General features: G+C 45.5%; 1 protein-coding gene and 1 long non-coding RNA gene across 2 annotated transcripts; one reads left to right on the top strand and one right to left on the bottom strand.

The window, feature by feature from the left end:
* Positions 1-12,268: 12,268 nt before the first annotated feature.
* SOD2 (superoxide dismutase 2) lies at positions 12,269-39,068 on the top strand. The gene is made up of 5 exons (XM_040429456.1): positions 12,269-12,399; positions 15,908-16,101; positions 29,413-29,529; positions 31,528-31,707; positions 38,240-39,068. The coding sequence occupies exons 1-5, from the start codon at positions 12,371-12,373 to the stop codon at positions 38,383-38,385; spliced, it is 666 nt and encodes a 221-aa protein (XP_040285390.1). The 5' UTR covers positions 12,269-12,370; the 3' UTR covers positions 38,386-39,068.
* Positions 25,890-42,423, bottom strand: LOC120998684. The gene is made up of 3 exons (XR_005778460.1): positions 41,924-42,423; positions 39,556-39,564; positions 25,890-25,937 (listed from the first exon to the last, which is right to left on the bottom strand). It is a non-coding gene; the product is annotated as an uncharacterized LOC120998684 (long non-coding RNA).
* Between the last annotated feature and the right edge of the window lie 29,666 nt (positions 42,424-72,089).

Raw genomic sequence — 72,089 nt, 5'->3', positions numbered from 1 at the left:
CAACCTAAAACCAAGAAAGCTTGCATCCAGTTATTCATGGTCTTGGCGACCCTTGGTTTACGTTCAAACGACTTATCAGAAAAACGCCTCTCATAGTCTATTGTATGCTGGTCCACCGATATCAATGACCAAATATCAATGTATTGGTTGGACCAGATTTATTCTTTTACAGTATTGTCCACATGGTATCCCAGAGGGCTAACACCACAAAAGAAGGAGTCCTTATGGACCCCTGCCAAAACTGGAGCAGGTTTCTGAGAAGGAGGAGGGGTTGGAGGATGAGGCGACAACTTGTCTAACAACGCTTTCAGCGTTGATTCCAAAGCTACACTAGACCCACCCGCCCCCCATGCCCCAGTATATTGGTACTCACCAGGTGCGGCAGTTGTCGTTGCCGAGGAACTACCGGGTTCCGGGACCTCAACCCGGGGTTCCGCTGTTGGTGCCAGGCTGGGAGCCCTGGATGCATGACTAGGCACCTGCCTCTTACGCTTTGAACGTGACGTCCGGCCAGACTCCTCAGATGCGCCCGTCGATCCATCCGAAGATGACGGAGAGCGCCATCTAGAGGACCTGGAACGCCTACTTCTCCCGGAATCCCTGGAATGGTGACGGGACCGGCGCCTGAGGGAATTATGACGGTAGCGCCTCCTGCTCTCATGGGAGGAGGTAGAAGACACAGAAATCTCCCTGCGCGACCTGGCAATGGAAGCGGGGGGGGAGGGGTGGCAGGGGGAGGTTGACTACAATAGGGGGCTCCAGCTGTATACCAGCTGCCCTTAACTGGCCCTGGCCACCATCTACAGCCATAGGGGCAACATCCACACCCCCTTGGCTATCGCCTTGTAGCGGTCAGAGGAGGGAGAGCGGTTAAGTACAGTACAGTGGACAAGGAGACTGAAGCAAAAACCGGCTTTATTAAGGAGCAAAATGAAACTGCCGGAAAACCTGAGTAACAATACAGTACCACCGCACCAGAGGCACAATGGGTCAAAGACAGGAATGGTATTAACAGGTGAACATAAATCAACAACAATGGCAATGGAGTTTTGCATATACACAGAATAAGCAGTCAGCTTGCAAGCTACTCTCACTACAAATTATCTATCTAGCCCAGCTACCCAGGGGACGCTTCTACAGCACACTGACTAAGTCCCTGACTCTATAACCTATCACAGGAAAGCACCGTTGCCACTCACAGTTCTGCAGATTCTCCTGGGTATAATGAGATGCAGTCTGGCTCCAGGTCCGGTCGCTTGCTTGGCTGTCTTTCTCTCTCTGATCTCAACAGATGCAGATCTTTACCTAGTTCCAGCTCTGGCAGGAAGGATCCGGCTTGTACTGGTCTCTACACACGGTCCCACTCCTCTGGAATACACAGTGAAGTCCTCTGTGTGCAGCTCCACAGCTGTCAGGAAAATCTCAGCTATTATAGCCTCCTGCTGCTACAGTCTTTTTCTGTTATCTCTCAGCAATCTCTCCCTGTTATCTCAGCAAGGCCCCAGCAACTTCTGGAACAGCCCGGGAAAAACTTCTTAACTCTTTCTTAGCCTCTGGCCAGCACAACTCAGGTTCCTGTTTAGTCACAGTGGCCTCTGGTGGTCGGAGGGAAACATGACAGTCTGCATAGATATAAGTGCTGGAAATGCTGCTGGTTGATTCAGGGCTGCCTCTTACAGCCTGAAAAAACTGCCGACGCTATGGGCTGGGAAGGAGGGGGGGTCGGGGGGAATCATGGGCCGCAGAACTGACATGCGCACCCATGTTATTAACAAGACTCGCCTGCCACGCGCTGCCTAGCTCCGGAGTGCTGGGAGAAGATGAGGGCGGAAGGGGCGGGGCTAAAGCGCACTGCAGCGCATCCCAAACATGCCGGCCAAACGGAGCGGCGCATGCGCCGACTGGGGAACTGAGGTGAGTGCGGGCAGCCCGGGAACGAACAGTGGGCATGGCCGGTGGGCTGTGACCAAAACGAGCGGGAGGGAGGGTATGCCGTGCGCATCGCCGGCCCCCTTTTGAAACGACATTGCTGCCTGTACACTGCGGCAGCACCGTCTCGCTCAAAAAGGCAAGGGGCAGAGGAGGAGGAGGAGGGCTGAGGGGAGCTGAGGCTGCTCAAAAACGAATGCAGCCAGCCCTCGCCTCCCTCAGAGTATCTCGCCAGAAAGGCATCCCTAAGGGAAGCGTCCCTTGCGGTCATCTTGGAGTGGACAGAGCCAGTCAGTACCTACCAAACTTGGCTTTCACAGAAAAGAAAAAGCACTGAGGCTGAGGGAAGAACTATATAACCTCCTGAGAGGGAGGGGTTAACACCCCGTCCCCACCCCTCAAAGCATGACACCATTAAAAAGGAGCAGCTTCAGCATTACCCCCTGCTGACCATCACCATTATAGGGGCCAGACGACCCCACATGACCATGGGGATTGGGAAGGGGGACCACCAGTACCTAAGCACCCTCCCTAATCTGTCAGGCGCTTGCAAGACACTGCTGCATGTTGAACTTCTAGATGGACTTACCAGGTGCTTTAATAAGACGGTCCTGGGAGCTCCTGCAGTCCAGCAGGAGTGTCCTTTGATCCTGATCTAGAGTGGGTAGTCGTAGGGGATGGAGAAAATTTTTGATGTCAGTTTCCATGGCTACAGATTTAGAAGTATATAGATTCTGATAAAATCCTAACAATACCTGGGATATTTTTTCAGTAGTAACCTGCACCATACCATCCGTGTCGCGCAGCGCCGCCAAGTAATTAGACTTCTGTTGAGCCCTAGTAATCAGAGCCAACAACCTGCCTGCCTTTTCCCCTTCCTCATAATACGTTTGCTTCAAGAAAAACCGCCTATTACGGGCATTTCGTAGCAAGCGGTCGTCTAACTGCTGCTGCGCCTCTCTCCACTGAGATTCATGCTCTGGTATAGGGTTTTCTACATAATTATTCTCTGCTGTCTCCACTGCCATAAGCAACTGTCTGGTAAGAGCACTATTCTCTTTTTTCCGACCATTAATTCTAGCAGCCAGTACTCCCCGCAAAAAAGCCTTCATCGTGTCCCACACTACTATCCTGCCGGCAGAAGGGAGATTATGTTAAAAAAAATTATTTAAGGCGTCCCTGACATCTGACAGATCAACTAGGATATTCAGCCAATAGGGGTTGAACTTCCAATTAGTAGATCTGCGCGACACGGATGGCAACATCTGAAAGGTCGCCACAATCGGTGAATGGTCAGAAATTTGTCTAATGTCATCTAGCAAATAACCCATTTCTTCATTGCCCAGAATGAAATCAATTCTGGACAAGGAACCATATGTGCTGGAGCGACAGGAGAACTGCTTGGTGTCGGGGTACCTCAACCTCCAGAAGTCCAAAACGGCTGCTTCCTGTAGTAACCGGCCGAAGGGAGTGAGATCGCTGCTGACAACCTGTGGAGAGGCATGAAATTTATCCAATGACAAGCTGGGTTGATGCGGCCTCTGGCAGGCCGCATCAACGAGGTGATGAGTGCCATTGCCTAGCCCATGGTCATCTCGAAACCGACCCCTGATCAAAGTAGGCAAATTGAGTCCAGAGCTATAAAAGCAATCTCTGGGCAGTGGATCGGCATCTGATACTCCCATAACAGTGTCAGCATGTATTCTATTGATTAATCTAACGACTAATTGACTACTCTAATAAAAAAATAATTAAAAATTAATAATTAAAAACTTATTAACACCACCCCCACCGCCATGAAGGCTCCCCCTACATGCCCCCATTTGCCATCATCTGCACCCTCCAGATGCCAGGCTCTCCTCTCCCCAGTGCCATCAGCTTCAGTTGCTGGAGAGCCCCCACCCCCTGACTTCCCCTCCCAGTGCCATCATCTGCACCCTGTAGATGCCAGGCTCCCCTCCCCCCAGTGCCATCAGCTTCAGCTGCCGTCGAGCCCCCCACCCCCTGACCTCCCCTCCCAGTGCCATTGTCTCCCCCCCCAGATGCCATCAGCTGCCTCCCAGTACCATCAGGCTGCCATTAGCATTTCCTGCCATGCCATCAGGTGTCAGATCCCCCCAAAACTAATGCCCATTGTGCCCGCTTCAGTCATGCCCTCAGTGTTAAAAACAAACCAACCAACCACAGTAACTACTTACCTTGTCCCGTTCTTCACGGTCAGCTCTCCTATGAAGGCACAGACAGCTCCTCAGCACTGTGTGGTAGGAGCTTAGTTGGGTTTCTGTGCTACAGGCTCCTCCCACTTAGGGGGGGTAGCTAGGGTCTGAAAAGAACCAGGGCCCAAGCCCCATTGAATATGGCCCAGTTTTCTAAGTCGCACCCCCCATCCAGGGGTTAAGTCCTGGGAAAAAAAGTGGGGGAACTCACCCAATATCCACTGCCACCCGACCCCCCGCAGAATATTCAGTGCAACATAAAACGTAAACAAAAACTTGGAATTTGCGCTATTATGTTCAGACATAATTCATATCATATGCTCCACTTATATATAATTTACTTACAGTTCTGAAGACTCAGGGGTGCTGGAAAGATTGGCCTCAGGGGTGCTGACAGGTTTGGCCTCAGGGGTGCTGACAGGCTTGGCCTCGGGTGCTGACAGGCTTGGCCTCAGGGGTGCTGACAGGCTTGGCCTCAGGGGTGCTGACAGGCTTGGCCTCAGGGGTGCTGACAGGCTTGGCCTCAGGGGTGCTGCCAGGCTTGGCCTCAGGGGTGCTGACAGGCTTGGCCTCAGGGGTGCTGACAGGCTTGGCCTCAGGGGTGCTGACAGGCTTGGCCTCAGGGGTGCTGACAGGCTTGGCCTCAGGGGTGCTGACAGGCTTGGCCTCAGGGGTGCTGACAGGCTTGGCCTCAGGGGTGCTGACAGGCTTGGCCTCAGGGGTGCTGACAGGCTTGGCCTCAGGGGTGCTGACAGGCTTGGCCTCAGGGGTGCTGACAGGCTTGGCCTCAGGGGTGCTGACAGGCTTGGCCTCAGGGGTGCTGACAGGCTTGGCCTCAGGGGTGCTGACAGGCTTGGCCTCAGGGGTGCTGACAGGCTTGGCCAGGCAGAAGGAGTGTGTGAGACTGTGAGGCCTTTTTTCTCCAAGCTGCTGCGTAAAAAAAATATTTTTCATTACACCTCCGGTCAGACCACCAATCAGACCCACAATATTAATCAGACCTCAGCTAACAGCCCCAATAAGATCCCCAATGTTAATAAGACCCCAATAAGACCTCAGATCACACCTCAACTCAGACCCCAATATAAATGACCCCCAATCAGACCTCAGATAAGACCCCCATGCCTCTCACCAGACCCCAGTGCCTCTACATCAGCGCCTCTCCATTAGCCCCCAGTGCCTCTCACCAGCCCCCAGTGCCTCTCCATCAGCCCCCAGTGCCTCTCACCAGCTCCCAGTGCCTCTCCATAATGCCCCCAGTGCCTCTCCATCAGCCCCCAGTGCCTCTCAATCAGCCACCAGTGCCTCTTACCAGCGCCCGCCAGTGCCTCTCCATCAGCCCCCAGGCCCCCCAATCAGTGCCTCTCCATCAGCCCCCAGTCAGTGCATCACCATCAGCCTCCAGTGCGTCCTCCCCGGTATTAAAATCATTGGTGGGCAGTTCACCCCCCCTCTCCATCAGCGCCTCTCCATTAGCCCCCAGTGCCTCTCACCAGCCCCCAGTGCCTCTCCATCAGCCCCCAGTGCCTCTCACCAGCTCCCAGTGCCTCTCCATCAGCCCCCAGTGCCTCTCCATCAGCCCCCAGTGCCTCTTACCAGCGCCCGCCAGTGCCTCTTACCAGCACCCGCCAGTGCCTCTCCATCAGCCCCCAGGCCCCCCAATCAGTGCCTCTCCATCAGCCCCCAGTCAGTGCATCGCCATCAGCCTCCAGTGCGTCCTCCCCGGTATTAAAATCATTGGTGGGCAGTTCACCCCCCCCTCCCCGGTATTAAAAAGGAGATTTTTGTATAACTTACCAGCAAAATCTCTCTCGCTCTTCATTGGGTGACACAGTAACCGTGGCTATGTCCTTTAGGAGGCGTTGACACTAGTAAAAAGCTGTTAGCTCCTCCCCTGGCAGCTATACCCCCTCCAGCCTGGAGAGAGAGCTTCAGTTTGTGTACAAGCAGTAGGTGAAGCAAGCCAACCAAGAAAACACGTGGAACACCAACCATGTCAAAAGACCCAACGGGGTTCTAACTAGCAACAGCCACAACCATGGCCGGACAACAATACTGGGTGGGTGCTGTGTCCCCCAATGAAGAGCGAGAAAGAGATTTTACTGGTAAGTTATACAAAAATCTCCTTTTCTCGCCCATATTCATTAGGGGACACAGGAACCGTGGGACGTCCAAAAGCAGTCCATAGGGAGGGAGAAAAACAGAGACCCATGGAAGTAAGCGTCCCTGCAGGCATTAAGAACAGTCGCCTGCAAGACCACGCGGCCCAAGCAGCGACCACCGAGAGTTCCTGTAGAAGGAGGGATGTGGAGGGCGCCACAGCCCACCAGTCGGGACCGGAGCGTGCCTGGAATGGAAGGCCACCAAACGAATACCCCATGCAATGCAGATGAGGGAAAGTAGTAACGTAGGAACCATCAAGGCATGCGGGGTGGCTATGAACCATGAGCCAGAGAGGAAAAGACAGGATAAGAATAGGCTAGGTCTAAGCCCATTCCCCGTCTGAGACCGGCGCTATACAGAAGTAGCCAAGGATTAAGTGGCTGTGCAAAAAACTCCGCCTGAGGAGGAAGGCAGGCAAGGGGAGTCACACTGTATTGCTAGCCCTATACCCCAGCAGAGGAGGGGGCCACCCACATAGGCCAACTAATTCAGTGCTAAAAAGAGTCCACCGCCTGACGAAAGAGCTGTGGAGTAAGTACCCAAGTATGTAGTGGTCACTTAATACCGCTCCCACAGTAGTATGCGGCGCTTGCCCCATCAGCGCAAAACTGATGGGGGAGGCCTAAGACTATCCGTAGAAGCCACGTACCATACTGCCACAGTTAAGTAGAGCGAATCTTTAAAACACTACCCGGAAGGGCGCTGGAGAGGTGCAACTGCCAAGCTAGCGCCAGGGTAGACTGTTAAGGAAGTGCTCGGTACTGGCACAGTACAGACACAGGTTCTCGTTTCTGCGGCGGCTTCGTTCTTGCGGAGTCAAGCGTGGCCGATCCACCTGCATGGCTTCCACGGTGGAAAACCCAGTAGCGGGTTGAGGTGGATGCAGAAAAACGGGAGCCAGACGAGGAAAGCGTCTAGGACGAGCTTTTTCCTTTTCAAGGAGGAGTTCCTCCTGTCTTTCGGCGAAACGTTTGTCTATCCTAGTGGCCAGCAAGATGAGGTCACAAAGAGTGGAAGGAAGCTCACGTGTAGCCAGAACGTCCTTTACTTCACTGTTAAGTCCTTTCTTGAAGGTGGCACAAAGGGCTTCATTGTTCCAGTTCAGCTCAGAGGCCAGAGTGCGGAACTGAATGGCATAGTCACCCACGGAAGAACCTCCTTGGGTCAAATTTAGTAAGGCAGTCTCTGCGGAGGTAACCCGGGCAGGCTCCTCAAAAACATTCCGGAACTCTAGGCAGAAGCTCTGGACGGATGCGGTGGCAGGATCTGCGCGGTTCCATAGTGGTGTAACCCAGGCCAGGGCCTTCCCGGACAGTAAACTGAGAATAAAGGCTACCTTGGCTCGCTCAGAAGGAAACTGGTCGGACAGAAGCTCGAGGTGGAGAGAGCACTGCGACAAGAACCCACGGCACTGCTTAGGATCTCCGTCATATTTGTCTGGTAGGGACAAACGGATTCTGGAACCGGTGGTAACTGCAGGCGGAGGTGATGCAGCAGGAGCAGACGGAGGAGCTGGCTGTTGCAGAGAAGGCAGGAGCTGCTGCAACATAGCGGTCAACTGGGCCAGCTGTTGACCCTGCTGGGCCACAATGGTGGTGAGGTCCTCAAGGCTTGGCAGGGGAACATCAGTGGGATTCATGGCCGGATCTTACTGTCACGAACCGGCAGGACAGGTAGTGAATCCTCTGCACCAGAGAGGCGATGGCGCGGGTTGTACTAGAGGACCGGTTCTAAGCAGTTACTGGTCTTCACCAGAGCCCGCCGCAAAGCGGGATGGATTTGCAGCGGCGGTAACTACCAGGTCGTGTCCCCTAGTAACAACTCGACCTCTCTGGCAACTGATAAGGCGTGGTACACAGGGAGAAGGCAAGAGCGTAGTCGGATGAAGCAGCGGTCAGGGCAGGCGGCAAAGGTTCAAAGGCGAGTGGACGGTAGCAACGGGTACGGCAAACTAACATCATAGGGACAGCTTTCTCTGAGGCACAAGGCACAAAGATCCGGCAGAAGGCTGTGGGAGGAGAAGGTATAAATGGGCAGTGCACAGGTGCAGCCTAATTAAGTCAGCACTGCCTCTCACAACCTTAACCCTTAATAACCCCTTTGGACCAGGCACCAATCACTGGTGCACTGGTCCTTTGAATCTAAGAGTCCCGGCGTGCGCGCGCCCTAGAGAGCGAGGACGCACACGCCGAGACGCTGGAGTGCTGCCTGGGGACATACGCTGTGAGCGCTCCGAGACCAGCAGGGGACCCGGAGCGCTCAGCGTAACAACATGTACCACCCTGGAGTATTTCCCCAGTGAAATCACTCAGGGCATGGACATGGAGTGGTGCTCAAACTGCTAGGATGCATCTGTGGGACCCTCTTTCAGAGATGATGTCCTCCACTTGACTGAGGGGTCTTCAGGAGAGGTGGGCAGTCGAGCTAGGCTATCAGACGGTCAACTCTGTAGCTGTGATGTCATCTTTCCTTCAAAATGGACATGTGCACACCTGCAAGGAAGAATACAACATATAAATCATTTTCAGGCAATTGTGGAGGCAATAGAGTAGAAATATAAAATTTGATGTAAAGTAGAAATAAACCAAAACCCTAAAAACAATTGATGCAAGAAATTATTTAAACTTTTAGAACAATGGTCTCCAACCTCTGGCTCAGCAAGTGCTGCTGTAGAAATACAACTCCCATCATCCCATAATAGCCAGCAACTGTCAGAACATGTTTGGAGTTGTTTTCCACTCACCAAACATCTCAGGGGAAATTTATCAAGAGCAGGGGGGATACATTTAATTTATCATGAAGTTCATGCCTGGTTAAAAATTAAGTGCATCCTCTGACAGTCTATGCGCCCTGAATTAATTCTTGGCCAGCTCACAGCTGCCATAGATTTTGGTCATCATTTACAGCAGAAAACTAGCATACATTAAGTAAATCTTCTGGGACTGATGTCCAAGCCCACCCCTTTCAAAAAATGGAGAGGCTGGCAGTAAATCGCCATTTACAAACATTTTAAACAGAATTTGCAACTTTTGTTTATCAGTTTTCTGGTGTACAAGAATGATAAATCTCTCCTTGTGCTGTCGACTACCAAAAGCAGTGGACATAATAATTAGGCTACTTTCACACTCGCGTTTGGTGCGGATCCGTCATGGATCTGCACAATGGATCCGTTCAGATAATACAACCGTCTGCATCCGTATCTTTAACATAGCCAAGACGGATCCGTCTTGAACACCATTGAAAGTCAATGGAGGACGGATCCGTTTTCTATTGTGCCAGATTGTGTCATAGAAAACGGATCCGTCCCCATTGACTTACATTGTGGCTCAGTTTCGTCAGACGGACACCAAAGCGCAATGGAGACGGAACGAAGGCAAACTGAGGCTTACTGATGCATTCTGATCAGATCCTTTTCCATTCAGAATGCATTAAGGCAAAACTGATCAGTTTTGGACCGCTTATGAGAGCCATGAACGGATCTCACAAACGGAAAGCCAAAACGCCAGTTTGAAAGTAGCCTTAATCATCGCCTCTCCTTATCTTGGCGTTATCATGGTTGCTGTTGTTTGTGTGACCAGTGACAGTGACCAGTGAAATAGGGGGAACATTGGCCAGTAAGATAGAGCAGCATCCAGAAAAAGAGGGGAGATAGTAAGCAGTAAGATAGGACAGAGACCAGTAAGATAGGATGAATAATAACCAGTATGATAGGGTAATGACCAGTAAGACAGGACAGTGGAAATGTCAGACTATTAAGACCACTGATACATACGATAATGGGCGATACAGTAATTAATAATGGGTAAGTTGTGAGAGTCACCCACAATAAATATCATCCATAACCCCAATTGTAGTATCAAAAAACTGATTTTACTGATTCATGACCATACCCAAAAACAGGACATTGAGATAACCCATAATTCCCAACATATCTTCTTTGGTGTTCTATATCATCAATCTCAGTGAATTGAAGATGGGACAGTTAGCAGTAAAATAGGGCGGATAGAGACCAGTAAGGTAGGGTAATAACCAGTAAGTTAGGACAGTGACCAGTAATATATGGAAGTGAATTGTAAGATAAGGCAGTGATCTGTAAATTAGGGTGGGAAGTGACCAGTACGATGAAGGGGGCAGTGAATAGATAAACCAAAGGCACTGGAGCCTTATTGGCTGCTATGAACAGCTCCATTCGTCTTATGCAGAGGTTTAGATGAACCTCTTCATCCACATAAATCATCCCATACAGTTCCCTGGTCCAGTAATGTCTGACTGAGAACTTACCATGATCTAAAGAGGGGTCGCAGACTTCACTACAGACACACGGATGCTTATCTCTTGCAGACAGAGGGGGTGATGCAGCAAAGCTGGGAGACATCTTCCTCCTCCTGCAGCCGGCAACCAGGAATGACAGTTTGTAACAGCAATTATCAGTCATGTTTCTGAGGGGAAGTGCTGATTGGTTGATCAGATTCTAATCCACCAATCAGCAGCTCTCTGTTCTCTACAGCCTGGGACTGGAGGAGCACACAACAGCCCGAGCCCTGAGTGCAGCACAACCGATGTGTGCGACTGCGAGGTGGACTGCATTTTCTTGATTCAAGGACCAATTATTACCCCCATAGCAAAGTGTTGGTAGGGTTGATGCAAATTACATTTCCCATTAGTGTCCATACTTTTGCTCTTTTTCCCCTGAAATACCTCAACTTTTTTGTTTATAGCAAGGTACATATGGTTAAAGGAAAACATTTTTTTTTATTTCACTATGCCGTAAATAAGCATTATTATTAATCCCACTAGATGGATTTTATCCTGTTCCTGTTATTTTTCACCTTCCTGACAGAGCTTAGTTTTAAAAATCTGTAACTTTGGTATGCTTTAAGGTAGGGGGGCTGAAGTGGTTAAGAATGCTATTATTTTCCTTTATAACCATGTTATAAGGGAAAATAATACAGTAAATTGACTTTAATCAATTTACTAACTTCATCTCCTAGCAACCATGCGTGAAAATCACATTGCATCCGCACTTGCTTGCAATTTTCACACAGCCCCATTCATTTCCATGGGGCCTGCGTTACGTGAAAAACGCAGAATATAGAACCTGCTGCGATTTTCATGCAACGCACAAGTGATGCGTGAAAATCACCGCTCATCAGCACAGCCCCATAGAAGTGAATGGGTCCGGATTCAGTGCAGGTGCAATGCGTTCACCTCACGCATTGCACCCGCGCGGAATTCTCGCCCGTGTGAAAGGGGCCTTACCTATAACCTTATTCTACAATACAATTGAACTTTTTGTTTTTCCAGGATTTTTATTTGCATGTTGTAGTGTCAGCCACATACACCCACCTCCTTCCTTTCTTCGCATGTGATACAATTATACAGATGTGGTATATCAGGCTTTTTAGCCACAGTCATGAGTAAGGATCATATTATGGTATCTGAAACGCGTCGACGCTAACGCTACACTGTCTGTATTGTGTCATACTTTGTTTTTATTTAATTTTTTTTACATATATGGACTATAATCTTACTGAACCATAGAATAATGTGTCCTTTTCAGAACATAGGGAACAAAAAAAACGCCACCGTGTAAGGCTAGGGCTACACAACGAAATGTGTCGCGTGATAATAAGTCGCGCAACACATTGGGCACAACTGCGCTGCAACACATGTCACACAACAATTTTTATAACGATAATCTATGGTGTCGCACTGCAACTTGGATGGATTTTTTGCTACTGTCCTGTCTCAGTCGCAGCACGACACCATAGACTATGATTATAAGCCCTAGCCTAATACTAGATTGCTCCTGAGACAACCCCTTTGATCTAGGTTGCACAAGGCATGTAGTGGCAGACTGGCTTGCACTACTAGCTAATGCCGCTACAGACACGATAGTCTCCGAATTGTACACATTACTGCGCCTGCGCCAAACGTGAAGAGAAAGGGGCGTGGTTTACGCACGGCCCGGAACTATATTTCGTCCAGTGGGAGGAGCCGCGGCAAGGACAGACTGTCCCGCTGACACAAGCAGTGAGGAGCCGCGTCTTACAGTAGTAGTCATGTTGTATAGGCTCAGCGTGTGCGCCAGGTGAGTGACCAGCGCCCGTAATGACCCCGTGCTGTGCGCCAGCCTCTCGCTGCACAGACGTCGTGTCTCTTTACGTCCTGTACTGAGGCGCTGCTAGCAGTTATGTAAGTGTGGACCTGTGCCCCTCTGCAGTCAACCTGACTGTGGTAGGGGAGGTTTCCTGTGACAGGAGGCAGGATTCTCCTCGTGCACGGCACGTGACTGCTGTGCCAAAAGAGCCACAGTCAAGACCTGTTCTCGCTTGTCTTCTGCCATGTCATGTTTTGCCCACCATGATCCAGCCTGGGGACCTGGCCCCTACATGTATGGAGTGGTGGTATTTTTATATATGGCTTACAATGGGTTAACAATAAAACCATACTCATCGGTTCACTGCTGCGTCAGGACCCTACTCCTATTCCTGGTCCCAGCTTTAGGGCTCATGCAGGGGCATACTAAAAGAAATGACCGAGTGGAATCACATGCACGTGAATGTTATTTCTGTGTCCGTCCCATTTTCTTCTTTTTTTGTGAACCGTATGCGAAGCCGTTCATTTAAAAAAAACAAGTTTCTCCGTGTGCATTCAATTTCTGTATTAACGTTCTGCAAAAACCTAGAACAAGTCCTATTATTGTCCGCATTATGGACAAGGATAGGACTGTTCTGTTAGGGCCAGCTGTTCCGTTCCACAAAATATGGAATGCATGCGTACGTCATTCCGTTTTTTCTGTGGATCTGTGTTTTGCAGACTGCAAAATACACACGGTTGAGTGCGTGAGCCCTTAAGCAACCAGTCTCTTGGCCATAGAGGTGTCCCACCGTGTCAAGCCTGGAGGTGGAGAGCAGTTGGAATGGTGGTAAGGGGGGGGGGGGGGGGGATTAGTGAGGTTGGCTTTTATGATGGTGAGCTAAGTATAGAAAAAATAAATACCACTCGACAACCCCTTTAAATACATGGTCATTCATTTCATCAGTGGTGGAGTCTCGGGTAATGAGCAGCCCACGGTAACTCTGGGAAAATTCACATTTTGCTCCAGATCTCAAAAGCCAGGTTAACTGTACTTTCACACTTTCGTTGTGAAGATCCGGCAAGCAGTTGCGTCGCCGGAACTGCCTGCTGGATCCGGAAATCAGTGTTACAAATGCATTGAAATACCGGATCTGTCTCTCCGGTGTCATCCGGAAAAACGAATCTGATATATATAAATATATATATATTTATTTATTTATTTTTGCATTTTTAAAGGTATGCGCAGACTGGAAAACCGGATACATTTTGCAGGAACACTTGGTGCCGGCATTAATGCATTTCAATGGAAAATAATGCCACATCCCGCAGTCCGGCAAGTGTTCCGGAATTTTGGCCAAATACTGTACAGTGACTAAACTGAAGACATCCTGAACAGATTGCTCTCCATTCAGAATGCATTAGGATAAAACTGTTCAGTTCTTTTCCGGTATTGAGCCCCTAGGACGGAACTCAATACCGGACACTTTAACGCTAGTGTGAAAGTATCCTTAAATGGCTTCAATTTTAAAGGGGTTGTCTATAGTGAAATGATCCCTTTATTGCTAGAACCCAGATGTAAGTACATTGATTAATCGCCCCCAATACCTGCACGTTGGGCTTGTATGTACACCAAGGGCCTGGACACTGCTGCCAACTAGTAGATAGGTCGCCCATAGTGGGAATGTAGATTTCAATGAACCTGCAAATAAAAGGGTCAGTCAGCACATCCCAATGCGCAGGTGCACGATGCCATGGCTAAAAACAGAGAAAAAAAAGACAATGCAACAGCACTCTGCAAACCAGATAAAGTACAATAAAAAAAGTTATAGTGCTAATGCTACGCTTATTTATAAAGTGAGATGCTTGGCAAATGCATTTTGTACAAAACCATCTGAGCCAGTCTGCCGAACGTCAAGGCGATCTCTGTAAGACGGGTCATAACACTGAATACTACCTGTTATGCGCCATAATGGCCGCCATAAAGTTCAGAAAGTGTTGGTTCCACATGCATGCTGGATCCAATCGCAGCGCAGGACGTCACAGCCAGGGAGAAGGAACGCCCAGGGAGAGAAGCTAATGTGGGCGAACGGAGGGGTTAACTGTCGCTGATCTGCTGCCGGCACCTGCCTCCTGTATTAAAGGTTAATTATCATTGGTGGTGCAGTGCGCCCCCCCTCAACACCCCCAGTATTAAAGTCATTGGTGGCAGTGGCCACAGGGTCCCCCTCTCCCCTCCCCCTCATTGGTGGCAGTGGCCACAGGGTCCCCTCCTCTCACTGGTGGCAGTGGCAGTTCTGATTGAAGCCTCAGCAGTGTAATCCTGGGGCTCCGATCGGTTACCATGGCAGCCAGGATGCTACTGAAGCCCTGGCTGCCATAGTCGGCTCCCTGCTGCTGTGTGCACTATGCACAGGGCAGCAGGTTGAGTGTGAGGTCCTATTCACCCTGATAGAGCTCTATCGGTGACTAGGACAAGGGAATAAAAGATACCAGGTTCTGGCCCCTAAGGGGGGGAAATAGTTCTTAAATAAACTGTAAAAAAAACAAAAAAGTATAAATCACCCCCTTTCCGAATTTTACATAATAAAAATATATAAACAATAAATAAATAAACATATCGCCATGTCCGAAAAGTCCAAACTATTAAAATATAAAAAAAATCTATGCGGTGAATGCCGGAACAGGAAGAAAAAAAAAAAAACTCAGTGGTTCGCCATTTCTTTTAAATGTGGAATGCACGTGGGTTTTTTGGTGTTTTTATTTTTTTTGCGTGGTATCTGGTATCGCAATACTTTTTTATGGTATCGAAACCGAATCAAAATTTTGGTATCGCAACAACTCTAGAGTGGATCCAGCATGCATGTGGGACCAACACTTCCTGAATTTTATGGCGGCCATTATGGCGCATAACAGGTAGTATTCAGTGTTAGGACCTGTCTAACTGAGATCGCCTTGACGTTTGGCAGACGGGCTCAGATGGTTTTGTACAAAATGCATTTGCCAAGCATCTCTTATTATTAGACAGCTAACAGTATGCCTATGACCTCTACAGTGATGGAAAATCTGTGTATAAATTCCATAATCCTTTGCAGGGAAATGTAGTAATTGCTTGCAAGCTCCCTAAATTGCAGCATCTTTTCTTGGAATTTTACATTATACTGCTCCTCTGTTATTCCTTTTGGAAATGTGTCAATAATTTGAAATTCGGGTGACACTATACCCCTTGTCAGTGGTGTGCCACTATAGTGTCCAGTCAGAAAGCACTTCCAGTGTCTGGGCATGGGGGGCACCCTCTGCTGACAAGGGGAATGGAAACACAGCGTTGTATGAATTCATTTTCAGGAGGAGTAACAGTGCACTGTCACATCTCAGAGCACTCCTGAAGAAACGGACGCCAAAGTAATGCACGGACTGACTGACAAGTCGTTGTGTGCCCTCCTTCCTCACCCCTAGTGTGTAGATGGGGTCGCCTTTATGATGCTGTAATCTTAATACTGAGCTGTGTGGTTTCCTTATAGGACCAGCCTTAGACTTGCACCTGCTTTGGCCTCAAGACAGAAGCATACGTTGCCAGACTTGCCCTATGATTATGGCGCACTGCAGCCCCATATCAGTGCCGAGATCATGCAGCTTCACCACAGCAAACATCATGCCGCCTACGTGAACAACCTAAACATTGCAGAGGAGAAATATGCCGAGGCCCTGGCAAAAGGTAAGAGCCCTTAGTTTTTCTCAATGTTTAATGGCTGGCATTGTGAAACATGCCTCAAACAAATGAATGTAAATTATTTTAATTAATGACATGTTTTCAGTTCAACTTGAGCTAAAAAAAAAACGTTTTTTTTCGCTTTATAAGACGCACTTTTTTCTCCCTAAAGTGGGGGGGAAATGGCAGTGCGTCTTATAAAGAGAAGGATACATCGCCGGCTGCTATGCTGCACAGCGCGGCCTGCTATGTATCAGAGCTCTATCACGCGGGGTGGGAGGAGGCACTTGAGGCTGGCAACTGCTGTTTCACTCATGGCAGGGCCTGGTGCAGTCACTGTACCCCTGTACACCGGGCCCTGCTCACAACAGTCTTCATATGTAAAGATTAGTCATGTAATCCTCAACAAATGGCTCAGCTTTGTTAAATTACCATAATCGTCTGTAGTAGTACTCACTATCAAGCTAGCAAGGTGTCATTTGCTTGCATCCTAATGTAGACTGAGTGAGGTTATGCTGCCGGCCTGCCTGCTAGCTTGATAGTGAGTACTACTACACACGATTAAGGTAGTTTAACAAAGCTGAGCCACTTGTTAAGGATTACATGACTAATCTTTAAATAAGAAGACTGCTGTGAGCGGGGCCTGATGTAATGGGGGTCACTATTTACACAGGGACATGAGGAGACCAGCATAAGATACTATATACCCTCTGTGTCATCCACATATTCCCCCATAGCAGTATCGTCCACAGATCCCCCATAACAGTGCGTCGTCCACAGATCCCCCCCCCCCATAACATGGCCTCGTCCACAGATCCCCCCCCCCCCATAACATGGCCTCGTCCACAGATCCCCCCCATAACAGGGCCTCGTCCACAGATCCCCCCCCCCCCCCATAACAGGGCCTCGTCCACAGATCCCCCCCCCCCCCCATAACAGGGCCTCGTCCACAGATCGATTCCCCCCCCCCCCCATAACAGGGCCTCGTCCACAGATCCCCCCCCCCCCCATAACAGGGCCTCGTCCACAGATCCCCCCCCCCCCCATAACAGGGCCTCGTCCACAGATCCCCCCCCCCCCCATAACAGGGCCTCGTCCACAGATCCCCCCCCCCCCCCCAAAACAGGGCCTCGTCCACAGATCCCCCCCCCCCCCATAACAGGGCCTCGTCCACAGATCCCCCCCCCCCCCCATAACAGGGCCTCGTCCACAGATCCCCCCCCCCCCCCCATAACAGGGCCTCGTCCACAGATCCCCCCCATAACAGGGCCTCGTCTTTTCTTATTTTCCTCCTTAAAAACCTAGGTGCGTCTTATAAAGCGAAAAATATGGTATATCGTGAAAAAATGGGATCATCAACTAAAAAATTCCAGATAATACTTTGCAGGATATATCATGTCGTTTTTTATAGAGCAGGTTCATACCGACGTGCCAATACCAAATATGTGTATTTTTTTGTTGTTCTTGTTTCAGTCTTGCATAATAAAGCCTTTTTGAAAACAAAAATGTTTTCGGATCTTCATTTTCTTAAAGCTAATTTTTTTTATTTTTCTGCTGATCGTCTTGTGTTAGGGGCTCTTTTTTATTTATTTTTTCTTTTGTGCAAGAAGAGCTAAAAAATTTTAGCACCATTTTTGGGTACATATAATTTTTTTGATAATTCAATATGACACTTTGGGACAAGGTGACCAAAAAATGGCTATTTTCGCACAGTTTTTATTTATTTATTTTTAACAGCGTTCACCTGAGGGGGTGTAGATCATGTGATATTTTTATAGAGCAGGTCATTACGGACGTAGCAATACCTAATGTCTATTTTTTAATTTCGGTTGTGTACAATAAAATAAAAATATTTTTTTTTATTTTTCTGCTGATGATCTTGTTTAGGGGCTCATTTTTTGTGGAAAGAGTTAACGTTTTTTATAGGTACCATTTTTGGGTACATATGATGTACAGCAGGGTATTACAGACGTGGCGATGCCTAATGTCAACTTTTTTTTTTTTTTTATGTATTTCAGTAAAAATCATGTTTTAGCATCCATTTTCTAAAAGCCATTTTTTTTATTTTATTTTTTTACTTTTGGGCAATTGTCTTAGGTAGGATCTCATTTTTTGCGGGAAGAGATGACTGTTTGATGGGTACTATATTGGGGTACATATGTCTTTTTGATCGCTTGGAATTACACTTTTTGCTCAGTTTTTATTAAATTTTTTTTTACAGCGTTCATCTGAGGTGGTAGATTATGTGACATTTTTATAGTGCACGTCATCATGGACGCGGCAATACCTAATTTTTTTAAAATTATTTTTAATAGTTTTTTTTAACACTTATGGTGAGGGGGCTTTTATTTTTATTTAGTTTTTTTTGTCCTACTATGGGACTTCACCTTTTCAGGGTTTGATCCCTGTTTCAATTCAGTACAATACATTCTGTATTGAATTGTCAGCGTCTTACACAGTAAGACGCTGACAGTTGCCTAGGACACCCAGCCTGCAAGCTGGATCTTCTGGGCTTTCGTTGCTGGCAGGCTCCGATGCCTGTTTAACCATCGGCCCCCTGTCAACACAGCGTGGGGGGCCGATGGAGTCAGAGGGAGCCCCCTCCCTCTGCAAACCCTGCACGTGCCGCGGTCAGCGCTGACCACTGCATGTGAAAGGGTTAATCCGCCGGCATCGCAGCATACAGCGATGCAGCAGGGGCCCGGCTATCAGTAACAGTCGGGCCTGTGCTGCTGATCACATCACGTACATGCACCTGAGGATGCAGCAAGAAGCCGCATTTCCTCACGTACATGTACGTGACAATGCAGCAATGGGGTTAAGGTGGTTGCCTCACAGTAAAAAATAGCATTTATTATGTAGTGGAAGTTAACCCCTTAAAGACCTTGCCATTTTTTACCTTAAGGACCAGGTCTTTTTTTGCAAATCTGACATGTCACTATGTGGTGATAACTTTAAAACGCTTTTTACTTATCCAGGCCATTCTGAGATTGTTTTTTTTGTCACATATTGTACTTCATGACAGTGGTAAATTTGAATCAAAATATTTACCGTATTTTTCGTTTTATAAGACGCACCTGTTTATAAGACGCAATGAGGAAAATGAGAAAATAAATATTTTTAACCAAAAGGTGTGCTTTTGGTGGGTTTTGAACTAATGGTGGTCTGTGGATGACACTATTATGGGTGATCTGTGGATGACACTGCTATGGAGGGGATCTGTGGATGATGCACTGTTATGAGGGATCTATGGATGACACTTATGTGATTATACCCCCATCATCCTAGAGAATACACTGATGTACTGTACATTGGTGTATTCTCAAGGATGAGGGGAGTTATAGTCAGATTAAATATAAACACTATCCAGGGACTGTTCTGTAATTGGCATGTGTTTATACTAAATATGACTATAACCCCCCTCATCCATAGAAATCCACTCATATACTGCAGCACATGCGTGGATTCCTATGGATGAGGGGGGTTATAGTCATATTTAATATAAACACATGACAATTACAGAACAGTACCTGGACAGTGCTTATATTAAATATGACTAACCCCCCCTCATCCATAGGAATCCACTTTTATACTTCAGTAATTTTTATATTGCCCTGAGCTCCACTCACCCGGGGACTGGGTACACAAAACCGCTGTACACAGCAGGAGCAGAGCTGGTACAGCGGGAAATTGGAAGGAAGCTGATGGAGGTGAGGGCAGCACCACTGCGCTCACCACTAATCAGCAGGACTAAAGAAGTGCGGGCTGACGGCAGCAGAGCACATTCATTGAAGCTGCCATCCCGCCCAACAGTTTACTCTAATATCTCTTCAACTTCATTCACCTTCTCCTGGTACGGAGATTTCAGAGACTTCCACTTGTGTTTTACCTCTTCTACCTCTTGAATCAGTAACTCTGGGCTTGTCTCCTCCCTTTTGACAATGTCCGCTTCTTGTATGAATTCAGGAAGGAAGCTCAGGACTTGCAGCTGGCTGCACAGCATTTTCTGCTTTCTGCGTCGCTCCATGGAATAATCCACCAGGACTTTGGCTGGGATCTTGCAATCACCTTCTTCTTTACACCGCACGTCCAGACAAGTAGTTCGGGAGCAGGAAGCAGTGACAGGATGGCGGAGGGCTTTTGGATTCCCTCTCTAACCGCCCTTGTCTGGACGTGCGGCGTAAAGGTGATGGCGAGATCCCAGCCAGTCCTGGTGGATGATTCCATGGAGCGACGCAGAAAGCAGAAGATGCTGTGCAGCCAGCTGCAAGTTCTGCACTTCGCTTCTTGTATGAATTCAGGAAAGGACATTGACAAAAGGGAGGAGACAAGCCCAGAGTTACTGATTCAAGAGGTAGAAGAGGTAAAACACAAGTGGAAGTCTCTGAAATCTCCGTACCAGGAGAAAATTCAGTTCAGTTTACTATAATAGCGGGTGGGCTGGCAGCAGCGGAGCACAATAAGTGAAGCCGCCAGCCCGCCCATCCCTGGTGCAGTCTTGTTAAGGAAGCGCGGGCTAGCGGCAGAAGCCTTTAGTGAAGCCGCCAGCCCGCCCAACAGTTTAGGTGGCTCAGGAGCTCTCACTAACAACTCCTGAGCCTGCCATTAATTTTAGTTCTATTCGTTTTATAAGACGCAGTGACTTTTCCCCTCCACTTTGGAGTGGAAAAAAGTGCGTCTTATAAAATGAAAAACACGGTAATTTTTATTTATAAAAAAAATACCAAATTTACCAAAAATTTGGAATTTTCAAAATTTCTATTTCTCTACTTTTATAATAGATAGTGATACCTCATAAGAGTTATTACTTTACATTTCACATATGTCTACTTCATGTTTGGATCATTTTGTAAATTACATTTTATTTTTTGGGGATGTTAGAATGCTTAGAAGTTTAGAAGCAAATCTTGAAATTTTTTGAAAATTTCCAAAACACACTTTTTAAGGACCAGTTCAGGTCTGAAGTCACTGTGAGGCTTACATAATAGAAACCACCCATAAATGGCCACATTTTAGAAACGACACCACTCAAGGTATTCAAAACTGATTTTACAAACATTGCTAACCCTTTAGGTGTTCCACAAGAATTTAAAGGAAAATGGAGATGAAGCTTCAGAATTTCACTTTTTTGGCAGATTTTCTATTTTAATCCATTTTTTCCAGTAACCAAGCAAGGGTTAACAGCCAAACAAAACTCAATATCTATTACCCTGATTCTGTAGTATACAGAAAAACCCCATATGTGGCCGTAAACTGCTGTACGGGCACACGGCAGGGCGCAGAAGGAAAGGAATGCCATTTGGTTTTTGGAAGGCAGATTTCACTGGAATAATTTTAAGTTGCCATGTCACATTTGAAGACCCCCTGATGCACCCGTAGAGTAGAAACTTTAAAAAAATATTACCCCATTTTGGAAACTACAGGATAAGGTGGCAGTTTTGTTGGTACTATTTTAGGGTACATATGATTTTTGGTTGCTCTATATTACACTTTTTGTGAGGCAAGGTAACAAAAAATAGGTTTTATCACTTTTTTATTTTTTGTTATTTACAATGTTCATCTGACAGGTTAGATCATTTGGTATTTTTTATAGAGCAGGTTGTTACCGACGCGACAATATCAAATATGGTTGTTTCAGTTTTGCATAATAAAGCATTTTTTTAAATTTTTATTTTTTTTTTTTTGTGTCTCCATATTCTGAAAGCCATCGGTTTTATTTTTTGGGCAACTGTCTTTTATGCAGGGGCTTATTTTTTTCGGTATGAGATGACTGGTACTATTTTAGGTTGCATATGACTTTGATCGCTTGGTATTGCACTTTTTGTGATGTAAGGTGACAAAAAAAAGTTTTTGGACACTATTTTTATTTTACAGTGTTCACCTGAGAGGTTAATTCATGTGGTATTTTTATAGAGCAAGTTGTTATGGACGCGGCGATACCCTCAGGGGCTAGAACCTGGGATCTTTTACTCCCTTGTCCTATTTACCCTAATAGAGCTCTATTAAGGTGAATAGGATCTTACACTCTCCCTGCTGTCCTGTGCTTTCTGTACACAGCAGCAGGGAGCTTACCATGGCAGCCAGGGCTTCAACAGCGTCCTGGCTGCCATGGTTACTGATCGGAGCCCCGCGATTACACTGCTGGGACTCTGATCGGAACTGCTACCAATGACTTTAATACTGGGGTTGCAGGGATTTGGGGGGGGGGGGGGAATTGCACTGCACCACCAATGTTTTTAATACTGGGGTTGGGGGGGCACACTACCACCAATGAAGATAACTTGCCCATTAATTCAAATACAGGAGGTGGGTGCCGGCTGTTAACCCATCAGGTGCCGCACCTGAGGGGTTAACTTCCGTGGATCGCAGCTCCCTGTCATAGAGGTCAGGTGCTGGCTATATGATTCTGCAGCCAGCACTCTCCTCCTGTATTTGAATTAATGGGTGATTTATCATCTTTGGCGCAGTGGCCACAGCCCTTCCCCCTCTGTCTTATCATTTGTGGCAGCAGCAGCACAGGGGGGAGGGAGAGACTGCTTCCTTCTCCCCTGTGCTGCTGAGCGAACATGGCGCAGCCTAGTATCGGTAAAAGGCAAATCCCGATATTTGATACCGGTACAAAAGTATCAATTGGGTATTGATAATTCTATACCCGGTGCAACCCTAGTTATGACCACCCTGCAATCCAGCAGGAGGCAATACGGACAATCACAATACATTAGTAACTGCCTTGTATTAACTTTCTCTATTATGATAAATGCTACTTGAAGTGACAAACCCCTTTAAAGGGGTTGTCCACCTTTTAATGAGTGATGACCTATCCTCATGATAGGCCACCACTACCTTATCGGCAGGGATCCAGCACTTCACACCCCTGCTGATCAGGTGTTGGCCAATAGCTCTGGTGTTGTTGGCAGTCAGCTCTGTCTACTATATAGTTGGCTGCAGAGGTCGCAATAACACCTGTACAAGCGTCATAGACTTTTTCCAGGGAGTAAAATGGCCTGAACAGGTGTTTAAGGCGTACCGATACGCCTTTTCCCTGCTATTCATCAGCGCTGTGAGCGGCACAGGCAGCGCAGCGATGCTGCTGCTGCCTGAAACAACCAATCACAAAGCTCTTTACATTAAGGCGCTTAGTGATTGGACAGTTTGAGCGGGCTGCCGCAGCTTATGGCATGCTGCTCTGAAGTGAGGAAGGAGGCGCACGATCGTCACTGGCGGGGTAAATGACCTTGCTGTGTAGTAAAATGTAGCGGGGATCCCAGATCAGAGCGCCTTGTTTTTCTCTAGAATGAGGAGTTTGAAGCTCTCAGCTGAGCGCAGTCTCTCCTCCCTGTTGAGTGCGGTACTGAAGACTGCCTCAATAAAAAGTCTATGGGACTGTCTTCACTACCGCGCTCAGCAGTGAGGAAAAGTGGCTAAGCGCTTCAGACCTGCTTAAAGAAGTCAGCGAGGGTCTCAACGCTGGACACGTCAACAGGAGACCAACAGCAAGCAACACCAACCTCCGACTTTGGTCTGACCGCCAACTGTAAGACAGCGAGGACATGGGAGGGAGACCCTCAGGGCAGGTCATTCTATTGTCCCGTGGCCAGAAAAATAAAGGAGGAGCAGCTTATACAGGTTCTTCTCAGAAAATTAGCATATTGTGATGAAGTTCATTATTTTCTGTAATGTACTGATAAACATTAGACTTTCATATATTTTAGATTCATTACACACAACTGAAGTAGTTCAAGCCTTTTCTTGTTTTAATATTGATGATTTTGGCATACAGCTCATGAAAACCCAAAATTCCTATCTAAAAAAATTAGCATATCATTAAAAGGTTCTCTAAACGAGCTATTAACCTAATCATCTGAATCAACTAATTAACTCTAAACACCTGCAAAAGATTCCTGAGGCTTTTAAAAACTCCCAGCCTGGTTCATTACTCAAAACCGCAATCATGGGTAATACTGCCGACCTGACTGCTGGCCAGAAGGCCATCATTGACACCCTCAAGCAAGAGGGTAAGACACAGAAAGAAATTTCTGAACGAATAGGCTGTTCCCAGAGTGCTGTATCAAGGCACCTCAGTGGGAAGTCTGTGGGAAGGAAAAAGTGTGGCAGAAAACGCTGCACAACGAGAAGAGGTGACCGGACCCTGAGGAAGATTGTGGAGAAGGACCGATTCCAGACCTTGGGGGACCTGCGGAAGCAGTGGACTGAGTCTGGAGTAGAAACATCCAGAGCCACCGTGTACAGGCGTGTGCAGGAAATGGGCTACAGGTGCCGCATTCCCCAGGTCAAGCCACTTTTGAACCAGAAACAGCGGCAGAAGCGCCTGACCTGGGCTACAGAGAAGCAGCACTGGACTGTTGCTCAGTGGTCCAAAGTACTTTTTTCGGATGAAAGCAAATTTTGCATGTCATTCGGAAATCAAGGTGCCAGAGTCTGGAGGAAGACTGGGGAGAGGGAAATGCCAAAATGCCTGAAGTCCAATGTCAAGTACCCACAGTCAGTGATGGTCTGGGGTGCCATGTCAGCTGCTGGTGTTGGTCCACTGTGTTTTATCAAGGGCAGGGTCAATGCAGCTAGCTATCAGGACATTTTGGAGCACTTCATGCTTCCATCTGCTGAAAAGCTTTATGGAGATGAAGATTTCATTTTTCAGCATGACCTGCCACCTGCTCACAGTGCCAAAACCACTGGTAAATGGTTTACTGACCATGGTATTACTGTGCTCAATTGGCCTGCCAACTCTCCTGACCTGAACCCCATAGAGAATCTGTGGGATATTGGGAAGAGAAAGTTGAGAGACGCAAGACCCAACACTCTGGATGAGCTTAAGGCCGCTATCAAAGCATCCTGGGCCTCCATAACACCTCAGCAGTGTGTGGGGATCCGCTCTGGTAGGCAGTGGTAGCGAGTGCAGTATAGAGGCAACACAGACCGGTCTTGGTGTAAAACACAATGCTTTGTTTATTCACACGGTGCTTATTTGTGAAAGACGGTGCAGTTCATAGGGAGGGTGGTCACACACAGCAAAAATAATATTTCAAACACAGCAAGTCCCTGCTGCGGGCTACTTGAGGCCTGTTTCAGTCACATAAAGCAAAGTCTATATTTAAAGCCAGGAGTAATGTCACCTTTTCTCCTTGGTGAAGTAAGTCCATGGGTCCTGCTTCTAGCCACAGGAAACGGATCCCTCCTGGATTCAGCTGCGGGTCCCTGCCCACTCCTTTACAGGCCTCAGCACACAGCCCAGCTCACCTCCACTCCTTACTCTCACAGCCAGAGAACCCAGAAGCTCCACACTGTGCACCACACCCTTGTGCTGGTCGGGTTTTAACCCTTCCCTGCAAAACCTGGCCCGGACCGTGGGGAGACAGGCACCCGCCCGCATATCTGCCTGCTCCCAATAAGAGCCGGCCCGGATCCGCTGCAAAATGCACTTTTCCGGCTCTTACTCCACCGGGGCCAGGACCCCCGGTGGCACGTACCTCCCGTTTACCACCACCCCAGGTACTCTCCTACAAGTGCCACAGGCTGATTGCCTCCATGCCACGCTGCATTGAAGCAGTCATTTCTGCAAAAGGATTCCCGACCAAGTATTGAGTGCATAACTGAACTTAATTATTTGAAGGTTGACTTTTTTTGTATTAAAAATACTTTTCTTTTATTGGTCGGATGAAATATGCTAATTTTTTGAGATAGGAATTTTGGGTTTTCATGAGCTGTATGCCAAAATTATCAATATTAAAAAAAGAAAAGGCTTGAACTACTTCAGTTGTGTGTAATGAATCTAAAATATATGAAAGTCTAATGTTTATCAGTACATTACAGAAAATAATGAACTTTATCACAATATGCAAATTTTCTGAGAAGAACCTGTAGATGCAGCAGACTGTGATGTGCCTGTGTACCCGGTGCGGGGCCCAGCACATGCTTCCTGGCTGATACACAGATGTCACAGCATGACTGACTTATACCCCTACTCTCATTGCCAATGCTAATCCTGCAAGCACCATGGAACAGGAGGCTGCATGAGGGGCAGGGTCGGGTTCACACAGACAGCAGTGGCCAAGGAAAAGCATCACTGTCACACTATATACCATACACTATTAAACTATGTGCACTATAGTCCAGGATACTATCACACTATATACTGTATCACTATGTACACTATAACAGAATATATATAGTACATGTACACTATAATAGTATAACAGTACACAATCACACTATACATCCCACTATGTGCACTACATACAGTACATTACCACACTGTGCTACCCTAAGCCTACCACCCAGACCCTGCAGAGCTCTGTGCCACCCTAAGTCTACATGGCCTCATACTGTGCCAACCTGACCCTGCCGAGCTCTCTGTGCCATTCTAAGACTACATAGCATTAGCATCCAATCTGAGACCACTGCAGAGGGGGAAGCTCTCATGAGTGCGGTGCTTTGTACCAAGTTGCCCCTAAACTCTATTTCCGCTGAGTGTAAGGGTCCATTCGCACGTCCGCAAAATGGGTCTGGATCTGTTCCACAACCTTGCGGAAGGGATCCGGACCCATTATTTTTCAATGGGGCCGCAAAAGATACGGATAGCACACAGTGTGCTGTCCGCATCCACACTGTCCTCGTACACTCAGCCGGCTTCAGTATCGCTACAGCGCATGCGCCCGCCAGCCTTACATACTCGCGAGTATGTAAGCCTGGCGGGCGCATGCGCTGTAGCGAGATGGAATCCGGCTGAGTGTACGAACCGGAGCCGGGATCGCGCTACAGCAGCCCTTTACTGCGCATGCGGGCTGAGAGCGCGTTCCCGGCACTGAGATGCGGCGTGTGAATCAAGGCGGGGAGAGCAGGATTAGAGACGCCTAGGCCGCTGCCCCCCTTGACTCCAAGCCTGACTCGGAGACAGCGCCAACCGACATTAAAACATCGTAACAAGTATGAAGAAACACAGAGAGGCAAGAAAAACATGATTAGCAACACACTGGGGGATACTGTAAGGTACTGTGGTCGGTTTAATATGCGTTTTTCAGGTGACAGGTTCCCATTAATTTTTGAAAAACTGCATTAAGGCTGCAAGCTGTGACCCAACCAGAACCCATACCTAAACCTATAACCAGAGCCTAAATTTACCTTGCAATCAGTGTGTCTAGCTCCTGTGTGAGCCTGCAACAGAGTATCATGGCGCCTGATCTTCCCTCAGAAGACTATAATCCCTAGCTTTCCTGCTGTGAGTGTTGATGTTCATTGATTGGCTGCCTGATATACAGCCCAGTCACGCCCCTCTACTCAGTAATCAGCAGCACACTTAGGCTCCATTCACACGTCCGCAATTCTGTTCCGCATTGTGCTGTCCGGATCCGGAAATGCGGATCTGCACTTCCGGGTCCGCAATTCCGTTCCCGAAAAAAATAGAACATGTCCTATTCTTGTCCGCAATTGCAGACAAAATTAGGCATTTTCTATTAAGTGCCGGCGATGTGCGGTCCGCAAAATGCGGAACGCACATTGCCGGTGTCTGTGTTTTGTGGATCCGCAAAACACATACGGATGTGTGAATGGACCCTAACACTCCCTTTTTCACAAGACATTTAGCTAGAGAATTGATAGCAACACACTGAGCATGCTCGACCGAACAAAGGCTCAGAACTACAGGTTTATGAGGAAACACTTTGGGTAGCAGAGGAAGAAAACTACTTTTATAACTACTGAATGGTAAATATGGGAAATTTACATTATATTAGGTAATTATTGATGATGAATTAGTGTAAAACACTAGTTATATTTATGGTAATCGGAGTACCCCTTTAAAGGGATTCTGTCACCAAGTTTTCGGTTATAGAGCTGTGGACATGCACGGCTAGATCGCCGCTAGCATGTCCGCAATATACCAGTCCTATAGGGCTGTGCGTTTTCGCCTATATCCTCCGAATCTCCTCCTTTCATCAACGATAGATCGCCGTAATCTCGCGATGCGCAGTTCTTTCCCTGAGGCTGATGCCAGCACAGGGAAGGAACACTATACAGGCACTGCGCATGCGCGAGCTCGCAGCAATCTATCGTTGATGAAAGGAGGGGATTCGGAGGCTATAGGCGGTGCTGGGCTCCAGGAAGGTTAGTACAGCCCCTTGGACACATACAAGACTAATTTACATATCTCTAAAATCCCTTTTTAAAGAAAATAAAAGGACACGGCCCTATAGGACCGGTATATTGCGGACATGCTAGCGGCGATCTAGCCGTGCATGTCCGCAGCTCTATAGCCCAAAACCTGGTGACAGAATCCCTTTAAAGCCTCATGCAGACGGCTGTTGTGCAGCTGTTCCGTGCATTGGGGACCGCAATTTGCGGTCCCCAATGCACGGGCAGTGGTTGGTATGGATCGAGACCCATTCAACTTGAATGGGTCTGTGATCCGTCCACCGTAAAAATGTTATATTTTAAAGTGAATGGGTCTGCATCCATGATGCGGGGAGCACACGGCCAGTGCCCGCATATTGTGGACCCACTGTTTGCCGGCCGCAATAAGGCAACGGCCGTTTGCATGAGGCCTAAGGCTGAATATATTCGGCTGTATCATTGCTAACGAGCGTTCGTGGTAACCCTCGTTGGCGATGATCTGGCAGTGTAAAGCCTCATTCACACTGATGGAAATCACTGACGTGTGAATGAGGCACAATACTGCCACCAATTACCTGATGAATGAGCACACGCTTGTTCATCGAGTAACCCAGATTTTTTAAACTGGTTAAAAAATTATTGCTGTTGGCAGATGTATAATCACGATCTGTTGGCTGCAAACAACTAGTCAGTATGGAGGCGAGCGATGGCATGGGGATCATTCCTTCCCTTTCTGGGGAGGAGATCACTGCATGTAATATCAGCGGTCTCCTCTGCTAACAAGCAGGCGATTGTCGGGAAGGAACGCTTCTCTCCTGACAATCGCCTGCTGTCTTGCCTTTACATTGACTCCCATTAATTTGTCATTTTTATTCTGCATCTTCTATTGTCAAGGAATGTTATTGCTTTGAGTTTACTATCCTAACGTCCTCCTTGGTCTAACTGTATGTTTTCATTTTGTAACTAAGTTTCTTATTTTTTAACCCTTTGTGGCCCTTTTTTTATTTGAATTTTTTTTCCACTGGGAAACTACTGTATTTTATTGTTACATTCATTCCATGGCGCTGTACATATGAGAAGGGGTATACATACATAACACAGACAATTGCAATAAGTATGACTAAGATGGGTTACAAACTACTACAGCAGGAGAGATATATGACGTAATCTGCCTTTGTAATTGATTTGTAGGTGATGTGACTGCGCAAGTAGCTCTTCAGCCTGCACTTAAATTTAATGGTGGTGGACATGTAAATCACACAATTTTCTGGACAAATCTTTCTCCCAACGGTGGTGGAGAACCTCAAGGTCAGTATACATGTGCTTCGTTTAAAATAAAATATTGCTTCTTCATGTACATTAAGGCTACATGCACCTGACACTGAAAAAAGTCAATAAAAAACACGCTGTCAGTTTTTCATGGCCATGTTGCATTAGTGTGTGCATCCATTTTCTGGCTGTGTCCGTTTTTATCGTCAGTTTTGCATCAGTTTTTCATGTCCGTTAAAAACGGACATGAAAAATTGATCTATTTGATTGGCAGTTCATTCTAGACCCACCCTTCTGAGAACACCCACAGGATAGTAGGCCCCCAGCTAAAATAATGTCCCCCATAGTGTAGGAATTTTATTTCTTTTTCTTTTTTTTTTTTTTTTGTGTCACCAGCTTTAATAATGTTTCCCATGTAGGTCCCCTAGTAAAATAATGTCGCCCATAGTGTGATTTTTTTTTAAAATTTATTTTTTATTTATTTTTTTACCCCCCCCCCCAAGCTTTTATAATGCCCCCAATGTAGGCCCCATCTTAAATAATTTCTCCCATGGTTTAAATAATGCCCCCATAATGGCCCACCGCAGATTGATTTATTTATTTATTTTGGTTGATTTTACAAAAAAAAACTCCTTATCTACTTGCTCGCGCTGCAGCAGTCTGTTCTCTTCACTGAACAGGACCTGCGTAAGGACCTGTGATGTGCTCAATGACGTCACTGAGGGCTCCCACGTGGTTGTCACCGCGCATATCGCAGGTCCTGCTCAATGGAGAGAAGAGACTGCCGCAGCGTGAGCAAGTGGGTGAGGTGGGTGACATGTCCTATTTTTGGACGGACTCTATTCACTGGCCGTTAAAAGAACGGCCATGTGAACAGCTCTATAGACTTTGGTGCTAAAAATGGCCGTGTGACGGCCGTTACTTAAACGGACGTCACACGGCCATTATTCACGGTCATGTGCATGAGGCCTAAGGCTAGGGCAACAGTGATTTTGGGCGCAGCATGTGTCAAGTGGCTGAGGATCACAGTGCAGCCATAGAAGTTAATGGGGTGGCAGGGTGACTTGCAAGTTTACCACGACCACAGAATTGCAAAAAATCGAGCAGGATTTTTTTTTTGTGTGATTCTGAGGTCCTGATAAACTTGGGGGTTGAGCCATGTCCCCATTAATTTCTATAGTTTCACTGCTTCACTGTGATGCTCGGTTGCGCTACGTGTCCCCATGGGTTTTTACTGTTGTGTGCAGGTTCTTCATGTAGCTACTGCTGAGACTGATCTACATCTGCCATAGCACTGCTCCTGCTAGCTCTCTGCTCCTCTTCTCTGTTAGAAATAGCAGCTTTAACGGGAAGGAGCTTGTACGTGGCAGATGTGTGGAGAGGGGAAGAGGATCCTAGATGGGCAGCTTACACCGGCTGTAGATGGGGAGGAAAATGCTCACAATACAGTATGCAAGGGGTAAATGGCAGTATCCTGAATACAACTTGTACGAAACACGAAAAATAGCAGTATCCTGGATACAACATGTACGAAACACGAAGAATTAGAATATTGTGCAAAAGTCTATTTATTTCAGTAATGCAAAGTAAAAGGAATGGCATTAATGCAGCTTAAAATTAGAATTTTCTGAAAAGGTTCAATATTCTAGGCTCAAAGTGTCACACTCTAATATTCTAATTAATCCAACCCCCCTGAGCAAAGGTACCTCAAAATTGTCTTTGGGGTTTCATAAGCTGTAAGCCATAATCATCCAAATTATAACAAAGGCTTGAAAGACTCATTACATGCAAAGCGAGATATATCTCATATGTTAGTTTCCCCTTTTAAGTTGCATTACTGAAATAAATGAACTTTGCTCGATATTCTAATGTTTCGAGTTTCACCTGTATTTCTGAGAGGGAGACATGCACATCAGGAAATTGTGAAACTGGGATCAGGTTGCTAGCTGATCTAATAAAAATTCTTCCATATCCAGGTTATACATAACCTTTAAAATTGTGCAACTTTCCACCAATATCTAATTGTGTTCCTGTCAGGTGACCTGTTGGAGGCAATCAAACGTGACTTTGGCTCCTTTGAGAAGTTTAAGGAGAAGCTGACCACTGCATCAGTTGCAGTCCAGGGATCAGGATGGGGCTGGCTAGGTTACAACAAAGAATCTAATCGCCTGCAACTTGCTGCTTGTTCTAATCAGGACCCTCTACAAGGAATAACAGGTGAGAACTTTCCCAGCTTTCCTAAATGTAGACAGCCTCCGTAGTAATTGTTGTGAGACTTGCACAAAAGTTTTTCACCCCATTGTTAATATATTTGTTGTCTAAAGGTCCCAGGCAATTGTTGGGAAGGAAGCATTCCTTCTCAGCAGTCGCCTGCTGTCAGGGGAGGAGACTGCAGCGATCTCCTCCACAGTATGGGGAGGAACGATCACTAATGTCATCACTCATCCCCATACAGACTCAATGTTTGCCGGCAGCGGATGCTGTTTACACAGCACAATCTGCTGCCAGAAAACAATCATTTTTGTGACTGCATGAATGATCTATTACCTGAATGAGCGGTTATCTGCGGGATGCTCTGCCCGGGTAAAGGGCCTTTTTAGTGTCACATGAAAATCTCATACACTACTCCAACTCTCCCCAAGATGTCTACTTGTCATTGGTTATGATATTGAGTTAGTGAGTGTATTTACCTTGTGTACCACCACGTGCAGTAAATGTATGGTGCATGGTCCTGGGATTTTAACCAGGGATAGACCGATTATCGGTTTTATTGATATCGGCCGATATTCAGTATTTTGACCGTTATCTGTATCGGCATCTATTTTGCTGATATGCCGATAACGTATTGGGAACAAGGATCGCGCTGCTGTCGGCGCTCTCCGTGTTCCCTCAGCATCACAGGGGAGAATGAAGCAGTGTCTCCCTCCCCCTGTGATGCTGCTGCCAATGAGAGGGTGGAGGACAAGAGAAGGGGAGGGGCTGTGGCCACTGCGCCACCAATGAAGATAACTCACTCATTAATTCATATACAGGAGGCGGGAGCTGGCTGCAGAATCACATAGCAGGCTCCCGGCCACTATGAGCAATAGCTGCGATCTGCGGTAGTTAACCCCTCAGGTGCCGCGGGTCGCAGCTACCGCTCATAGAGGTCGGGAGCCGGCTATGTGATTCTGCAGCCAGCTCCCGCCGCCTCTATATGAATTAATGAGAGATTTCTCTTCATTGGTGGCGCAGTGCGCGCCCCCCCCAGTATTAATCATTGGTGGCGCAGTGCGCCCCCCACCCCTACCCCAGTATTAAGAACATTGGCGCAGTGCGCCCCCCCCAGTATTAATCATATTAATCATTGGTGGCAGTGGCCACAGGATCCCCTCTCCCCTGCTCCTCCGATCGGAGCCCCAGCAGTGTAAGCCTGGGGCTCCGATCATGGCAGCCAGGACGCTATTGACGCCCTGGCTGCCATGGTAAGCTCCATGCTGCTGTGTGCACAAAGCACAGAGCAGCAGGGACAGTGTGAGATCCTATTCACCCTGATAGAGATCTATCAGGGTGACTAGGACAAGGGTTCTAGTCCCTAAGGGGGCTAAAAGTTAGTAAAAAAGTATAAATGAAAGAAAGATTTACAAAAAAAAAACTACACGTTAACAATAAACCTATTAATTTTCAGCAGATTTGTGTAGGAATTTTTAATTTTTTTTCAAAAATGAAAATTCCCAGAATATCGGTATAAATTATCGGCTATCGGCCTGAAAGTTCACAATATCGGTCGATCCCTACTTTTAACCTGCACTATTGTAGAGGTACGCCATTGGTTTAAAGCTCCTGCAATCTAACAGGTCGGGTCCTCAGAAATCAGCTTATTGCAGCCTACAGTGAGAAGTGCCGCTCCCTACTGGCTACTGTGACCACATAATTGCTGGTTTGTCCTTTGCATGGAATAGCTCCTGGGTCTTAGCAGACCAAGATCAGCTCTGCCAGTGAGAACTGTCACTACAAGAGGACATTCTCACCTTAATTGTGGCTAATGAATATACACTGCTCAAAAAAATAAAGGGAACACTTAAACAACACAATGTCACTCCAAGTCAATCACACGTCTGTGAAATCAAACTGTCCACTTAGGAAGCAACACTGAGTGACAATCAATTTCACATGCTGTTGTGCAAATGGGATAGACAACAGGTGGAAATTATAGGCAATTAGCAAGACACCCCCAATAAAGGAGTGGTTCTGCAGGTGGTAACCACAGACCACTTCTCACTTCCTATGCTTCCTGGCTGATGTTTTGGTCACTTTTGAATGCTGGCGGTGCTTTCACTCTAGTGGTAGCATGAGACGGAGTCTACAACCCACACAAGTGGCTCAGGTAGTGCAGCTTATCCAGGATGGCACATCAATGCGAGCTGTGGCAAGAAGGTTTGCTGTGTCTGTCAGCGTAGTGTCCAGAGCATGGAGGCGCTACCAGGAGACAGGCCAGTACATCAGGAGACGTGGAGGAGGCCGTAGGAGGGCAACAACCCAGCAGCAGGACCGCTACCTCCGCCTTTGTGTAAGGAGGAACAGGAGGAGCACTGCCAGAGCCCTGCAAAATGACCTCCAGCAGGCCACAAATGTGCATGTGTCTGCTCAAACGGTCAGAAACAGACTCTATTAGGGTGATATGAGGGCGTTGGGCAACACCGATACAGCCCAACACCGTGCAGGACGTTTGGCATTTGCCAGAGAACACCAAGATTGGCAAATTCGCCACTGGCGCCCTGTGCTCTTCACAGATGAAAGCAGGTTCACACTGAGCACATGTGACAGAGTCTGGAGACGCCGTGGAGAACGTTCTGCTGCCTGCAACATCCTCCAGCATGACCGGTTTGGCATTGGGTCAGTAATGGTGTGGGGTGGCATTTCTTTGGAGGGCCGCACAGCCCTCCATGTGCTCGCCTGAGGTAGCCTGACTGCCATTAGGTACCGAGATAAGATCCTCAGACCCCTTGTGAGACCATATGCTGGTGCGGTTGGCCCTGGGTTCCTCCTAATGCAAGACAATGCTAGACCTCATGTGGCTGGAGTGTGTCAGCAGTTCCTGCAAGACGAAGGCATTGATGCTATGGACTGGCCCGCCCGTTCCCCAGACCTGAATCCAATTGAGCACATCTGGGACATCATGTCTCTGTCTACCCACCAACGTCACGTTGCACCACAGACTGTCCAGGAGTTGGCAGATGCTTTAGTCCAGGTCTGGGAGGAGATCCCTCAGGAGACCGTCCGCCACCTCATCAGGAGCATGCACACAATCTTGGTGTTCTCTGGCAAATGCCAAACGTCCTGCACGGTGTTGGGCTGTAAGCACAACCCCCACCTGTGGACGTCGGACCCTCATATCACCCTCATGGAGTCTGTTTCTGACCATTTGAGCAGACACCTGCACATTTGTGGCTTGCTGGAGGTCATTTTGCAGGGCTCTGGCAGTGCTCCTCCTGTTCCTCCTTGCACAAAGGCGGAGGTAGCGGTCCTGCTGCTGGGTTGTTGCCCTCCTACGGCCTCCTCCACGTCTCCTGATGTACTGGCCTGTCTCCTGGTAGCGCCTCCATGCTCTGGACACTACGCTGACAGACACAGCAAACCTTCTTGCCACAGCTCGCATTGATGTGCCATCCTGGATAAGCTGCACTACCTGAGCCACTTGTGTGGGTTGTAGACTCCGTCTCATGCTACCACTAGAGTGAAAGCACCGCCAGCATTCAAAAGTGACCAAAACATCAGCCAGGAAGCATAGGAAGTGAGAAGTGGTCTGTGGTCACCACCTGCAGAACCACTCCTTTATTGGGGGTGTCTTGCTAATTGCCTATAATTTCCACCTGTTGTCTATCCCATTTGCACAACAGCATGTGAAATTGATTGTCACTCAGTGTTGCTTCCTAAGTGGACAGTTTGATTTCACAGAAGTGTGATTGACTTGGAGTTACATTGTGTTGTTTAAGTGTTCCCTTAATTTTTTTTGAGCAGTGTACATACTCTTATTGACAGGGAGGCCTCTGCCAGCATCCAAGTGGCTCACAGAGGGAAGGGGCCCCCTCTCTCAATCCATCGACTTAGGTGGTTGCCATGGCACCCAGAAGCCTTAGGGGATGTTCACACAGTGTCTTAATAGGCGTGAATTTCGCTGAAAACCCGACGACCGCTGTCTCTCTGCCTCCTTTCTTGCTGCGTCTTTAAGCTGCCGCTCCGTGATCCCCAGTGCTGATCCCATTGAGATGTATGTGAGGCAGAGAGGACACGGCCTCTGACTGGTTTTCAGCGAAATTTCGCTGTGGCAGTTTGCTGTGTGAACGTCTTCTCGCAGAGGCCTCCAGACCTGCCATGTACGGAAGCTGGGCCTCATAGGCAACTGTTAGTGGGGCTAAATTTAGGGTATTGGGTTTCTTGAAGAAAAAAAAAAACACAATGCGCCAGCCCTCTGCAAACACAAAGTACAATAATGCCATAGTTGTAGAAAATATTTTGGTGCTAATGCTACTCTTATTTTATAAATTTGAGATTCTTGGCAAATACATTTTGTACAAAATTATTTGGGCCCGTCTGCTGGCGTCAGGGCGATCTATATAAGACGGACCTAACACTAAATACTACCTGTTATGTGCCATATTGGCCGTCATAAAATACAGGAAATGCAGGTTCCACATGCATGCTGGGTCCACTCTACCTTTTACCGTTTTTAGTGCCATAATGGCCTCCCTTAAAGGGTTTCTGTCATCAGAAAAATAGTTATGTAGCTGGCTGACATTAGCGATGTGCTAATGTCAGCAGAACATAACTGTATGACATATCTCCCTGACTGCTGCCGTTCACGCTAAAAAATGACTTTTATAATTTTCTGATGACCGAAACCCTTTAAATCCATGGAATGCAGGTACCAACATGCATGCCGAGCCGACTCTCTAGCTTTCCTGGTGCCAGACGGCTTCAAATGAATGCAGGGAGAGCAGCCTACAGCTTTATACTTAAAAATTCAGCCTACAGGGCAGACAGGATGGTCAGGGGTGCAAGACCAACAGGAGTCAGCCACAGCTCCAGTACAACTGCTTGGTCACCTCTAACTAACGTTCTTCTATTCTTGGAAGAATCCTGGTTGTTTCAAACTTGTACCATTTAAGAATGATGCAGGCCACGGTACTCTAGGGAACTTTTACTGCAGCAGTAATTTTTATACCCTTCTCTAGATCTGTGCCTCTACACAATCTTGTCTGAGCTCTACAGGCAGTTCTTGCTGCCTCAAGGCTTGGTTTTTTCTCTGATATGCGTTGTCAGCTGTGAGATCTTGTATAGCAAGTGGTGTATCTTGCCAAATCGCCTCCAGTCAATTGAATTAACCACAGGTGGACTCCAATCAAAGTGTAGAAACATCTCAAAGATGATCAAGAGAAATAGAAGGCATCCAGAGCTAAATTTTATGTATCCCAGCAAAACAGTCGGAATACTTACCGTATTTTTTGCTTTATAAGACGCACCCCAGGTTTAAGAGGAGGAAAATAAGAAAATATCTTTAATCAGACCTTATCTCAGATCAATGTCCGACCCCCATCAGACCTCAGATCAGATTAAAATAAAAACCTCCTCTTGCCTGTCGTGCGCAGCAGCTCCTCTTCACCTCTGGCAGAAGTTTCCCTCCCCTGTCTTCCCTGCCTGCGCTGCTGTCACCTGACCGGTCAGGTCATAGTGCCCTCGCTACCTCCTGACGCTGTACGCGGTCAAGACAGTGAAGCGCTGGCCCCAGCAATGAAGATGGGGGAGGGTGTTTACTACAAGCGCTTGCGGAGCTTCGCTTCCAGCTCTCGGCACCTAATTCATACTAGTGAGCGCTTCCATAATGGAAGTATTCGCAATCTCCATCCCCACCCCCACACACACACACTTTGGGTGAAAAATGGGGATCTTATAAAGCAAAAAATACGGTATGTCCATGCCAAATTTAATTTTTTCATTTTTAATAAATTTGCTCATGTGTTTATTTTTATTTTTTACATGGCACAAAGACATACTGATGGGGGTTTTAGATTGTGAGCCCCATTGGGGACAGTTGGTTGCTAATGTCTGTAAAGCGCTGCGGAATATAGTAGCGCTATATAAGTGCATAAAATAAATATATAAATATAGCACAAGGCTGCAACATAACATGTTGTCAGGCTAATGAGACCACCTGCTATATTTTGCTATAGTGTGTGTGTGTGGTCCATCTAGTTATTACTGTTTTTCCCCTTATGAGGTCCCCTGAAGAACCTTCATGTTTAGGGGGAAAACTCATTGGAACAAGTAGTTAGGGAAGTTTGCAGAGTGATTTTTCAGGACTGGTTTGCTTGTCAGGACGGGTGCTCTGTGTTACAGCACTTAGGGTAAAATATTAGGGCGATTGCATCTTTTGCCCCTTTCCCCCTCCTTGTGCATTCTTGCCGTGTATCTGCTACTGACTTCCTGCATTAACACATTCACACCTGAGGGTGTATATTTGCTTTGGTGGACCCTGCTGTGCTTTTGGTTTTATTGCATATTTATTAATAAAGTTATGTTTCATATGTGGCAAGTGTATATTGGCAAGTTCTCTTCACTTTACTTTATAACCTTCAGAAATATAGGCTAGGAATCGGTGCAGGAAGATGTTTTGTGATGCAATGCATACATTTAGTTTTTGCATCTGTTTATAAAGTTATTTTATACCTTTTCCGGACTTAAAATATTTGTCTTCTGCTTTGCTTTCCAGGTCTTATCCCTCTTCTGGGTATTGATGTTTGGGAGCATGCTTACTACCTGCAGTACAAGAATGTTCGACCTGACTATCTGAAAGCTATCTGGAATGTTGTTAACTGGGAGAATGTAGCAGAAAGATACAGAGCCTGCAAAAAATGAACTGAATTTTTATAATGATCTGCTCTGTCCTTGATAAGCACTTAAACCCATTATACCTGTTGGTTGACTTCCATAGAAGTTTGTTAATTTTCTTGCATTAAAACATGTTATGCCTTAGCACTTGGGTATGGCCACATGTAGCGTAAATGCTGCAGATTTCCTTAAAGGGATTGCAGGCACACAATCCACATACAATTACAGTAGCAGTTAAGTGGATACGATTTTCACAAATCTCAGCCAATGTGTAGAGTGTCTACACTGGAATTCGCGCAAAACTTGTCATGTAGTGTGGATTTCAAATACACTGCATGTCAATTTAAAAAAACATTTCCCGAACTCTGGTTCGGTTCCAAGTGATACCTTGGAACTGAACCTGAGTTCGGGAAATGGTTTTTTACAGTACAAATTAATTTATGAAGTTATAACCCAAAGTCTCGCGAGAATTCGGGAAGCAATAACTTTGGCTCATCGGAGCGTTTTGGAATGAAGTTTTATGCGACTAGACTTCGGATGTTTCATCTGAAGTCGATTCACTCATCCCTAATAAACACTGGAAAATTTGCTGTTGATCCTCTGTGTGGCAGTACCCTTATAATACTTACAACACCTGTTACATTTTCTGGAGACCTGTGAAGAACTTTGCTTGATTTCTGCTAACAATAAAAGTAGGCAATTGATCTCTATTTTTCCAGTGTTCCTTAATTTTGAGTACTCAATTTAGCACTTGAAATAACATTGAAAGCCTAAATCTGGGAAATTGGTCTGTGTATAAGGCTACTTTCACACTAGCGTTCGGGGCTCCGCTTGTGAGCTCCGTTTGAAGGCTCTCACAAGTGCCCCCGAACGCATCCGTACTGCCCCAATGCATTCTAAGTGGATGCAGATCCGCTCAGAATGCATCAGTCTGGCGGCGTTCAGCCTCCGCTCCGCTCAGCAGGCGGACACCCGAACGCTGCTTGCAGCGTTCGGGTGTCCGCCTGGCCGTGCGGAGGCAAACGGATCCGTCCAGACTTACAATGTAAGTCAATGGGGACGGATCCGTTTGAAGTTGACACAATATGGCTCCATTTTCAAACGGATCCGTCCCCCATTGACTTTCAATGTAAAGTCTGGACGGATCCGTCTGAACAAATTTCACACTTAGAATTTTTTGTAAACTATAATGCAGACGGATCTGTTCTGAACGGATCCAAACGTCTGCATTATAGGAGCGGATCCGTCTGTGCAGACAACAGACGGATCCGCTCTGAACGCAAGTGTGAAAGTAGCCTTACATTGTTGCTCTATCTTTTTAACACCGCCTTTATGATAAGATAACACAAGTTTATAATGCTAAGTCTGGCAACATTGGTGGTAGAGATCTATTGTAGGCAATACCAGAGCCTCCATCATGGTAAAAAAAAAGCAATGTTTTCACATGATGGGTTCTGCTACGCTTTGGTAATAACACGTCCTTCTCACTTTCTAGGACAGGTTGCTTGTGGCCATCTTAAATCATTCCCAAGGAATTTTAGATTCTGCTGACCAATATTCAGGATATGTCATCAATATCAGATCAGTGGTGGTCTGCCAGCTCCCATTTCAGAAGACTCTGTCCACTATGGACTTTCCAGCATCGGCATACTGCTGCTCAGCTCTTATTCATACTTTCAGGCAGGGTTTCCTATAAGTTGACAGCCATACAGCTTCTATAGTGCCACAGCTCAGGGCCTCTGTAGGCCCACTCGCAGCCGCAAGCCTGGCCTTGGACTATTACTTGTAACGTCCTGATGCTAGTGTCAGAACATTCTGTGCCAGGCTCAAAGCTGGCGCTGCCTCTTTCCTCTTGCCATGCTACTGGTAGGACTAGGTCACAGCAGCATGGCAAGAAGGAGGTGGTGCCATGCACAAAGGACTGGAGGTACTGTCTACTACGTTTTCCCTTATCTGTTAGGCCTCTTGCGATCCACAAAATACGAATGCAGTTTGTGTGCCACCGCATTATTTTATTTTTTAAAGGGGTTGTCCAAGAGAGAGAGATATAGATAGAGATATATATATATATATATATATATATATATATATATATTTTTTTTTTTGTTCTTTTGTATGTTTCTAACTAACTGCCTCTGCACAGAACGTCTTTGTGAAGGCTGGAGAGACAAGGCCACGTTTCCTGCACTGCCGATCTGCTTTCTGTCTGCCATGTGTCTTCTCTCCCACTGGATTCTTCCACCATCAGCAGCACAGACTGGGCTGGAGGCTCTTCCTCAGGTACTGCGCAGCTGCAAGGTTTTCTTTTCTCCAGGCACTTAAGGGTACTTTCGCACTAGCGTTTTTCTTTTCCGGCACTGAGTTCCGTCAAAGGGACTCAATACCGGAAAAGAACTGATCAGTTTTATCCCCATGCATTCTGAATGGAGAGAAATCCGTTCAGGATGTCTTCAGTTCAGTCACTGAATGAGAAATGTAAAAAAAAATATAGAAACTGATCCGTTTGTCCGTATGACAAACGGAGAGGCGGATCTGTTTTTGCAATGCATTTGTGAGACTCATTCGGATCCGTCTACAAATGCTGTCCGTTTGCATGAAGATTACCGTATCACTCTGCCGCAAGTGTTCACACTTAAAAGAGTTCTCTGGGAATTAAGAAAAGGAAAATACTTACATATTACTTTCCATTGTCTGATCAGCCAGGTGGCCACCCATCCCCCATCACTGTCAGCATGGAACCCATTCAATACTGCTCAAAGTGACCAGTATCTAGTGAAGATCATTCTACTGGTTCTTATAGGTTTGAGAGTATCTGCGAGACATTGCTACGGCTATTGTCAGTATACTGTACGAGTATACCGTCAAGGCAGATATGCATGTCTTATAAGCAGATATGTATCCAGAAAGTGATAGCGAAGCCGCAGCAGAGGTATAATATGTAGCTCTCGTTAAGCAGACTTCACTTCTCTAATGTGTATAGACATTTGAAGGGAAGAAGCACAGTGCAGTTCACTTGGTGCTCACAAACCGGCAAACGCCCCCCAACATACTGAGAACACGTCTCCAAGCCCGTGAGAAGGTTTTCATACTGACTGTTTTACCACTGGTCCCGATTCAACCCAAGTACCCTCTGCTAGAGCGTTCTTCGGTTAAATCAGACACAGGGAGACAGATGACAATCTATAAAAACACACACACATCCTAAGATAAAATGTCCGCATAATAAATTTTTTTTTTCCTCTGTGGATCTTGTAAATTAATTTATATGCCCAGCATTTTTCCCCCCAAAATACCACATAGTAATTTGCTTAACACCTGAAGTGGACCCCAGTACATTTTGGGAGCTTGTGCTGAATATGGGCCTTGTAAAAAAGCCAGAAATTGACAGTATTGGAGCACAGTAATTTTGAAATTTTTACGTTATAATGATAATGCACTATGCCTGACCCAAAATGACACGAAATTTGAATGTCTATTTTAAATTAGGCCAGTCCTCGACCACTTTAGCACCAGGCTTGGTGAGGTGTACACCTCATAAAAACATTTGTGTAGATGAGTCACTTACATATTTTAAAGGAAGGGTAAAATTCTACCAGTAACTGCCCAGCAAGAGGTATGCGAGAGTACCTCTGTTTAGACCCATAGGTTCAGCGTTTACGAAGGGAAGGACACTCTGATTGAACCCCCAAAATTCCCCCTGTCCTAGTAGTTAGTGGAAAAATAGTGTGCACCCACTGCTGAACCATTGTTACCACGTCTATGTGGATAACTTCTACACCTGCATACGATTTGTTTAAGTCCCTAAATTCCAGATGTACTGCAGCTTGCGGCACACTACTCCAAAATCAGAGAAGCCTTCCTAGGTCCCTGCTCAGGCAACCACTCAGAAAGGGTCACAGCAGGGGCTTTTCTCAATGTATGTTGTTGGTTATGTACTGGATACCAGGGATGTCCTTGAACTGACCACAGTTCATGGGCACAGCAGCTCCCCTGCCCCTGTATGAGGTACCATGACTCCCAAGCCAGACTGCATCTTGGATTATAATAGGCTGGGAGGGGTTGATCTTTCAGATCAGATTCTGAAGCTTCACAGTGCTACTGGAAACTAAGGTGTGGTACAAAAAGCTGACCATTTTACAGATGGCACTGTATAAAGCTTGTGTGCTTATTTTCAAGAGGTGGTAATCAAGACCCTAATTTTTGGATACCAGTACTTCTGGAAGTTATGATTGTGCCAACATTTCCCTTGTGCAGTCCTCCAAACAGCAAGCAAGGGAAGGGTCCAAAAAAGATGCAGAATATGTTCCAATAGGGAGATAAGAAAGGAAACCATTTATCATTGTGAAGCCTGCCCTGAAAACCTGGCCTCTGCCTAAATGATTGATTTAAAACATGGATGCCCAACATACGGCCCTCCAACTGTTGCAAAACTAAAAACTCCCATTATACTCGGACAGCCTACAGCTATTAGCCTACTGCATGGCATGGTGGGAGTTGTAGTTTTACAACAGCTGGAGGGCCGCAGGTTGGGCATCCCTGCTTTAAAACATACTCATTCATGGATTACACTTTATTACACTCTGATATATTCCACACAGCTTACACAATCAGTTCACAAACATAGAAAAGGGTTCTTTACGGTAAGAGCAGTGAGACTATGGAACTCTCTGCCTGAGGAGGTGGTGATGGTGAGTACAATAAAGGAATTCAAGAGGGGCCTGGATGTATTTCTGGAGTGTAATAATATTACAGGCTATAGCTACTAGAGAGGGGTCGTTGATCCAGGGAGTTATTCTGATTGCCTGATTGGAGTCGGGAAGGAATTTTTTATTCCCCTAAAGTGAGGAAAATTGGCTTCTACGTCACAGGGTTTTTTTGCCTTCCTCTGGATCAACTTGTAGGATGACAGGCCGAACTGGATGGACAAATGTCTTTTTTCGGCCTTATGTACTATGTTACTATGTTATTTCTGGGAAAACACATGAGTCAAAATGCTCGCTAAACCCCTTGATAAATTTCTTAAGGAGTTTTGTTTCCAAAATGGGGTCACTTCTTGGTGGGGGGCTATTTTTCAGTCTCATATTCAGAGCTTCTGCAATCGTTAGCCAGTACTGTGTAAATTACCATATTAAGCCTTAAAAATACATGATGCACTATCACTTCGGAGCAGTGTCATATATTCAGAAAACAGTTTAAGGCAATATGTACGGTGTTTCTACAATCCGAAAACACTGTCTAATAATTAGATAGCTGACTTTTCACAGTGGCACAATTTTTGGCACTATATATTGGCACTGAAATGGCATATCTGTGGAAAGATTGTACTTTAAATTTTTCACCGTCCACTTCACATTCATTTTTGGAAAACATCTATAGGGTCGAAATGCTCACAGCACCTCTTGAAAAATTCCTTGTGGATGTAGTTTCGAAAATGGGGTAATTTTTGGGGGGATTTCCCTTGTGGGGGTACCTCATGGTCTCTTCAAATGCAACATGGTGCCTGAAAACCACTCCAGCTAAATCTGCCCAAAAGCCAAATGGCACTACTTCCCTTCTGAGCCCATACAGCAGTTTACAACGACATATGGGGTGTTGCTGTATTTAGTAGAAAGAGGGTCGGCAATTGTGGGTTTCTTTTTTTCTTCTTGTGAAAATGAAAAAATTGGAGATAAAGCAAAATTTTGTGGTAAAAATTTTTCACTTTCACACCAAAGTTATTCTAAATTCCATGAAACGTCTGTTGGGTCAAAATGATCACTACACCCCTCGAAAAATTCCTTGAGGAGTTTAGTTTACAAAATTTGGTAACTTTTTGGGGGGTTTCACTTTCCAGTGTAGGGATACCTCAGGGTCTCTTCTATTATGACATGACCCCTAAAAACCATACTAGTGAGACCTGTCCTCCAAAAGCCATATGGTGCTCTTTCCCTAATGAGACCTGCAGTGTGCCCATACATCAATTTACCACCTCGTATGGGGTGTTTCTGTAAACTGTAGAGTCAGGGTTATAAATATTGAGGTTTGTTTTGCTGTTAGCTCTTGCTATGATATAGGAAAAAATCTGATTAAAATGGAAATTATGCAAAAATATATTTTTTAGCCCCTTCCTGTTGCAGCGATTTTCAGTTTTTGCTTTTCACTCCCTGCATTCCCAGAGCCATAACTTTTTTATTTTTCTGTTCACATAGCAATATAAGGGCTTGTTTTTTTGCAGGACAAGTTTTACTTTCCTTTTTAAAATTGTTTTTATTGGAGTTTTAAAAGTACATCATAAAGTTAACAGGTACAACATGCACAAGATTGAGATTGCAGCCATATAATTACTACCGCGAATATGACCAGTATCTCACAACGCGAAAGAGTAATCGGAATAAAGTCACGGTTGTCGATCAGTGATAAAAATATACATCAATACAATCTTAAAGCAAAAAAGGAAAAACAGTCAGGGATAGGAAGGGAAAATAAAGGGGGGGGGGGGGGGTTTGGGGAACAGATGTAGAGGGAAGCTTGAAAAAAAATCCAAATGGGGTGGAATTGGAAAAAAAATGCAATTCCGCCGCAGTTTTATGGGTTTTGATTTCCTGGCGTTCACTAGGCGGTAAAACTGACTTGTGCTGTTCATTCTCCAGGTCAGTACGATGCAACCGCAATGCTTGCCTGCCCCATTAAGTATAATGGGGTCCGGACGGTGATGTCGTGAATTTTTCAAATCCATAACATTCATATTCTTGAGTGGAATAGTCATGTATTTTCCCTGAAGAGTTCATCTTAAATGTTTGTCACAAATATGCAATAAAAACCCTATCCATGTACAACCACCAGGTGGTGCTACATACACACTCAAGCTATTTTGCCACATGTCTTCTTTGCTAAGGTGTAAAATTAAGGGGAAATATCCGTTACTTCCTCAATGGAACTTCTGTTTTTCTTTCATCCCAAGTTACCAAAGTATATAACAGCTTCTCTACTACAAATATTTAAAATTCCTCGCCAGTGAAGTTAGATTTTCTGAACCCAAATCTGTATATAATGGGCAACATTTGGGTAAAATTTGTTGCCATGGATTTCAGATTATTTTTCAGACATATGCCACTACACCCTGTCCATGAGTTCCAAATACATCAAAACCTAGCGAATCTTGTAATACTGTAAAATTCATAAATAAATAAATTCATACATTTCTGACTAATCTTTAGCTAAGCACAGAAATATTTGATGTAGAAAACAGCACACAGTCCCTCTCTCTATATGTATATATATGTGTGTGTATGATATATAATATATATATATAAATTTAATTTTCACTAAAATTAAAATCCTGACTGTCAAGTTAAGAAACAGTTGCCACTCTAAACCTGTTCATACTTATAAGGAGGTAGTGAAAATGACAGCTCTTAATAATGCGATCATTATATCAACGTTCTTCTTATAACAGAATAAATGAACAGCCTGGAGGTACAGTACAGTAGAAATCTGCTCTGACAGGTTTCGAAGGAAGATTACCAGTGCTGTGAACATTCCCTTTAGAAGCACTGAGGTACCTTTTGCCCCTGGGCTGTCAGTTCATGAGAATTATTGTACTTTTGCTTACTTTTATGTGTCATTGCCAGCAGATATTTTCGTTGAACACCAACTCATACTAAATCTTTTACACAGAAACAGAGAATATTACTTGTTTGTAGACAATAACAGGTTAATTTACAGTAGTTGTCCACCTACCGATGGTTGTTGATTCATCTTCCAGCAGGTGGTGGTCTGAAATTGCTCAAAACCATTAAGTGCCCTTTTACACCTGGAGCCTATGCAGAAGTTACAGTAAGTGCGCCTCAAGACTTATGGGCACTGTATGGCGCTACAGTATGTGGACACTAAGGTGTCACCTCTCTACAAAGTATGGTGCAAGTAGGGGCCACCTGGTATTATATGACACTAATTAGACTCTAGGGTGACGTAGCTGGCACTACTTACATCAGGGGTGGGCAATTATTTTTTCGATGGGGCCACATGAGAAACTGAAAATATTTTGGAGGGCCGGGCCAAGAGGCTAAACTCAATACTGCATAAAATCAATTGTATTTCTTTATAAAAAGCAGTAAATATCATTGTTGGACAACTGGTACGAGTACTTGTTATAGTTAAACAATGAAAAAGTGAGGTTGCCTTACAAGAAAAAAATTTAAATTTATTAAACAAAATTTCCCAAAACAATGAACATTTTTCACTATTTGTGACTCATATTAGTGAAAGCCATTGTCCCCCTGTGAATCCAGCCATTGTCCCCTGTGAATCCAGCCATTGTCCCCTGTGAATCCAGCCATTGTCCCCTGTGAATCCAGCCATTGTCCCCATGTGAATCCAGCCATTGTCCCCTGTGAATCCAGCCATTGTCCCCCTGTGAATCCAGCCATTGTCCAATGTGAATCCAGCCATTGTCCCCTGTGAATCCAGCCATTGTCCCCTGTGAATCCAGCCATTGTCCCCTGTGAATCCAGCCATTGTCCCCTGTGAATCCAGCCATTGTCCCCTGTGAATCCAGCCATTGTCCCCCTGTGAATCCAGCCATTGTCCCCCTGTGAATCCAGCCATTGTCCCCCTGTGAATCCAGCCATTGTCCCCTGTGAATCCAGCCATTGTCCCCTGTGAATCCAGCCATTGTCCCCTGTGAATCCAGCCATTGTCCCCTGTGAATCCAGCCATTGTCCCCTGTGAATCCAGCCATTGTCCCCCTGTGAATCCAGCAATTGTCCCACTGTGAATCCAGCCATTGTCCCCATGTGAATCCAGCCATTGTCCCCATGTGAATCCAGCCATTGTCCCCTGTGAATCCAGCCATTGTCCCCCTGTGAATCCAGCAATTGTCCCACTGTGAATCCAGCCATTGTCCCCATGTGAATCCAGCCATTGTCCCCTGTGAATCCAGCCATTGTCCCCCTGTGAATCCAGCCATTGTCCCCTGTGAATCCAGCCATTGTCCCCTGTGAATCCAGCCATTGTCCCGTTGTGTACAGAACACCCCCCCGGCCCCCCCATCATATACAGAACACCCCCCCCCCCTTACAATAGTACACACCCCTCCCCCCCCCCTTGCCTTTAGAAACGTAATGCTCAGAGATGATCAGCCATGTGTTAGTCACACTGACTACACACAGCACAGGGGGAGGCGGCCGCAGCTTCATGCTTGTCGGCTCTGTGACTGTCAGTGTCAGACAGTCACAGCCGATACTATGAGAGCCGCGGGCGCTGCGCTGTTACAGAGAAGGGAATAATTGCGGCCGGCCGGGTCCCGGGTACGGCTCGCACGAGGCACCCCCCCCCCCCTGCTGTGTCTTACCTAGACAGTACTGCCGCTGACGCTGCCTCCCTGCCACCGCGCCATGCCACATGCAGCACGCCGAGTCGGAAGTCCTCTTCATTCGCGGAGGAGGGGTATCGTTGCTTGGCATGCCTCTGGCTCCGCCCGGGGGCCGGATTAAAAGGTCCGCCGGGCCGTATACGGCCCGCGGGCCGTAGTTTGCCCAGGTCTGACTTACATGGTACTGTAGGACAATATTTGGTTATTGTATGACACCACTTGTTTGGCTGCAGCGTGACTCTAAAGCCAGTTGTAAGTGTATTCAGGTGGCACTGCAATCATGAAGAATTTGACACTGTCTGACCCACCCAGTATGTGCTCCCTTATCTCTGTGGTGCGGCTTTACCCAGTTCAAAGTTCTAGCTGTACTGATGGTACATCTAAACTTTTATGGTGGCAGAATATATAAGCTGCTCTTTACAGTTCATATCTCTAAGAAAATAGCCTAGCTAATGGCAGGTAGCTAATGCCACCTCTTTGCATTCTGTAGCAAAGGGTAAAAGGGACCTGCTTGCATCACCTTTCTCCTTTATATCATATATATCAGGAATCAGCAACTTCCGGCACTCCAGCTGTTCTGAAAACTACAAGTCCCAGAATCCTCCTTTCACTTCTATGGGAGTTACAAGAACAGCCAAGAAAGTGTGCACGCTGGGAGTTGTAGTTTCACAACAGCTAGCGTGACGGAGGTTGCTGATCCCTGATATACAGTATCTCACAAAAGTGAGTCCACCCCTCGCATTTTTGTAAATATTTTATTATATCTTTTCATGGGACAACATTGAAGATATTACACTTTGATACAATGTAAAGTAGCCAGTGTACAGCTTGTAAAACAGTGTAAATGTGGTGTGCCCTCAAAAGAACTCAACACAGCCATTAATGTCTAAACCACTGGCAAAAAAAGTGAATACACTCCTAAGTGAAAATGGCCAAATTTTGCCCAATTAGCCACCCCCCCACCCCCGGTGTCATGTGACTCCTTAGTGTTACAAGTTTTAGGTGTGAATGGGGAGCAGGCGTGTTAAATTTGGTGTTATCACAATCACACTCTCTCATACTGGTCACTGGAAGTTCAACATGGCACCTCATGGCAAAGAACTCTCAGAGGTTCTGAAAAAAAGAATTGTTGCTTTACATAAAGATGGCCTAGGCCAGGGATGGGCAAACTGCGGCTCTCCAGCTGTTGTAAAACTACAACTCTCAGTATGCCCAGTCTGCCTACAGCTATCAGCCTACAGCAGGGCATGATGGGATTTCTAGTTTTACAACAGCTGGAGAGCCGCAGTTTGCCCATCCCTGGCCTAGGCTAGAAGAAGATTGCCAGGACCCTGAAACTGAGCTGCAGTATGGTGACCAAGACCATACAGCGGTTTAGCAAGACAGGTTCCACTAAGAACAGGCCTCGCCATGGCCGACCAAAGAAGTCCTCAGCATCATATCCAGAGGTAGTCTTTTCAAAATAGATGTATGAGTGCTGCCAGCATTGCTGCAGAGGTTAAAGGAAGGGGGGTGGGGGTCAGCCTGTCAGTGCTCAGACCATACTCCACTCACTACATCAAATCCGTCTGTATGGCTGTCTTCCCAGAAGAAAGCCTCTCCTAAAGATGATCCACAAGGAAGCCTGCAAACATTTTGGTGAAGACAATCAGATTAAGGACACGGATTACTGGAACCATGTACTGTGGTCTAATGAGACCAAGATAAACTTATATGTTTTGTTTGGTGTCAAGCGTAAGTGGCGGCAACCAGGCAAGGAGTACAAAGACAAGGGGGGAAGTATCATGGTTAGGGGCTGCATGAGTGCTGCTGGCTGTGGGGAGCTTAATTGAGGGAACCATGAATGCCAACATGTACTGTGACATACTGAAGCAGAGCATCATCCCCTCCCTTCGAAAAAACTGGGCTGCAGTGCAGTATTCTAACATGATAACTACCCCAAGCACACCTCCAAGACGACCACTGCCTTGCTAAAAAAAAAATGAGGGTAAAGGTGCTGGACGGGCCACGCATGTCTCCAGACCTAAACCCTATTGAGCATCTGTGGGGCATCCCCAAATGGAAGGTGGAGGAGCACAAGGTCTCTAACATCCACCAGCTACGTGATGTCATCATGGAGGAGTGGAAGAGAATTCAAGTGACAACCTGTGAAGCTTTAGTGAACTCCATGCCCAAGAGAGTTAAGGCAGTGCTGGAAAATAAAGATGGCCACACAAAATATTAACACTTTTGGGCACAATTTGGCCATTTTCACTTAGGGGTGAACTCACTTTTGTTGGCAGCGGTTTAAACATTGATGGCAGTGTGCTGAGTTATTTTGAGGGCACACCAAATTTACACTGTTATACAAGTCGTACACTGACTGCTTGACATTGTATCAAAGTGTCATATCTTCAGTGTTGTCCCATGAAAAGATATAATAAAATATGTACAAAAATGTGAGGCGTGTATTCACTTTTGTGAGATACTGTATATACTGCTAAAGTGCTGTACCCTGCAAGGAGGAGAAAAGCTGAGTATGAAGCTACAAGAATCCTTAGATAACATGCATTTAACCCCTGGAGCTCTTTTGACAACTGTTAGAGATATTATCCAACTAATAATTGACATTCATACCCCATAACGATCAGGCCTGTTTGGGCCCTAATGATCACGAGTTTGTATTCGTTTTTCCACCCTCACATTTCGAGGGTTATAACTTCTTTATTTTTCTGTCACAATAGCTGCAGAAGGACTTTTTTTTCCTGGACAAGTATCTTTAGTATTTTTTAGTGGTAATATTTTGCAGCACAAATTAATTTTTGGGGTGGTGAGGGAATGTAAAAGAACAGCATTTACTCCATCGATTTTTATATTTAACGTGCAACATGATTAATATGTTAAAGGAACTCCAGGCAGTCCAGCGGCACTAATGCATAAATCGTATACTTGCTGCTGATTTCACTTCAGTAATTGTTATCCCTGTACCCACTCTGGTTCTTCCGCAGTGCGACCGCAAAGTGGCAGAGGAATGCATTGCGAGGACTCTGTAGTGTGCACACATAATAGGGAGGACTCCTGGGGGAGTGCTCTCTGTGGGTAGACAGTGGGAGAACCAGAGAGAGGGTGAAAGGGGTTTTCCTAGACTTTTATATTGATGACCTATACTCTTTATAATGTCAACAGTATCTGATTGGTGGCAGGCCCGTCGCTAGCAGACAGGCAAAACAAACAATTGCTTGGGGCCCCGAGCTGGTTGGGGCCCCGAGCTGGCCAAGCAGAGTAACTCAGAAGATCCAATGGTATAAAATATTCTAACCCCCAGGCGTTCCCATGGTGACGGGGACGCTTGCCTGGTTAGAATATACCATCGGATCTGAGTTTTTCAGTGAGATCGTAAAAAACTCAAATCCGATGGTATATTCTAACCCCCAAGCGTTCCCATGGTGACAGGGACGCTTGCCTGGGGGTTAGAATATACAGGGCCCCGACTACTTTAACTTTAATCATTGCTCATTGGCATTGCTGAGTGAGCTGTTTACTTGGATTATTTCGGATATCTCTTACTTTGTCTTAGCTCCGGACTCCGGTAATAGCAGGCAGTGCGGGGGGCGGCGCTCATTCACTGTCACTGACGTCACGCGCCTGCTCCTCCCACTAGGCGGCGCAGGCGCGTGACATCAGTGAGTGAGCGCCGCCTGCACTGCCTGCTGTTGTTACCGGAGCTAAGACAAAGTAAGAGTCAGAGATATCCAAACAATCCTAGTAAAGAGCTCAGTAATGACTTGAGCAATGATTAAAGTAGTTACTGATTCGTTTATTAATATACTGTGCTGTGAGCGTCGGGGAGGGGGATCTGTGGATGGCACTGTAGGGGGATCTGTGGATGGCAGTGCCATCCACAGATCCCCCTACAGTGCCATCCACAGATCCCCCCTCCCCAAAACAGTGCCATCCACACAGATCTCCCCCCTAAACAGCGTCATCCACAGATCCCCTACAGTGCCATCCACAGATTCCCCCCTCCCATAAACAGTGCCATCCACAGATCTCCCCCTAAACAGTGCCATCCACAGATCCCCCCTAAACAGTGCCATCCACAGACCCCCCCCCCCCCCTCCCCTAAACAGCTCTGGCAATGTTTAGGGGAGGAGGATCTGTGGATGGCACTGTTTATGGGGGATCTGTGGATGGCACTGTTTAGGGGGGATCTGTGTATGGCAGTGCCATCCACAGATCCCCCCTCCCCTAAACAGTGCCATCCACACAGATCTCCCCCCTAAACAGTGCCATCCACAGATCTCCCCCCTAAACAGTGCCATCCACAGATCTCCCCCCTAAACAGTGCCATCCACAGATCCCCCCTCCCCTAAACAGTGCCATACACACAGATCTCCCCCCTAAACAGTGCCATCCACAGATCTCCCCCCTAAACAGTGCCATCCACAGATCTCCCCCCCTAAACAGTGCCATCCACAGATCTCCCCCCTAAACAGTGCCATCCACAGACGACCCCCCCCCCTCCCCTAAACAGTGCCATCATGGCACTGTTTAGGGGAGGGGGATCTGTGGATGGCACTGTTTAGGGGGGGAGATCTGTGGATGGCACTGTTTAGGGGGGGAGATCTGTGGATTTCACTGTTTAGGGGGGAGATCTGTGGATGGCATTGTTTAGGGGGGAGATCTGTGGATGGCACTGTTTAGGGGGAGATCTGTGGATGGCACTGTTTAGGGGGGAGATCTGTGGATGGCACTGTTTAGGGGGGAGATCTGTGGATGGCACTGTTTAGGGGGGAGATCTGTGGATGGCACTGTTCAAATTTCATGCACATTAAATGCAACAGCAGTATTTGCACTGTGAACCTCCTTTTTTATTTTATATAAAGTGTGGGTGAACTTAAACTGTATGGCTATACTGTGGTTCCTGTAGGCTTTGCGTGCGTAAGGTGTGGAGGGGGGGGGGGGCCTCCATGTCTATTTTGCTTGGGGCCCCCAAATTCCTTCAAACGGCCCTGATTGGTGGGTCCCCACCGATGAGCTGTTTAAGAAGGCACCAGCACTTGCAGTAGCACCGCAGCCTTCTCTCTGCTCACCAAGCACAACACCGTACCTTGTATGGCAGCTGTGCTTGGTATCAGAGCTCAGCCCCATTCATTTCAGTAGGGCTCAGCTGTACCTAGGCCGTGTGATTGATAAACGTGATGTCATGTGGCCTAGGCAAAGCTCCGAAAAGGCTGCGCTGCTACTGTGAGTGACGGTGCCTTCTCAAACAGCTGTTCGGCGGGGGTCCCGGGTGTTGGACCCCCACCGATCACATACTGCTGACCTATCCAGAGCATAGTTCATTAGTATAAAAGTCTCGCAAAACCCTTTAAGGACTACGAATCACTAGTGTACAGCGACAGCAGTACTGTTCTATGGGTTGCCTATAACTGTTAATTGGTCCTCCTCAAGTGGAAAAAGGGGTGCCTGCTGTTAAAGATGATAAGATGTAACTTTTATTGAGTAGTTGTTAATATATACATATGTTTTTAGTGCAAAGTAGAGAAGTGTATTCCCATACAGAGATTGTCTGACACCGTGGTTTGATATTGAGGTCTCCTCGTTTGCACCAATTTTAGTCAGCTATCTGCTGAGACCTGTTGTGATACCCTGGCCTAACCTTTAATGAAATCCATAGCAAAGGTCCTATTCTCAAAGATGCAAAGTCGTCCATGCAATGTACACTGAAACCACAATCTCTCTGACGCATTTCACTATATATCAGATCATCAGGGAGAGTGAAATAACGACAGTGCAGTATGTACATTGGTATTTTCAGGATGGGTTGTAGTTTTCAGTGGCGCCAGTTTCAGGTACATATGACTTTTTGATCACTTTTTTTTTGTGTTTTTCGGGAGGCAGAATGAACAAAATAAAACACTTTTGGCACTTTTTCATATTTTTTTAATGATGTTCTCCGTATCGGATAAACATGATCATTTCATTGTATGGGTCGTTTCAGATGCAATGGTACCAATTACATTATAAATTTTTTTCCTTCTGTATCGCAGTGTATTAGGTCAGTTACAGTAAACCTGTCATAATGTTTAATAGGCATCCATATGTGGTAGGCCTGGAGGCCATTGTTAGGCCCTACGCTGCCATGGCAAACCCTTGGCACCTCGCAATCATGATTAGGTGATAGAAGGAGCCCTTTTACACTCTCTAACCACCTAGATGCCATGGTCAACATAAACCATGGCATCTAAAGGGTTAAATGTCTATGTTTGGGGTACCGTCCCATTCCAGGTCTCAGAGTAGGGTGTAAAACATCTGGCACCTGCAAGTGAAAGAAAATATGCATCAGTAAAGGCAAAGATGTTCACTGTGGATGTAGGAACGAACCACATTCCCTGAAGTAGATCTGCTTTAAAATGAATTAAAGGGTTATACATTTTAATGTGCTAAGTAGGAGATACTAATCTTAGCATCAAAATTTTCCTAAAAGATAGCCATGTCACAAATCCTTAATTCTACCTGAAAAAAAATATATATATTTTTTTAAATGCATAACCTCAAACATTCTGAAATCAGAAGCAGGTAAAACAATATACTAAATCATAGAGTTGCAAGTAAGGCTACTTTCACATCTGCGCTTTCCCTTTCCGCTATTGAGAGCCGTCATAGGATCTCATTAGCGGGGGAAAACGCTTTCCTTTTGTCTCCATTCATTGTCAATGGGGACAAAACTGAACTAAACAAAATGGAATGCACCAGAATGCATTCCGTTCCGTTTGGTTGCGTCCCCATCGCGGACATAATAACGCTACTGATCCATGATGGATCCAGCAAAAACACTGGTGTGAAAGTAGCCTAAAAGTAAGGGAACCCTTTGGAATTACCTGGATTTCTGCATTGATTACTAATAAAAGGTGGTCCGATTTGTTATCTAACTACTAACACACAAACAGTTGTACCAATCACATTGAGTAAACATTCACTGTGTAGTGGAAAAAGGAAAGCGAACCCTTGAATTTACTAACCTCAGGGAGCACTGTCATTGCTCGATCATATTTCATACAGACGCTAAATATTAATATATACACACAATGGGATCAGTTTCTCATGGTGAATGCCCAAAGCTCAAAAGTTTTATGTTATGAGCAGGTCGGTTTTTTTTTCAAAGAAATATGGGTCTTTGTTTTTGGAGCTTAGAGCTTATTAGACATACTTGTGAGCATAAGGACAGCACTAGGAATAAGAAAGCGTAGTTCAGATAGCACTGTGCACAGATGCTGAATATTACAATATACCAATAAAGGGACCAGTGCACTGTGGTGAATGCTCAAAATCATCATGCTATGAGCAGTCTGGGGGATCATTAAAAAAAATATTAAATCAATCCACCCTTTAGTCTGAGTAGTGGGATTGACAACATGATAATACACTTACCCACACACTTGGAAAGGAACAACACTGCAAAGCAAAAACTACCTTATTGTCCCATGTTAAGCAAAAATTGTATGCGTTTTTAACCTCTTCAAGCGACAGCCAGTTTGGACCAAATGCTGGAGCCCCATTTTTCAAATCTGACATGTGTCAGTTTATCTGGTAATAACTTTGGAACGCTTTTACTTATCCAAGCCATTCTGGAGATCACAGCCTGAAACCGTCATTTTCACACTAAAACGCTCTGATTGGCTAGTCTACTGAGACTAACCAATCAGAGCACTTGCCAGCAAGGGATCACTCTGATTGGTCCCTTGCCTGCTTCCCCGGTGTCTCTGCTCTCTGGGAGAGCGGAGACTCCGGAGCTGTGACACTTTATAGTGTCACAGCCCCGGTAAGCAGATTAGACGTGACTGTACAGCCAAATGCAGTAAGTCACTTGCAATTTGGACGTACAGTTACATCCAAATGCCTGAAGGGGTTAAAATCAGAACTATCCAATACCAGAGTTTTAATGTATATCAATAAAGTTGAAAATTTTTAATGAACCAATGTAATTAGTCCACTCATATACGAACGGTGAACTATTGCCCACAAAGGCTAGTTCTATATAGATCCGAAAATCAATGAAAATGGTGCATTACAATGGTAAATACAATTGACAATATATGGCTAAACCCTCACTCTGATATTAAAATGAGACTTTCACCATTATATTCTTATATCAGAAACATAACAGAGCCCGCGCACCCCGTCAAGGTCTCTCAATATGGCACGGGACCTAACACTAACCTACCTATGCCGTATGGGCAATTTCTGATAGGGGCATAAAGTCCGACACACAGCCAGCAACTCCCAGTTACCTCCAGCATGAAATCACACATACAATGGGAGGAGTGAGGAGGCTGTTAGTCCCACCTATAACTGGCTCATGTGACACAGGCTGCCCCGGTGCACCTAAATGTTACCCATAGATCAAAATCAAGGCACATTCAAACCTCAGGTTGCCCCACCTCCAAGCATACATATACAAACAAAATCACAGAATAAAGTGGTCTAAAAGGCAAAAGATGCTCAAAACCCCAAATGCTGTTGCGCATTTTTACCTGGGGGAGCAAATCCTGCCCATGTGATCCGTTGCTAACAGCAATCCCCAGCAAAAATGCATACAATGGAGGATGCCGGCAGCGGACCACATGTACTACACAAACATCCTACACAGGTCTTAGAAGCAGAAAATGCTAAAAACCCCATATGCTGTTACGCATCTAATCGGGGGAGCAAATCCTGCACATGTGATCCGTTGCTAACAACAGTCCCCAGCAAAAAAATGCATACAATGGAGGATGCCCCCAACGGACCACGTGTAAGACAAATGTGCTGATGGGGCTATAAGAAATAGAAAATCACTGAAAATGGTGCGCTACAATGCACTACATTGTAGTGCACCATTTTCAGTGATTTTCTATTTCTTATAGCTCCATCCACACATTTGTCTTACATGTGGTCCATTACGGGCATCCTCCATTGTATGCATTTTTTGCTGGGGATTGCTTGTGCAGGATTTGCTCCCCCGGTTAGAGATGAGTAACAGCATATGGGGTTTTGAGCATTTTCTGCTTTTAAGACCTGTGTAGGATGTTTGTGTGGTAAATGTGGTCCACTGCCGGCATCCTCCATTGTATGCATTTTTGCTGGGGATTGCTGTTAGCAACGGATCACATGGGCAGGATTTGCTCCCCCAGGTAAAAATGTGCAACAGCATTTGGGGTCTTGAGCATCTTTTGCCTTTTAGACCACTTTATTCTGTGATTTTGCTTGTATATAGATCAGACCTAGCAAGTGAATTGTAGATGATGATGATGGTTCATTAATGTGACTGCTAACCTCAAAAACAAATAGCCCACCATACAAACACTACTTTTCAAACAATTACCATCCAATTTTTAAAATAAAAACCTTCTGCATGTGCATGCAGATGAATGTCTTGCTTAGCTGACCCTCTATATTTAAACTTTTCAAGATGATCAATGGCCCAAAAAATCACATTGTGTTCTGTTTCAGTAATAATCTCTTTGTAAAGTGTCCAGAAAAGATTAGCTCGCTCCTGTATAATTGCAAATGTCTATTACTGTCTCCTCTATTAGTGCTCTACATTTGCAGTTGTACACAGATTTTTTTAGGCCCCTATTTAGGTCAGTAGTGGCTGTAAAGCCATCAATGGTCAACCATAATTCAAGAAAGAAAAAAAAAGCGGATGAGGCAATGCTCTCATGATGATAACCCCTTTCTATACACCCTATATGCATATAGGTATTACTTGCTTTGGACCTGCTTTGGTGAGATAGAAGGTAGAACCACTTTTTTTGACTCTCTCTCTGGCCTACCTGGCCTTTCCATGCATTACTTGTTCAACCCATCGAATGGCTAAAATGAAATACTACATTCCTTCTGCAACGGAAATACTCCTATGCAGATGAGGGATTAAAACTAAGGGGGATGCTTATAATCTAGTATCTGTAAAATCTGCCCTCCGCTGAGCCTTTTCCCCCTTTCCTTATTTTATTTTTGTCATTTACTTTCCTACTAGATCGTCTCTGCCGTGACTTGGATCCCAGCGGTTAAACTGTTGCTGCACATGTCGAAAACACCCTTGAAATGTTCAAGGGCCATGTCCACACTTTTGGTATGCACAAAGAACAAGAGAGCTATATATTGATACCCAACAGAGACATGTAGACATATGCACCAACAGGGTAAACACTATTGGTCAGTTCACTAACCACCTTCAGAGCCCTTATTTAAACATGACAAGGGTACTTTTTAACTCTGAGAAAGCAGAATATGAAATGTGAAATATGGTTCCCAATTTGTTCACTGGTACTTATCTAAAGACCTCCATAACCAGACCATGTTATCCTGCAATTTATTATAGTTTAATATTGTAATGATGAGTGGGTGTGGACCCCTGTGTCAACCAACAGGTTTGACTTTAGGTTAAAACTAAGGCAGTCCCTTGGTATTCACCCTTTAAACGCTATACAGGGATCTAAACGTTGATGCAGGGGAGACCCCAGGCCACTACCTCCTGGAGTAGTCCAAGTTTGGTTGTTAGCTGACCCACAGGGGTCAGAGACACCAGTGCAAAGCACTGACAGATCAGGCAAAACTCATAGTCAGCAACAAGCAGAGTTAGGGGAAGGCAGAGTTCGTGCAAATCGGAGAAACTGTTAAAAGGTCATGGCAGGAAACAAAGGGTTAGTATGGTGATCAGGCAGGAGTCAGGCGGAAGAGGGTCAGAATCCCGTGATCAGGCAGAAGTCAGTAAATAGGCAGACAAGCAGATTATAGCACCTTGACAGGATCTAGAAAGCTAGTAAACCTATTTCATGCCGCAAGTGAGACAAACAGCACAGCATATACAGCAGAGCTGATTAACACATTAGTAGCAGTTGCACACAGAACCAAAGGAAGGTTAACCCTTGCAATACTGCAGAATAAGGTGAAGTTCAATGAACAATATCTCCAATAGACACACAGGACACAGACACCTGGACACGCTGCTGGAGAGCTGAAACTGCGACAGACACAGGGTGAGAGGAGCAGAACTGCCGACATAACTATAATATAAGAATATTATGAATGGAGAGTGAATTAGAGTGTGGCTGTGATAGTAATAATCTAAATACGCTGGTTGGATATACACCATGAGATCCCCATATCCTTTATTGAACTCTAGAAGTAGTTTATATGTAATGTTATACTGTACTTTATACACTCCATGTGTAATGGTGCCACTATCAAAAGGACTGAAGGCACATACCTATGAAAGCTCAGTTTAGGGAGCAGCATAAAAAAATAGGAAAATGTTCATCTTGCTTTATTTATTTTTCTACTATTAGTATAATTTTGGCTACTTGATTACACCAACCATAATTACAATCCATGCTGTCAAGTCTGTATTTGGTCTGTCATCCACAATAATTAGAAAAGTTCCATTCTTGGAAATGTATGTTCTAGAGATGTCATTTGTTCCAGTTGGAAAAACCAATTGTATAATATAGCTTTATTTCATTATACGTCTCCTGTCTGAACTCTGGTAATGTTTATACCATATCATAGATTTTAGCTTAAATCCAGGAGATCATTGTACCAAGTATTAGGTGACATCATATTTCTGTACAAATTCTGTATAAACTTGTATGCTGAAGGAGGTGGGAGTAATATCTGTCAGTAGACTTCCTGACAATTATTATGCTATTAAGAGTATTTGCATGAAGGGTAATCACCAACTTCTAAAGCCAGCCATGTACAGAGGAATTATTCAAAATTTGACAGTTTTTTGAAGACTGAATAGCAAATAGTACTGTAGTTGCCTTTGTGCCAATGCTTTGAAAATTACATCTAAAGGAGAGATCTAGAAGGTTAACTGTGCACTTTTATAAGTCAATGGATTCTCTTGTACATGTTATAAATAGTGCTGGGGATTCAAACTTTTCTCAAAAGTAACTTGTGTGAACTTTACACTTGTGTGCCATGTTCAAAGATTACAATTTGTTTGATCAGTAGTGCTTTGTTTTAAGAAGGAGCCCATACATTTGAACATAGGGAGGAATTCATTATTTCCCCTACGCCTGTGTTTGGCATTGAAAAGTCACAGATTCATTGCAACTTTTCTAATCGTAACTGGTATTTTACACCACCCTTGCCAATTAAAAAAAAAAGGGGCGTGATGAAGTTGAAGGATGGACGGGACTCGGCTCATTGATCATTATTTAGATCAGAAACTGGTGTAAATAATGACTAAAATCCACAGCAGCTTGGATTTCATTCCAGTGCATGAACTGCTGGAGGAACCATGCAATTTATGATGAGGCAGGGCATACCCCTAAAGACTGGTGTAGGAGAATCAGTGCCATAGTGTATGATCTGGAGGCACCCTGTTCTATAGCAGAATAAGCTGAGCAGATTTGATTTGTAGGAAAAGATCCAGGAAAACTTGTATATTATTAATTTAAATCCCTGCTCGCACTAGGCTTAATTCTAAATTCAGTGATTAATGTATATATTCAGATGTGGAAGACAATCAACGCGTTGGACTGCCCACTGGACTCCTAACCATAAAGAGCAGGGAATTCAATAAATAAATTTTAAGTTATGAATCTTGTCACATAAAATTTGATGTCGATCTGCTCGCTACTCCTCCTCTGTAACATCATGCCTGCCTACAAACATCATTTTCCTGGTTGCAAACTTTGCTTTTAAGCTATTCTTTTGTGTAAATAAAAGATAAATTTTCCCCCTTCCCGCCACGACACCACAGAAAGAGGATCCTCCTCCAGAGACATGAAACCTACAGAATAAAATGCAGAGATTCTCTTTCCACCTCAATGCTTCCCTGTCTCTGAAGTAGGAGACCTACAGTGTTTCCCCAGGATTCCCTTCTTACCAGTCCGGGGGTCCAGAGGTCTAGTGCGCTCACTAGGGCCTTGGGCAGGTCCGAGGCATCTCCTGCTTGGGTGTATGTCACGACGAGGAACGGTGTTCTTCTGGTGGAATTGCTGGGGTGCCAGAAGTGACAAAGGAGCTTCTGGCAGTGATGCTGAAGGCATGTGTGACATACTATCAGCAGCATTGGTCGGCACCCTGGAATTAGGTGAAGATTAGGGGAAGGCTCTTAATTCCTCAGTGGGTGCTTTGGAGGGTGCAGCACCTACCCTGTGGTTAGCCAGGTGGGTCAGATGTTGTGCGATTGGTTGGACAGTAAGTTTCAGGTATCAGACAGGACTTAGGAAAAGTTAACCTGGTGGTTTTACAGGGAAAACCTTTCCAAGTGTGTTCCTTTGTGGATTGTCAACCAGGTGTCTGTTACCATGGACACGAGTCCCTCAGGTTGGGAAGCGCATATGTAGGGCAGAGTTTTTTTAGGGTCAGGGTCAGCCTTTTTTTCCAATCTGAAAGTTGCTAATAGCAGTCAGATTAGCTTTAAAAGAGGCTCTTGCTGTGATAAAAAAATCAGTGCCAGAATATTCTCAAAAAGTCAGTGGTAGCATATGTCAGTCACCAAGGGGCAGCAAGGTCTGGTTCTCTGATGTCCGAGGCAGGCAAGATTCTAAGATTGGCGGAAGTTCATTGTTTGTCCCTGTCAGCACTTCACATCAAAGGGTTGGACAACAGAGATGTACAGTTGCAAGAAAAAGTATGTGAACCCTTTGGAATGATATGGATTTCTGCACAAATTGGTCATAAAATGTGATCTGATCTTCATCTAAGTCACAACAATAGACAATCACAGTCTGCTTAAACTAATAACACACAAAGACTTAAATGTTACCATGTTTTTATTGAACATACCATGTAAACATTCACAGTGCAGGTGGAAAAAGTATGTGAACCCTTGGATTTAATAACTGGTTGAACCTCCTTTGGCAGCAATAACTTCAACCAAACGTTTCATGTAGTTGCAGATCAGACGTGCACAACGGTCAGGAGTAATTCTTAACCATTCCTCTTTACAGAACTGTTTCAGTTCAGCAATATTCTTGGGATGTCTGGTGTGAATCGCTTTCTTGAGGTCATGCCACAGCATCTCAATCGGGTTGAGGTCAGGACTCAGACTGGGCCACCCCAGAAGGCGTATTTTCTTCTGTTTAAGCCATTCTGTTGTTGTTTTACTTCTATGCTTTGGATCGTTGTCCTGTTGCAACATCCATCTTCTGTTGAGCTTCAGCTGGTGGACAGATGGCCTTAAAGAGGACCTTTCACCTGTATAAACGATGTTAACTGAGTATGCTGCCATGTAGAGCGGCGCCCGGGGATCTCACTGCACTTACTATTATCCCCGGGCGCCGCTCCGTTCTCCCGTTATAGGCTCCGGTACCTTTGCTTCCCAGGCTGTGAGCTGTGTGCTGCGATTGGCCAGCGCTGCAGCCTAGGAGAAGGAGACGCCCACAGGACAAGAGAAGACCCGCCTACTATAACTTAAGAAGCAAAGGTACCGGAGCCTATAACGGGAGAACGGAGCGGCGCCCGGGGATAATAGTAAGTGCAGTGAGATCCCCGGGCGCCGCTCTACATGGCAGCATACTCAGTTAACATCGCTTATACAGGTGAAAGGTCCTCTTTAAGTTCTCCTGCAAAATGTCTTGATAAACTTGGGAATTTATTTTTCCTTCGATGATAGCAATCCGTCCAGGCCCTGACGCAGCAAAGCAGCCCCAAACCATGATGCCCCCACCACCATACTTCACAGTTGGGATGAGGTTTTGATGTTGGTGTGCTGTGCCTCTTTTTCTCCACACATAGTGTTGTGTGTTTCTTCCAAACAACTCAACTTTAGTTTCATCTATCCACAGAATATTTTGCCAGTACTGCTGTGGAACATCCAGGCGCTCTTGTGCAAACTGTAAACGTGCAGCAATGTTTTTTTTGGACAGCAGTGGCTTCCTCTGTGGTATCCTCCCATGAAATCCATTCTTGTTTAGTGTTTTACGTATCGTAGATTCGCTAACAGGGATGTTAGCATATGCTAGAGACTTTTGCAAGTCTTTAGCTGACACTCTAGGATTCTTCACTTCATTGAGCAGTCTGCGCTGTGCTCTTGCAGTCATCTTTACAGGACGGCCACTCCTAGGGAGAGTAGCAGCAGTGCTGAACTTTCTCCATCTATAGACAATTTGTCTTACCGTGGACTGATGAACAGCAAGGCTTTTGGAGATACTTTTATAACCCTTTCCAGCTTTATGCAAGTCAACAATTCTTAATCGTAGGTCTTCTGAGAGCGCTTTTGTGCGAGGCATCATTCACATCAGGCAATGCTTCTTGTGAAAAGCAAACCCAGAACTGGTGTGTGTTTTTTATAGGGCAGGGCAGCTGTAACCAACACCTCCAATCTCATCTAATTGATTGGACTCCAGTTGGCCGACACCTCACTCCAATTAGCTCTTGGAGATGTAATTAGTCTAGGGGTACACATACTTTTTCCACCTGCACTGTGAATGTTTACATGGTGTGTTCAATAAAAACATGGTAACATTTAATTTTTTGTGTGTTATTAGTTTAAGCAGACTGTGATTGTCTATTGTTGTGACTTAGATGAAGATCAGATCACATTTTATGACCAATTTGTGCAGAAATCCATATCATTCCAAAGGGTTCACATACTTTTTCTTGCAACTGTAGATATCTTGAGTCACCATTGTCTCAGATAGGGAAAATCAGTTAAAAGCTAATCTGTTGGTTAAAAAACAATACAATGATTAGCTCACCACCTGTCTCCAAACTCTGCTTGGACTCTTGGGAAAAGCAGAACACCACAAGGAGAGAAATGTCCAGCACCAAATCCTGATTTTTGATAAAATACATAGAAATTTATTTAAATCTTTATCAAATCCATAATACAAAAACTGGAACTCTGACTGTGGGATCTTGTTTTGTAATGCGGATTTTATGAAGATTTAATTACATTTCTATGTATTTTATCAAGAATAGTATTTGGTGCTGAACATTTCTTTCCTCCTGAAATAATTGGTGTTCTCCAAAATGGTGGATCTTTGGGAGGTCCCAGTCATAGATCTGTTTGCTACCAATGGAGGAAGTTTCTGCAGTTTTTCTCCCGAAATCCCAGCGAATTCCATTGAGGGGTAGATGCCTTCCTCCGCAAGTGGAAGTTTCCTCTGGTTCATGTTTTCCCTCCAGTGTCCCTTATTTTTATTTTGTGTTTTGAAGAAACACAAAAAGATCAGGCGTGGGTAATCGTGATTGCTGTTATATCAGTCTCATATAACTATGCTATGACTAAGAACGCTTGTAGCGTGTAATTTTTTAAATATTTTTGGATGGCAAAAAGAATGTTTTTTCAACATTTGCTGGATCCTCTTTCAAACATTGGTCCTAATTGCACCCCAAGCCGGGGCTGAATCCGTGCAGTAGAAACCACCTCTGTAGGAGTTCCGGTGAGCTTGATATACACTCGTTTATAGACCAACTATAAAACCTATTGAAAAAAGAACAAACACAACTAAACAGCGCCCCGCCATCACCTTCTCATCAACATCCTCTATTAAAAGTATAACAATAAGAGTATAACAGTTGCCTTATTTATAATGAAAAAGTACAGAAAAAATTATATGATCACCAAAGTCCTTATAAAATGATAGTCTGCAATCGACATCAAGACCAATGTAATAGAGAACAAGAATACGTTGGGGCGTTGACCATTGCATTATGGAGGGGCAATTCTTAGGAGGCAATAAACTGCAACTGATAGAACCATTAGAATCAGTAAAGAAAAAGAAGGAAGGAAAAGGCAAAAGAGAAGGGAGAAAGATGAAAAAGGGGGAGACATATTATTTCATAAGTCTATCAAGAAAAAACGCAACCGGCACTACCTGATGTGTGATCAATCTGAATAGACCCTTATCAGCTCTAGATCAAAAGCGATATTCGGTGGTGCACTGCTCAAAAGATTCATATAAATACTTAGTAGTAAGAAACACAAGTAGCGGTACTCACCATAATGTTCACTTTTAAGGAGGCATATTATTTCATTTACATGTATATTGGTTATTGAATGCTTGTTTGCTTAAATTAGTCATGGTATCCCTTCAGAACAAATATTTTTTGTCCATCTAATACATTCTAGTGTTCCCGCAAATACCTTTTTTATGTTTTGTTGCCCCCACTTTGTATCTCATTTCTGCGCTCCCAGTTGTTTACATGCTGGTTTCAGCTTCTGGTGAGTGCTCCCATCCAATCTCAGCAACTCTAGTGTTGGACTTACACCCCCCACTAACTCTGCTCACTCCATGCTTCTTCAAGCAGGCTTCGGGTCTGCAATGTATGCGACATTAGTAATAATGCCTGTACATTGCAGTGACCGACAGGTCATAAATATCGCATTGGTGGGGATCCGACTCCTGGTCCCTTCCCCCTCCCATCAATCAGCTATTTGAAGAGGCTGTGGCACTGGAACAAGTGTTGTGGCCTTTTCACAGTATACAAGACAGAGCTCTGTATATTGTAAAGCAGCTGTGCTTGGTATTGCAGCTCAATCCATTCACTTAAAGGGACATGTGACCAATGGGCATGATGTCACATACCGAGGAAAAGGCCACAGCACTCACCTAATGTCACACCCTCTTCCAACAGCTGACTGGTGAAGGTGTCGGGAGTGGGACCCAACCAATCTGATACTGATGACTTATTCTGAGGATCGGTCATCAATATTAACCCCTGGAAAGAGCATTATGGTACATACTAAACAGGATTATTTTAGAAAAGACGTTTTAGAATGTCAATGTTGTGGTCTGTAGACATTTCCAGCTTCAACTTCTCCAGATTTAAGACGCTGCATCAGCATTAATTTTAAAGTTCCCCATATCCTGTATTTTGCTAACTAATAAAGATTTACTCTAAGTCTGGGCTTGAAATTGAATTTACTTTGTTCATGGTTGGCAGAATAGTTTGTAAAATCATTTTTTTCTGACTTTCCATATTACATTTTCAATGGATATCCTGTCTGCAATGTTGTATATAAGTTCTGGAAATACTGAATAATGAGTCGGCAGTGCAGCCTTGCTGGCGTTTGTGCCTTCCAGTGAGTCTTTAGTTTCCATTAATACAATTAGTCTTTGTAATAAAGGAAAGCTTATTCACCTTCTTCCTACTCTTACACTTAATGTGTAAAAATATATTGTTAAATATCACAAAATCGATAAGAAATTAATAGTCTGCACTGTGGCTCCATTTATATGTGGCTTGTTTGCTACTCACCCTGCCGGAGTAGCTCCTTCCAACAGTTGTGTAGACAACCAGATGCTACATCTTCCTTTCTGCCACAGCTTTGCTGCTTCGGGTCGTGACTCTGTTGAGAACTGCACTCAGTGGCATCCAGGTGCCAACACATTCTTTACTAGAAAATGGCATTAGGCTTGGCAGACTATTTAAAGGGGTAATAATCTACCACTCATTGCCTGGTGATTAAGGCACCTCCTGTTACTGTTGCTGTTTCTGATCTTGGCCTTGTTTCCTGACTAAACTGCTGCAAAAGATCCTTGGATCTCTTGGCTTGCTACCTCCTATAAAAACTACTCATGATGAACACTGGCTGCATTCCTGACCGCGCTACATCATCAACAGCTCTACCACCACCACTAATCCGTGCTGGTTCTGGGGACTGCGACCCGGGAATCCAAGTAAGAATTACGGGATTCCCTAGAATCCACACTCCAGTCTACCTGCGCCAAATGGATTGCAGCTTAAACAGTGTCATATTTGTAATGTATTATGTGTTACAATGGTGGATCATGTCCTATGCGCACAGGTGCCAGATTCCTGTGTGAATTAGGGCTTGTATTCATTGTACCTCTGTCTTCAGCACTGCTAGGCTTTATCTTTTCCTGTTCCGTGAGCTGCTGCATGGGTACAGTTGCTAATTAGCTGCTCCTATATATACCTGGCTGTTTTCTTCACTCTTTTGCCTGTGCAGTAGATCTCTATAGTTCTGTCAAGTCGTGCTAGCTTGCTGGAGCCTGTAATAGAGCTTTTATTTGTTTGTTTGCCTGTGTACCTGACCTGTTCCTGTTCATCGTACTGTTCCTGTGCCTCCTGCCCTTCAAGGTCCTTCACGGTTTTGCATGAACTCTGCCCACCCAGACCTTGGCCTGTTATTGACTACAAATTTCCCTGGTCCCTTTATGCCATGCATCGGTGTCTCTGATCCCTGTAGGTCAGCAGCTGACCACACCAGGACTATTCCAAGAGGTAAAGGCCTGGTGGCTCCGCTAAGGCAAAGTCCAGGTCCATGTATAGGGGTTAAAGGGTGAATACCAGGACTAGCTCAAAGTTAAACCAGATGGTTGACAGAGTACTTCCACAACCATTGCCCATAACATTATGTATTGTACATCATCTTCTGTCATAGACAGTAACTTTATTTGCGTGGTGTCTACAGATTTTGAATGTATACTTTATATTTGTATAGACATGATGTATATAAGTACAGTCATGGACAAAAGTTTTGAGAATTACATAAATATTGGAAATTGGAAAAGTTGCTGCTTAAGTTTTTATAATAGCAATTTGCATATACTCCAGAATGTTATGAAGAGTGATCAGATGAATTGCATAGTCCTTCTTTGCCATGAAAATTAACCTAATCCCCCAAAAAATTGCTGTCATTAAAGAACCTGCTGAGATCATTTCAGTAATCGTTTTGTTACTCAGGTGAGAATGTTGACGAGCACAAGGCTGGAGATCATTATGTCAGGCTGATTGGGTTAAAATGGCAGACTTGACATGTTAAAAGGAGGGTGATGCTTGAAATCATTGTTCTTCCATTGTTAACCATGGTGACCTGCAAAGAAACGCGTGCAGCCATCATTGCGTTGCATAAAAATGGCTTCACAGGCAAGGATATTGTGGCTACTAAGATTGCACCTCAATCAACAATTTATAGGATCATCAAGAACTTAAAGGAAAGAGGTTCAATTCTTGTTAAGAAGGCTTCAGGGCGTCTAAGAAAGTCCAGCAAGCGCCAGGATCGTCTCCTAAAGAGGATTCAGCTGCGGGATCGGAGTGCCACCAGTGCAGAGCTTGCTCAGGAATGGCAGCAGGCAGGTGTGAGCGCATCTGCACGCACAGTGAGGCGAAGACTTTTGGAAGATGGCCTGGTGTCAAGAAGGGCAGCAAAGAAGCCACTTCTCTCCAAAAAAAACATCAGGGACAGATTGATCTTCTGCAGAAAGTATGGTGAATGGACTGCTGAGGACTGGGGCAAAGTCATATTCTCCGATGAAGCCTCTTTCCGATTGTTTGGGGCATCTGGAAAAAGGCTTGTCCGGAGAAAAAAAGGTGAGTGCTACCATCAGTCCTGTGTCATGCCAACAGTAAAGAATCCTGAGACCATTCATGTGTGGGGTTGCTTCTCATCCAAGGGAGTGGACTCACTCACAATTTTGCCCAAAAACATAGCCATGAATAAAGAATGGTACCAAAACACCCTCCAACAGCAACTTCTTCCAACAATCCAACAACAGTTTGGTGAAGAACAATGCATTTTCCAGCACGATGGAGCACCGTGCCATAAGGTAAAAGTGATAACTAAGTGGCTCGGGGACCAAAACGTTGACATTTTGGGTCCATGGCCTGGAACCCAGATCCCCCAGATCTTAATCCCATTGAGAACTTGTGGTCAATCCTCCAGAGGCAGGTGGACAAACAAAAATCCCACTAATTCTGACAAACTCCAAGAAGTGATTATGAAAGAATGGGTTGCTATCAGTCAGGAATTGGCCCAGAAGTTGATTGAGAGCATGCCCAGTCGAATTGCAGAGGTCCTGAAAAAGAAGGGCCAACACTGCAAATACTGACTCTTTGCATAAATGTCATGTAATTGTCGATAAAAGCCTTTGAAATGTATGAAGTGCGTGTAATTATATTTCAGTACATCACAGAAACAACTGAAACAAAGATCTAAAAGCAGTTTAGTGTCATACTCAAAACTTTTGGCCACGACTGTAGTGTGAGATGAGTAAACAGCACACGACTGTAGTGTGAGATGAGTAAACAGCACAGGGGATTGATGATATTTGGACAGGATTAAAGAACATGCATAATGGAAAATAGTATGTAACACTACTAAGCTATATACTTGGTCCTGATTTCTTCTACTTAGCATATTATTACAAAAGCAAAGAACAGAAACAGAATTAGGCACATTCAACGAGATACGCAGGTGCATGTGGCCATAATTTAAAGGAAAACAGAATATATGAGCACTCTGTCGATGTAAAGTACCGTATATGATCTATATACAGTACAGACCAAAAGTTTGGACACACCTTCTCATTCAAAGAGTTTTCTTTATTTTCATGACTATGAAGGCATCAAAACTATGAATTAACACATGTGGAATTATATACATAACAAACAAGTATGAAACAACTGAAAATATGTCATATTCTAGGTTCTTCAAAGTAGCCACCTTTTGCTTGGATTACTGCTTTGCACACCCTTGGCATTCTCTTGATGAGCTTCAAGAGGTAGTCCCCTGAAATGGTCTTCCAACAGTCTTGAAGGAGTTCCCAGAGATGCTTAGCACTTGTTGGCCCTTTTGCCTTCACTCTGCGGTCCAGCTCACCCCAAACTATCTTGATTGGGTTCAGGTCCGGTGACTGTGGAGGCCAGGTCATATGGCGCAGCACCCCATCACTCTCCTTCATGGTCAAATAGCCCTTACTTTCAAATTTTTCCCAATTTTTCGGCTGACTGACTGACCTTCATTTCTTAAAGTAATGATGGCCACTCGTTTTTCTTTACTTAGCTGCTTTTTTCTTGCCATAATACAAATTCTAACAGTCTATTCAGTAGGACTATCAGCTCTGTATCCACCTGACTTCTCCTCAACGCAACTGATGGTCCCAACCCCATTTATAAGGCAAGAAATCCCACTTATTAAACCTGACAGGGCACACCTGTGAAGTGAAAACCATTTCAGGGGACTACCTCTTGAAGCTCATCAAGAGAATGCCAAGAGTGTGCAAAGCAGTAATCAAAGCAAAAGGTGGCTACTTTGAAGAACCTAGAATATGACATATTTTCAGTTGTTTCACACTTATTTGTTATGTGTAAGATCCTCACCTGCTTTGCACTCCAGGGGAACCAAGAGGGGTCCTCGTGGAGTTGCGGGACAGGTTATGCGTGTCTCTGATGCACCAGCGCTGACTCCTTTGCGAACCAGTGCGGGGATGCGTTCGCGTGGACATCGGAGGGGAGGACCGTCGGAGTCCCGGGGACAGAGTGGCCAGGCGAGTGACAAGACGCCGCGGCCAGGGTTGTCTCCGGTGTCTCCTGCGACTTCCGTTTCCGCATCTGGGTCCACGCGCTCGCATACTCGCGCTGAGTCAATCATGCGTCTGTGCGTACGCACGAGGGCAGGTTCGCAAAGGGATACACGGTCGCGAGTACGCGCTTCTTATGCGCTTCGTCGACCAGTGGCGCATAATATACTGACTCACAAGAGCAAAGTGGATTAGGGAGCCAGCCATGGGTTAATCAACTTGTGATTGCCTTAGGCCATGTACTCAGGTGCAGGGCAATTTGTTCACCTATGGTAGTGGACACTTGGCACCCTGGGATTGGTCAGCAGGCATTTAAAAGGAGGTCTCTCAGGGTGATCAGTGCCCACTGTTATTTTCCCTCAACCAGGTATAGGTCACAACTGCTAGTGACTGAAGACTGCCAGGAACTTTGTCTTTTGCAGCGGACCCAAGATCTGGAGTGACTCGACTGCCAAGTGCACAGCATCATTCAGCACTGGTTGGGACTATTCCTGGAATCTCCTTGCCTGGTTTTTGTTATTATTCCTTGTTACCAGCAAGTGTCCTGGACGTTTATGTTTCTGGTGAATAAACACCTTTTTGCTTTCATCACTGGTCTGTTTGTTGGTGCCTTGCATTACAGAACAGTGGGCCCAACTAACAGTTGCCATGGACAATATCCAGCAGCAGCTGAGTGAATTAACGGGAGCCGTTAACCTGCTGTTCCAATGACGCCCAAATATACCAGCAGCCGCTGCAGCGCAAATCCAAGAGCAACTGACAACTGTGATGGGGGAGGTTCAGCAGCTTATCCAGGGAGCCTCAGCACTACCCGTCACTATCGCAAGGCATCAAACAGAACCTAAGATCCCTCTGCCTGACCCCTTCACAGGAGAGCGACAGGAGTTCTTAAACTTCAGGGACTCCTGTCTCCTTTATTTCCAGTTGCGTCCGATGGCTTCTGGCACTCTCAGGCAGAGAATTGGGATTGTAATGTCACTGCTACGTGGAGACCCCCAACGTTGGGCATTTAATTTGCCTCAAGACCATACAGCTTTTTCGTCAGTGGACGCCTTCTTCGAGGCTATGGCTGTGATTTACGATGACCCGGATCGTACTCGCACCGCAGAGACCAATCTTGAGCATATTCAACAAGGCCGCCGCCCAGCTGAAGAATACGCTGCAGAATTCAGGCGATGGGCAGCTTTCACCACCTGGGGCGACGCAGCCCTACGCCATCGCTTCTGTTTGGGACTTTCGGATGCGGTCCGGGATCTTCTTTTGGCCTTGCCTACCCCCTTCTCGTTGGAAATGGCTATCTCTCAGGCAATCGATGCCGACAGGCGAATCCGTGAGAGGCGAGTGGAACGGTCGTCTCGGTTTTCATCCTCTCGACCACATCCAGGGCCTCTTAAATCGGCCGAAGAGCCAATGGAGGTTGGATCCTCCCATCTCACACAGGCAGAACGAGCTCGTCGCCAACAGAAAGGCCTGTGCCTATTTTGCGGAAAGTCTGGACACCTCGTTAAAACCTGTCCCCTCCTGCCGGTGGGAAACGAATGAACCTAGGGGGCATAGAGGAGAACCCCCTAGGTGCTATTATCCCTCCTCCAAGCCGGGTGATGGTATCCATATCCTTACGGTGGCAAGACAAGGTCCATGAGTTTTCAGCACTAATCGATTCTGGGGCCGCTGGGAATTTTGTGGACTCAACCTTGGTTCGTCGACTTGGCATCCCGTTGATCCAGCCGAAAACCACCATGTCAGTGACCGCGATTGATGGTTCCCCTCTTCAAGATGGTCGTGCAGTGTGGATGACTCCGGGAATACAGGTAACGGTGGGGGCTGATCATCGGGAGACCTTAAGCCTTTTTGTCCTTGACATGCCATCCACTCCCGTGATTTTGGGTCTCCCTTGGTTAAGGCTCCATAATCCAGTAGTGGACTGGCGCTCGGGTCTTATTTGTCAGTGGAGTACGGAATGCCTTACTAAGTGCATTCGTCCCGACCTGTCACTAGCCTCCATGGAAGTATTAAGTACTTTACCACAGCAGTATCATAATTTCTGAGATGTGTTCAGTCCTCAGGGGGCTGATGTGTTACCTCCCCACAGGTCATATGATTGTCCTATAGACCTGTTGCCAGGTACC

The sequence above is a fragment of the Bufo bufo genome, chromosome 4 (assembly GCF_905171765.1).
Source record: "Bufo bufo chromosome 4, aBufBuf1.1, whole genome shotgun sequence".
Classification (NCBI taxonomy): domain Eukaryota; kingdom Metazoa; phylum Chordata; class Amphibia; order Anura; family Bufonidae; genus Bufo; species Bufo bufo.
Note: the sequence above shows the minus strand (reverse complement) of the source record. Positions and strands in the feature narration are given on the sequence as shown.

Coding starts and splice junctions, on each gene's coding strand:
- SOD2 (XM_040429456.1), top strand. CDS start 12,371: ATGTTGTATAGGCTCAGCGTGTGCGCCAG. Junction 12,400..15,907: donor AGGCTCAGCGTGTGCGCCAG/GTGAGTGACCAG, acceptor GTTTCCTTATAG/GACCAGCCTTAGACTTGCAC. Junction 31,708..38,239: donor CCCTCTACAAGGAATAACAG/GTGAGAACTTTC, acceptor TTTGCTTTCCAG/GTCTTATCCCTCTTCTGGGT.